Source organism: Musa acuminata, chromosome BXJ2-10 (assembly GCF_036884655.1).
Source record: "Musa acuminata AAA Group cultivar baxijiao chromosome BXJ2-10, Cavendish_Baxijiao_AAA, whole genome shotgun sequence".
Taxonomy (NCBI): Eukaryota; Viridiplantae; Streptophyta; class Magnoliopsida; order Zingiberales; family Musaceae; genus Musa; species Musa acuminata.
Genome location: NC_088347.1, coordinates 18,237,840 through 18,309,117, shown reverse-complemented (window position 1 = coordinate 18,309,117; position 71,278 = coordinate 18,237,840). Strand labels below are relative to the sequence as shown.

General features: G+C 39.0%; 6 protein-coding genes and 1 long non-coding RNA gene across 10 annotated transcripts; 6 read left to right on the top strand and 1 right to left on the bottom strand.

Annotated features, from left to right (window-relative positions):
- The first annotated feature begins 27,129 nt into the window (after positions 1-27,129).
- LOC135624370 (cysteine-rich repeat secretory protein 55-like) lies at positions 27,130-28,034 on the top strand. The gene has a single exon (XM_065127886.1). The coding sequence runs from the start codon at positions 27,146-27,148 to the stop codon at positions 27,914-27,916; it is 771 nt and encodes a 256-aa protein (XP_064983958.1). The 5' UTR covers positions 27,130-27,145; the 3' UTR covers positions 27,917-28,034.
- Positions 28,035-28,570: 536 nt separating this feature from the next.
- Positions 28,571-32,188, top strand: LOC135624369 (heat shock cognate 70 kDa protein 2-like). The gene is made up of 2 exons (XM_065127885.1): positions 28,571-28,879; positions 30,272-32,188. Exons 1-2 carry the CDS (start codon positions 28,666-28,668, stop codon positions 32,002-32,004), a joined length of 1,947 nt encoding a protein of 648 aa, XP_064983957.1. The 5' UTR covers positions 28,571-28,665; the 3' UTR covers positions 32,005-32,188.
- Positions 32,189-41,226: 9,038 nt separating this feature from the next.
- Positions 41,227-43,624, top strand: LOC135624368 (glucan endo-1,3-beta-glucosidase-like). The gene is made up of 3 exons (XM_065127884.1): positions 41,227-42,378; positions 43,116-43,383; positions 43,467-43,624. Exons 1-3 carry the CDS (start codon positions 41,284-41,286, stop codon positions 43,490-43,492), a joined length of 1,389 nt encoding a protein of 462 aa, XP_064983956.1. The 5' UTR covers positions 41,227-41,283; the 3' UTR covers positions 43,493-43,624.
- Positions 43,625-50,709: 7,085 nt separating this feature from the next.
- Positions 50,710-52,428, top strand: LOC135625125 (uncharacterized). Its single transcript, XR_010491909.1, has 4 exons — positions 50,710-51,265; positions 51,634-51,952; positions 52,080-52,158; positions 52,222-52,428. It is a non-coding gene; the product is annotated as an uncharacterized LOC135625125 (long non-coding RNA).
- Positions 52,429-53,809: 1,381 nt separating this feature from the next.
- LOC135582500 (receptor-like cytoplasmic kinase 176) lies at positions 53,810-56,903 on the top strand. 3 transcript variants are annotated; one of them, XM_065128182.1, is made up of 6 exons: positions 53,810-54,159; positions 54,668-54,990; positions 55,080-55,215; positions 55,318-55,460; positions 55,542-55,665; positions 56,308-56,903. In XM_065128182.1, the coding sequence occupies exons 1-6, from the start codon at positions 54,096-54,098 to the stop codon at positions 56,754-56,756; spliced, it is 1,239 nt and encodes a 412-aa protein (XP_064984254.1). In that variant the 5' UTR covers positions 53,810-54,095; the 3' UTR covers positions 56,757-56,903. The 3 variants fall into 3 exon arrangements, with proteins under 3 accessions (XP_064984254.1, XP_064984255.1, XP_064984253.1); XM_065128183.1 differs by having other exon boundaries at positions 54,665-54,990; positions 55,318-55,445; XM_065128181.1 differs by having other exon boundaries at positions 53,811-54,159; positions 54,665-54,990.
- An 825-nt stretch (positions 56,904-57,728) lies between these two features.
- Positions 57,729-64,101, top strand: LOC135625888 (kinetochore protein SPC25 homolog). Its single transcript, XM_065131011.1, has 8 exons — positions 57,729-57,983; positions 58,818-58,883; positions 60,383-60,529; positions 61,176-61,289; positions 61,358-61,447; positions 61,545-61,667; positions 62,696-62,925; positions 63,846-64,101. The coding sequence occupies exons 1-8, from the start codon at positions 57,815-57,817 to the stop codon at positions 63,861-63,863; spliced, it is 957 nt and encodes a 318-aa protein (XP_064987083.1). The 5' UTR covers positions 57,729-57,814; the 3' UTR covers positions 63,864-64,101.
- A 4,019-nt stretch (positions 64,102-68,120) lies between these two features.
- LOC135624366 (phosphate metabolism protein 8-like) lies at positions 68,121-70,105 on the bottom strand. Of its 2 annotated transcripts, none has more exons than XM_065127881.1 (8): positions 69,951-70,105; positions 69,697-69,763; positions 69,532-69,597; positions 69,314-69,411; positions 69,097-69,222; positions 68,726-69,001; positions 68,575-68,640; positions 68,121-68,477 (listed from the first exon to the last, which is right to left on the bottom strand). In XM_065127881.1, the coding sequence occupies exons 2-8, from the start codon at positions 69,755-69,757 to the stop codon at positions 68,322-68,324; spliced, it is 849 nt and encodes a 282-aa protein (XP_064983953.1). In that variant the 5' UTR covers positions 69,758-69,763; positions 69,951-70,105; the 3' UTR covers positions 68,121-68,321. The 2 variants fall into 2 exon arrangements, with proteins under 2 accessions (XP_064983953.1, XP_064983954.1); XM_065127882.1 differs by having other exon boundaries at positions 69,856-70,003.
- Positions 70,106-71,278: the final 1,173 nt, after the last annotated feature.

Sequence of the window (71,278 nt, the reverse complement as noted above, 5' to 3'; positions counted from 1 at the left end):
CGTTCATTGGAATAGAAGACCTTCGAAAACCAAATTCGACTATGTGCCATAAATCGAGCTTCAATGAAAGCAAGAAAACTCTCATTCGAGTTTTCCAATAAGTGTAGTCTATCCTATTGAAAAAGGGAGGACGAATGAGAGAGTGAACCTTTTGAAAGTCGTAAAGAGTCATTTCTCTTGGGTGTTAAACCAACTGAGAAATCACGAGGCTCTGATACCAATTGTTAAGATCAAGAGTCGGTACTAAGAGGGGGGGGGGGTTAATTAGTGTAGCGATAAAATATCTCAGTTTAAAAATTTTCGTACGATAAAAATTGATTTCGACGTAAACTAATTTTGGAAGCTTAATAACTTAGAAGCATATGAAAGCGTAGTGACTAAGTAAAGTAGTTTGCAGTATGTAAATGGCAAGAATAAAATGCAAACCAGAGAACATAACAATTTTAGAGTGGTTCGGTCAATGTGACCTACATCCACTTTCGGTGAACTCCTCCGACGAGATCACTGGCATCCACTAGAGGCCTTCCTTCAATAGACGAAGGCCAATCATCTTATACATCCCTCTTCTCCTTTTACCGAGTTTAGGAGATAACCCTTACAAGCACTCACTTACTCCTCTCTTAAACTAGTCTAACACTTAGAAGAGGGAGAGGAGATCACATAAGATTTTAGCAGCGTTTCTTTCTTTTTAAACTCTTTGTGCTTGTATGCTTTATCCAGGGATAAGAGGGGTATTTATAAACTTCAAGTTGATTCAAACTTAGAACTTAAAACTTTCCCATCCTGGGTTCCCCGGGCACAAGCGGTACCACGGCCTAGTGTCAATCGACACTAACAATGTTCTGGGTGGTACCTGCTAGTCATAGGTGCCCAGTAAGCCAATCACGTGAGTGATGGCACATGTGACTTGATACAAAATCTTTTAGCTTATTATATTTTGGTGTATATCACTTTATAACTATTGCATAAATAAATAAATAAATAAATATATTGCATAAATAAATAAATAAATAAATATATTGCATAAATAAATAACTATTGCATAACTATTGCATCACTATATATATGTATATATATATATATATATGTATATATATATGTATATATACATATATATATATATATATATATGTATATATACATATATATATATATGTATGTATATATACATATATATATATATATACATATGTATATATACATATATGTATATATACATATATATATATATATATATGTATATATACATACATATATATATATGTATATATACATATGTATATATACATATATATATATATATATATGTATATATACATATATTTATATATACATATATATATATATATAAATATATATATATATATACATATATATATATATACATATATATATATATATATACATATATATATATATACATACATATATATATATATATATACATACATATATATATATATATACATACATATATATATATATATACATACATATATATTGTGATGTCCTTGGATTTGTGTAATGGGAATCGGATCGTGATGAGATCACGATAATGAGATCGATTCACCTTTAAACACATATCCTAAATAATCCCGGTCATAGGTTACTCGAGAGGGACATCGTGATAACCGGACAGACTGGTGTGTTATATACCCGTCCATATGATGGATGCAACTGGTCTCATAGCTGCTCGTGTAGGGACACTAGGGATACAATACAGGTGCTCATTGGAGAATGAGTTTACTGATTGATCCGCTTACGGAATGCTGGATGGTTGATGATGCCTTATTGTCAGACAACGATTCCGTAGTCCTAGTGGTATATCTGGTCCTTAGACTTAGGACACCAAGGATGTCCTATATGAGTGCTCCACTCTTTGATACCAGACTTATAGGTTTGACTATCCCAGATCTAGTACAACTGGTCATTGGGAGTGGTAGTCGACCTTACGAGGGCTATTGAGTGTTAATAGAGGATCATCCACTCTCGGCGTCATGAGAGAAATATCCTATGTGTTCTTGCTCAGAAAAATCCTTGGCCAGGGTCATTCGGGTTGAGAGAGAAAGAGTTCTCCGAGAGAATCCGATTAGAGTGAGACTCAAGTAGAAACCGTATGGGTCTGACAGCACCATGCTCGATATACGGTCTCTGTGATATTAGATGGATGAGGGACTATAGGTACACGGTAACTAAGGATAGACAGGTCCAATGAATTGGATTCCCCTGTATCGTTTGGGGACTATGGCGTAGTGGCCTAGTACGTCCATTGTCGATGAGTCAAGTGAATTATTACAGAGATAATAATTCACTGAGTTAGAAGGAGTTCTGACAGGTATGACTCACGGCCAGCTCGATATTGAGCCTAGAGGGTCACACACATATGGTAGGCATTGCGATAAGTAGAGGTTTGGATATGAGTGTTAGGATCAGAGCGGCACTAAGAGGGGGGGGGGGGGGGGGGGGGGGTGAATTAGTGCAGCGATAAAGTACGATAAACTTTTGACGATTTAAACACTTTCGAAAACTTCGTACGATAAAAGCAACGTTTCGTTTGAAACCGTTTCGATTGCGTTTTAACTTGAAGGGATACGTAAGAAGGAGACAAAGAAGTAGAGCATTAAAGTGCAAATGGTTTACAGTAATATAAATGACAATAAGTAAATGCAAACCAGAGATCACGCCGCTTTTAAAGTGGTTCGGTCAAATGACCTACATCCACTTACGAGGCCCCTCTTTGATGAGGCTCGCACCTTCCACTAGCAAATCTCTTGAAGGGGAAGGGTAAATACCCCTCTTACAACTTTTTACAAGCGGTTCACTCTCTTACAAATTTTCAGCAAGAAAGAAGGAGGTGAACACTAGCAAAGACTTTTCTAAGACTTTTCTCTCAATCAATTGCTTCTCAAAAAGTTGTTATCTCAGCTGAGATTTGAGGGGTATTTATAGGCCTCAAGAGGATTCAAATTTGGGCTCCAAAATTTGAATCCTCTTTGGTTCCCGATGCTGGCGGTGCCACCGCCTGTCAGTTTCTGACACTGACAGTGGACTGGCGGTGCCACCGCCCAGCTCTCAGGTGCTGGGCGGTGCCACCGCCAGACCCTTCGGTTCACTGGTTGGGCTTTAAATTTAGTCCAAACCAAGTCTAATTTTGGGCCCAGTTGGCCCATAACCAAGATATAGGATTATCTCTTAATCCTAATCCTAATTACAAGTGAACTACATAGCTAAAAACATCCTAAGCAAGTTTTCAACCGCGAACGTCGAGTCTTGTTCCGACGAACTTCTTCCGACGGACTCCCAACAAGCTCCCAATCTTGTAATGACTTTAACGAGTAGCCGAGCCTTCTCGGTGATCTCCGCGAACCTCCGACGATCTCTTCGGTGAACTTTCAAAAATTCCGACAAGTTCCCGATTTCTTCTCGGTTGGTTCCGGTAGCATCTCCAATGATTCTTCGGACTCTCAAACGTCCATCGAATTTGACTCCGGTATTCTTGCTTTATGTTTTCTGGTTATCGTAGTTAATCCTGCACACTTAACTCAATAATATGGATTAGATCAATTAATCCATCAATTGATTTTATCATCAAAATCCGAGATTCAATAATCTCCCCCTTTTTGATGATGACAATCAATTGATGACGGAGTTAAACATAACTCCCCCTATCTATATGCCATATTATGAGAAGATAAAAACACTTGAATTCCATCCCATTGAATTCAAGCATAAACTGATAAGTTCTAACTGCAGAACTTATCGTTGTTCTCATTAAGCATAAGTAAATACGAAACTTCGATGAAAATCATTTTCAAGTCGAATGATAAGAGACAATTTTTACTACGACAGGAGATAAAGATTTTCAACATGTATTTCATGATATAAATATAAGGCATGCTTTCAATATGATCAATCAATCTTGTGATATTCTCAAGGATTTTGCAAGGCATTTTGCAAGGCATATAAGACATTCATATCACATAAGCTTTTGCAATTCATACTATTAAAATGGTACAAGTCATCACTTTTCTCCCCCTTTGTCATCAACAAAAAGGGAATGAGACTTGAAGCACATAATTTGTGATTATAACATCAGGAATTCAGCATTGATCATACAAAAATTTTATCATTCAAAATTAAGTATGCTAAAATATTTATGCAGAGTTCATCTTAAAGGAAAATTCAGCATTCATCCATTTTATCAAATCTCTTCTTTCTATAAATAACAAAAATTGTAGATGTACAAGAAAGAGATTGTGATTAAAAAAATGTTTCAAGTAATAACTCCAATAAGTCAAGATCATAATTCAAATACAAATCCATTCAAATTCAATTCGTCAACTTGAAACTCATAATCAAGCCATCAAAATCAATTTTGAGATTCACAAAATATCATAAAATCATTAATCTTGATCAGATGGGAGCGGTGTTTGACTCAAGATAGGATAAGGTAATTTAACGTGTCATTTAGAATCGAAAGAGAAGGATCAAATTCACCAAGGAACGGAGAGAGGATGAAAAACTTTACGGAAAATCCATTCAAACAAGTTTATTCTTAGGGACAATTTAACATACCTAATTCTCTTCTAATGAATTCAAATTGGTCTTCATTCAAAGCTTTTGTAAATATATCTGCTAATTAATGCTTTGTGTCAATGAATTCTAGAACAACATTATTGTTAAGGACATGATCGCGTATGAAATGATGCCTAACGTCGATGTGCTTAGTTCTAGAGTTCTGAATTGGATTTTTAGTAAGACATATGACACTAGTATTATCACATTTTATGGGAATATTTTTAAAGTGAATTCCATAGTCTTCTAATGTATTTTTCATCCAAACAACTTGTGCACAGCATGCACTTGCAGCAATGTATTCGGCTTCCGCCGTAGATAGTGCAACTGAATTTTATTTCTTGGAAGTCTAAGAAACAAGTGCATGTCCTAAAAATTGGCATGGTCCGGATGTACTTTTTCTATCTATCCTGCATCCGCCAAAATCGGCATCTGCATAAGCTATTAAATCGAATTTTTCAGATTTTGGATACCACGATCCTAAATTTGGAGTTCCTTTAAGATACATAAATATTCTTTTAACACTTTTAAGATGAGATAATTTAGGATTTGATTGAAACCTAGTGCAAAGTCCTACACTAAACATAATATCCAGTCTAGTCGCGGTGAGGTAGAGTAGACTACCTATCATTTCCCTATATGTTTTTTGATCGAAATTTTCACTATTTTCATCCATATCTAACTTAGTCGTAGTACTCATAGGGGTGTTTATTGCTTTTGACTTATCCATGTTAAATCGTTTTAACAATTCTAATGTATATTTAGATTGGTTAAGAAATATATCATCACTAAGTTATTTGATTTGTAATCCTAAAAAGAAAGTTAATTCACCCATTAAACTCATTTCAAATTCATGACTCATACATTTGGCAAATGATTCACATAGTGATTCATCCGAAGAGCCAAAAATAATATCATCAACATAAATTTACACAATAAGAAAATTATTTTCAAAATATTTAATAAACAATGTAGTATCAACCTTGCCTTTGGTAAAATTATTTAAAATAAGAAAGGAACTAAGCCTTTCATACCAAGCTCTAGGAGCTTGTTTCAGGCCATAGAGAGCCTTAGTCAATTTGAATACATGATTGGGAAGAAGAGAATTTTTAAATCCGGGAGGTTGTTCGACATATACTTCTTCGGAAATAAAACCATTCAAGAAAGCACTTTTGACATTCATTTGAAATAGTTTAAAATTATTACTACTAGCATAGGCAAGGAGCATCCTTATGGCTTCTAATCGAGCCACGGGAGCGAAGGTTTCTTCGTAATCGATACCTTCTTCTTGATTGAAACCTTTGGCCACTAATCTAGCCTTGTTTCTAACCACGATACTATTTTCGTCTTGCTTGTTTCTAAAGACCCATTTAGTACCAATGACTAAATGGTCACTAGGTCTAGGAACAAGCTTCCATACCTTATTCCTCTCAAATTGATTTAATTCCTTTTGCATTGCAATAACCCAAAAATCATCTTTTATGGCCTCGTCAATATATTTAGGTTCGATTTGAGAAAGAAAGGCGGCGTTAGCACAAAAATTCTTGAAAGAGGAACAAGTTTGAACCCCTTTTGATGTATCTCCTATAATTAGCTCCTTTGGATGAGCATCTATATACTTCCATTCCTTGGGTAAGGAAATTTCGGAAGAAGATGCATCCAAGTTGCTATTTTGAGGAGGGGGTTCATTTAAATTCAAATTATCAAAACCAAGATCATCATCAAAATTATTTTTCTTTAAATTAGAAATTTCATTAAAAACTACATGAATAGACTCTTCTATTACTAAGGTTCTTTTGTTAAAAACCCGAAAAGTTTTAGAAACAAAAGAGTAACCAAGAAAGATGCCTTTATCGGATTTAGCATCAAATTTTCCTAAGGCATCCCTTTCATTCAAAATAAAGCATTTACAACCGAAAACTTTAAAATAGGAAATATTTAGTTTTTTATTATTTCATAATTCATAGGGAGTTTTTGATAGGGATGGTCTTATTAGGACTCTATTCATGATGTAGCAAGCCGTATTTACGGCTTCGGCTCAAAAATACTTAGGTAAACTATGTTCATTTAACATCGTTTTTGCCATTTCTTGTAGGTTTCTATTTTTTCTTTCAACTACTCCATTTTGTTGGGGATTCCTCGGAGTGGAGAAGTTGTGATCGTATCCATTAACTTCACAAAAATTTTGAAAGTCACGGTTTTGAAATTCGCCACCTTGATTACTCCGAATTGATGAAATCATGAAACCTTTTTCGTTTTGAGTAAGTTTACAAAATTTAGAGAAACACTTGAAACAATCACTTTTGTGAGCTAAGAAATAGGTCCAAGTGTATCTAGTATAGTCATCCACAATTACAAATGCATATTTGCTTCCTCCTAGACTTGTCGTGTCAATTGGTCCAAATAAGTCCAAGTGAATCAATTGTAATGGTCTAGTGGTGCTAATTTGAGTTTTTGGTTTGAAACTAGTTTTTATTTGTTTACCTAGTTGACATGCATCGCATATTTTGTCCTTAATAAACTTTATATTTGGAATTCCTTGCACTAATTCTCTAGATGAGATCTTAGATATTAGTTTCATGCTTGCATGGCCTAGTCTCCTATGCCAAAGCCAAGCATCATCATTTAAAGCGGAGAAGCACATTTCATTACTCAGTTCATCAAGGTTGATGGTGTAGATATTATTTTGTTTTAATGCAATCATAGTTATGTTATGGTTTGGTTTTTCAATAATACACACATTTGATTCAAATCTAACGATATAACATTTATCACATAATTGACTAACACTCAAGAGATTATGTTTCAATCCATCAACTAGTAAGACATCATCAATAAAAAAATTTAATTTGTTACCTATGGTTCCCTTGCTAATGATTTTGCCTTGGTTGTTGTCTCCGAATGTGATGTACTCTTCTTCTTTGCTAGTGAGCATAGAGAAATGAGATGGATCTCCAGTCATATGTCTTGAGCATCCACTATCTAGATACCATCTCTTGCTCCTACCTTGTGATAGTGTATGTTTCTACAAGAAGGGATTATTTTTAGGTACCCATTTTCTTTTGGGTGCCTTAAAAACTGATTTAACTTGTTCATCATATTGCATAGAATTGATCATGATTCCTTTAGGAACCCAAATTAGTTTGTTCAGACTAATTTTCTTGAATGGACATTTATAAGTTTTATGTCCATATTTGCAACAAAAGTTGCAATTGCTTTGGTATCGAACATGTAAGACGGGGCCTTTAATGAAGGTGGTTGGATTTTGGTGAGGACTTCTCACAAATCCGATTCCACTTCTTTTAGGAACGTGACCCTTATTTGTTAGGATCATGTTCAAAGATTTGCTACCAACCTCGAATTTCTTCAAGGTGTCCTTAAGTAGCAAGTTCTCCTTTTGGAGACATTCTAGATCAAGGCATTTTATACATGGAGCTAAACTATCATGATATTCAGTTTTTAATTTATCAATATCACAAGTGAGACTATCATGCTCCTTTCTTAGCAATTTGTATTTTCTACTAATTGTCTTACATTCATCAAATAACTCATGGAAAGTATTTAATAATTCATGATAAGGTAAATCTGCATCAATTAAATCCGTTACCTCTTCTCTGATGGCCATTAGGGCGTAATGAGCAACTTGCTCGGTGTTGGACTCCTCTTCTTCGGACGCGCTTGAATCATCCCACGTTGCCTTAAGCGCCTTCTTCTTTGATGTTCTCTTTTTGGCTTGAGGACAATCATTCTTGTAGTGTCCCGGTTTTTTACACTCATAGCAAATCACTTGGTCCTTCTTATGTTCAAATTTATTTTTTGTATTATTTTTAAGTTTGTTCTTTCTTAAATATTTTTTAAATTTTTGAGTCAAAAGTGCAATGTCATTGTCACTGTCCTCATCACTTGATGTTCCTTTCAAGTGGTCTTCTTGTGATGTGAGTGTCATATCCTTCCTGTTCTTTGGAAGGGGGTTCTCGAGCTCATCATGAGCTTGACATGTCATTTCGTAGGTCATTAGAGACCCAATAAGTTCTTCAAGAGGGAATGTTTTAAGGTCTTTAGCCTCTTGAATTGCCGTAACTTTTGGATCCCAACTTTTAGGGAGGGATCTTAAGATTTTAGTTACTAGTTCAAAGTTAGTAAAATCTTTACCAAGAGCTTTGAGTCCATTGATGACATCCGTGAACCGGGTGTACATGTCTCCGATGGACTCACTTGGTTTCATTCGGAAAAGTTCGTAAGAGTGCACAAGGATGTTGATTTTGGACTCTTTCACTCGGCTAGTGCCTTCATGAGTGACCTCAAGAGTTCTCCAAATATCAAAAGCCGAATCACAAATTGAAACACGATTAAATTCATTTTTGTCTAGTGCACAAAACAAGGCATTCATAGCCTTTGCATTTAAAGCAAAAACCTTCTTCTCCGATTCATTCCATTCGCTCATCGGAAGAGAAGATTTTTGAAATCCGTTTTCAACAATAGTCCAAAGCTCGAAATCCATGGAAATGAGGAAGATCCTCATACGAGTCTTCCAATAAGTATAATCCGACCCATTAAACAAGGGTGGACGTGTGATAGAATGACCCTCATGTATGCCGGAGTAAGCCATCTCTCTTGGGTATCACACTAAATATAAGAGTGAGCCTAGCTCTGATACCAATTGTTAGGATCGGAGCGGCACTAAGAGGGGGGGGGTGAATTAGTGCAACGATAAAGTACGATAAACTTTTGACGATTTAAACACTTTCGAAAACTTCGTACGATAAAAGCAATGTTTCGTTTGAAACCATTTCGATTGCGTTTTAACTTGAAGGGATATGTAAGAAGGAGACAAAGAAGTAGAGCATTAAAGTGCAAATGGTTTGCAGCAATATAAATGACAATAAGTAAATGCAAACCAGAGATCACGCCGATTTTAAAGTGGTTCGGTCAAATGCCCTACATCCACTTGCGAGGCCCCTCTTTGATGAGGCTCCCACCTTCCACTAGCAAATCTCTTGAAGGGGAAGGGTAAATACCCCTCTTACAATTTTTTACAAGCGGTTCACTCTCTTACAGATTTTCAGCAAGAAAGAAGGAGGTGAACACTAGCAAATTGAAAACAAGACTAGCTAAGACTTTTCTAAGACCTTTCTCTCAATCAATTGCTTCTCAAAAAGTTGTTATCTCAGCTAAGATTTGAGGGGTATTTATAAGCCTCAAGAGGATTCAAATTTTGACTCCAAAATTTGAATCCTCTTTGGTTCCCGATGCTGGCGGTGCCACCGCCTGTCAGTGGCGATGCCACCGCCTGTCAGTTTCTGACACTGATAGTGGACTAGCGGTGCCACCGCCCAGCTCTCGGGTGCTGGGCGGTGCCACCGCTAGACCCTTCGGTTCACTGGTTGGGCTTTAAATTTAGCCCAAACCAAGTCTAATTTTGGGCCCAATTGGCCCCTAACCAGGATATAGGATTATCTCTTAATCCTAATCCTAATAACAAGTGAACTACATAGCTAAAAACATCCTAAGCAAGTTTTCAACCGCGAACGTCGAGTCTTGTTCCGGCGAGCTTTCCGACGAACTTCTTCCGACGGACTCCCAGCAAGCTCCCGATCTTGTGATGACTTTAACGAGTAGCCGAGCCTTCTCGGTGATCTCTGCAAACCTCCGACGATCTCTTCGGCGAACTTTCAAAAATCCCGACAAGTTCCCGATTTCTTCTCGGTTGGTTCCGTCAACATCTCCGACGATTCTTCGGACTCTCAAACGTCCATCGAACTTGACTCCGGTATTCTTGCTTTATGTTTTCTGGTTATCGTAGTTAATCCTGCACACTTAACTCAATAATATGGATTAGATCAATTAATCCATCAATTGATTTTATCATCAAAATCCGAGATTCAACAATGAGATATCTGACGGAGCCCTTGTCTTATTGGATGTAGATCCAATACCCATTAGGGGAGGACCCATTAGGGTTTAACAGGGGACCTCTATAAATAGGAGGGATTCAGAGACTCATAGGTTAGAGCTTTGCTTGCCTTTCCTATTCTCCTCCCCCTCTCCACCTCAGAGTAGGCCTGGAGTTTTGAGGAGCGTCGTCGCAGCCCTGCTGTGTGGATCATTGCTAGAGAGGAGGACACTTGACCTCCTTCACCCTCTCCTAAAGATCTGCGAGGAAACAGGGATATACGATCTCCCTAGGTAACACAATCTACTCTATACGCAGTTTTAAGTTTCGTGGATTTTGCGCACCAATCTTCGCACGACGATGAACATCTCTTTGGGAATCGAGGATTTTGTTTTCTTATTCTTCCGCTACGCATGTGATATCGCCCTCAAGATTTTCCCAATAGTGGTATCAGAGCCAAGTTGTTCGTGCGATAGATTAGTTTTGAACTGCGTGTGTTGTGCGATAGAAAATCGTTGACGCAAAGGCGAGAAAGGGTAGCAACAATTACTGCCCTCGATCTGCATGCGTGCAGCGCAGCCGTAGGCAGACAGCACAGGGGCTGCGTCTGCAGCAACCGGCCTACAAGCTTGCGTCCGACGGGGCTGGCAGCCCGCAGGTAGAGGCGCCTACGGCTGCTTCTCCCGCGGGGTGAGGCGCCGTAGGGGCGACCGTCCCGCCCTCCGCCGCACAGCCTACTGCCGTCAGGGTGGCGGCGGTGGCAGCAACAGCAAGGGAAAAGGAGAAGAGGACCTTAGGGTTTTGGAAAAAAGATAGTTTTGCCCTTGTGAATTTCAGAAATTCTATTTTCTATCTTTTGTCCAAATTACAAAAATACCCCTAGGAATTTAAAAATTCCCTACATGTCCCTGATTTTAGAAAATATTAATTAATTAAAAAGTTTATTTGATTATTATTTTTATCATTATCTAGTAGTCCTACGTGATGATGATTAATTATACATGTGATGTATGATGTATGGACGGATGATCATGGACCGTGTGATGTGTGTACTTGTGATTATTATTATTGGGGTCTGCGAGCCTCCATTATATTTCTCGTTTATTGTCGGGCCTGCATGCCTACGATTAAGTTGTAATCACATGAGGAGGCACAGCGGGAACGTGGATGCGGTAGTAGGACCCACGAGACGGACGATCGCGATGCATGAAGATGCATCCAAATGTCGACAGAACCGACGAGGACGAGATGGATGATCACAGGGTATGGAGATGCACCGTTGCACACATAGATCTTGATGTGAGCGATTAGGCCTACTGGCTCGGGCCTAATCACATTATGTTGTGGTCCATGATCATCTGGTGTGATTACTTATACACATACTAGATATGTATATATATTTGCATGCGATGTAGATATATATTAAATATGTATATGTGTGACATGTCATATTAGGAGACCAAATCATAGAAACATCTCTCTCGATAATATTAAGTCGGTAAACGTGAGGCAATTAGATTGACCCACGTGGCCTTCCATCGTTATAAGTAGGAACCGATTCCAGGTGTAGGTTGAGTTGGTCGAGTCCCTCGAGACTCACCTATATCGCGATTCGCTATCTTGCTTACAACATAGAGATGTCACCGGTGACCTGAGGGCATGGTATGCTTGGTCGAGTCCCTCGAGAGTATATCATCAAATCATACTCATCTTGTAATGAAGGTGTTGACTTAACCGAGCATCATGGTTGGTTGAGTTCCTCGAGGCCATGGTGATTCGGAGGCCGAACAGGACGGGAATCACAAGGAGTTGTGATCGGCAAGAGTTGCCTACCTTTTAGGCTTAGTGTGATTGGTCGAGTCCCTTGAGGTTACACTAAAAGGCTGATTGGATCCTGATCCCCACTAGAAGTCTGCTGGAGACTTTCGTTTCATGTGCTGAGGGTGTCGCATGACTCATTAGTAAAATAGTGGGAGCATATTAAGATAGAAGTTCATATCTTGATAGTTTATTTTTTGCAAAATCTGCATGTTATTCATTTCTGCTGCATCTTTATTTTTTGAAAATGTTACTTTCAAATCCCTTACGTGATATACTTGATGTCAACCGCCTCACTGGTCCAAATTATACGGATTGGCTCCGTAACTTGAGAATTGTTCTCACGGCGGATAAAATTATATACATCCTTGATATAATGATGTCTACGCCCAAAGAAGGGGCAAGCGAGGATGAGATCGCTCGCTACGTGAAGTAAATTGATGATTCCACTCTTGCTCAGTGTTATATGTTGGGCTCTATGACTCCTGAGTTACAGAGACAATATGAAAAGATGGATGCCAGATCAATTCTCCTACATGTCCGCAAATTGTTTGAGGAACAGGGAAGGACTCAACGATATAAGATATCCAAGACCCTCTTCCGCGCTAGGACGACTAAGGGGACACTGGTTCAGAACCATGTCCTAAAGATTATTGAGTGGATAGAAAAACTCACAGGTCTAGGAATGGTCCTAGAGGATAACTTGTGTATGGACATTGTGCTTCAGTCCCTACCAGATTCATTTTCACAGTTAATAATGAATTTTAATATGAACAAGCTTGAGGTGAATCTCCCAGAGCTCCTCAATATGTTGAGGGAGGCAGAGAGTACTATTAGGAAAGAGAAGCCAGTTCTCTACACTGGTGAGACCAGAAAGAAAAGGAAAGCAAAAAGGTCCCTTAAGAAGAGAAAGGGCAAGGGCAGACCAGGTAAAGCAAAGGTTGCTAAGAAAGACCCAGCAAAGGACAAAGGCCAATGCTTCCACTATGGCAAAGATAGGCACTAGAAGAGGAACTGCAAAGAGTACATTGCAGAAAGGGCGAAACAAAAGCTTAATAAATCTTCAGGTACATTCATGATCAATTTCCAATTGTCAGATTTTTATGATAGTGCATTGGTATTGGATACTAGTATTGCTTATCACATCTACAATTTATTATAAATTCTAGCAAAGCCGAGGGGAGATTGGCGAGAGGAATATTGCATAAAGGTTTATTTATGCTAGACACTACTCCACATATCATGAATGTAAATATGTCCAAGAGGAAATGAGATGAGATGAACAGTGCATACTTGTGGGATTGTAGGCTAGGTCACATCCATGAAAGAAGGATTCAAAAGTTGCTAAATGATGGATATCTAGATCTATTCAACTATGTGTTATATGCAACTTGCGAGCATTGCCTTCGTGGAAAACTGACCAACTCTCCATTTAGTAGAACTGGAGAGAGAGCCACTAAGCTATTGGAACTCATACATAGTGATGTATGTGGACCCATGTCAACTCATGGAATTGGTGGTTACTCCTACTTCATTACCTTTACTCATGATTTCTCAAGGTATGGATATGTGTACTTAATGAAGTACAAGTCCGAGGTTTTTGAGAAATTCAAAGAGTATAAGAATGAGGTGGAGAACCAGACTGGAAAGAGTATCAAAACTCTTCGATCAGATCGAAGAGGTGAGTACTTAAGTACAAAGTTTACTCATTTCCTCAAAGACCATGGGATATTATCCCAATGGACACCTCCTTATACACCTCAGCTCAATGGTATCTCTGGAAGGAGGAATCGTACGCTATTAGATATGGTATGGTCCATGATGAGTTTCGTTGACCTACCCATCTTATTCTAGGGATATGCCCTAGAGACCGTAGCTTACCTTCTGAACAGAGTTCCAACTAAGTCGGTAGTGTCTACACCATATGAGATATGGAAAGGGAAGAAGCCTGATCTTAAGGTTGTTAATATTTGGGGCTGCCCTGCCCACGTTAAAAAACACAACCCCGATAAGTTAGAATCGAGGACAAAGCGATGTAAATTTGTGGGATACCCCAAGGAAACTTGTGGGTATTATTTCTATCATCTCGAGGACCAAAAGGTCTTTGTAGCTAAGAGAGGAGTGTTCCTTGAGAAAGAACACATTCTTGGTAGAGATAGTGGGAGCATGATAGAGTTGAGCGAGGTTGGAGAACCAAGTTCAAGCACCACTCTACAGCCCGAGTAAGTTCAGGTACCTAATACATAAGTTTCAACTTTACGTAGGTCTGATAGAGTATCGCATCCTCCTGACAGATATGTGGCACATATTAGAGGAAAGGATATTGAAGATATTGATCATCAGACCTACGAGGAGGCTATTATGAGTATAGACTCTGGGAAGTGGCAAGAAGCCATGAATTATGAGATGGATTCTATGTACTCCAATAAGGTTTGGAACCTAGTTGATACGCCCGAAGGTATTGTATCCATCGGTTGCAAGTGGATCTTTAAGAAAAAGATCGGAGTAGATGGAAAGGTAGAGACCTATAAAGCAAGGCTAGTGGCTAAGGGGTATCGTCAAAGGCAAGGTGTTGACTATGACGAAACCTTCTCACCCGTAGCAATGCTAAAATCCATCAGAATTCTATTGGCTATTGCAGCATACTATGATTATGAGATCTGGTAGATGGATGTGAAAACCGCATTCCTCAATGGGAACCTCGAGGATGAGGTGTATATGATGCAACCTGAGGGATTCGTGTCCAAGAACTACCCAGATAAGGTGTGTAGGTTGCTTAGATCTATTTATGGACTAAAGCAAGCTTCTTGAAGTTGGAACATAAGATTTGATGAGGCAATCAAATCTTATGACTTCGTTAAGAACGAAGATGAGCCTTGTGTGTACAGGAAGGTAAGTGGGAGCGCTATCACCTTTTTGGTGTTATATGTGGATGACATCCTGATCATTAGGAATGACGTAGGAATGATATCCATAGTAAACGCTTGGTTATCTAGATACTTCTCCATGAAGGACTTAGGGGAAGCATCCTATATTTTGGGGATTCGAATCTATAGAGATAGATCCAAGAGGATACTTGGCTTGTCCCAGTCTAAGTACATAGAAACCATTGTCAAAAGATTTGGCATGGAAAATTCCAAGAGATGTCTTATACCGATGAGACATGGGATATCTCTTTCTACGATTATGTTCCCAAAGACTCTAGAAGAAAAGACGAACATTGATATGATACCTTATGCCTCAGCAATAGGATCTATCATGTATGCCATACTATGTACTAGGCCTGATATAGCGCATGCTCTGAGTGTCACGAGCAAGTATCAAGCGGATCCAGGCTTGGAGCACTGGAAAGCAGTAAAGTGTATCCTTAAGTACTTGAGAAAGACTAAGGATCTTTTACTAGTATATGGAGGTAGTAGCCTTAAGGTTGAAGGCTACACAGACTCAAGTTTTCAGTCTGATATCGATGATAGCAAGGCGAATTCAAGGTATGTGTACACCTTGAATGGAGGAGCAGTGTGCTGGAAGAGTTCCAAGTAAGATACTACTGTTGACTCGACCACAGAGGCGGAGTACATTGCTGCATCAGATGCAGTAAAGGAGGGAGTCTGGGTGAAGAAGTTCATCACAGATTTAGGAGTCGTGCCGGGTAGCGAGGAGCCGATCTCCTTATATTGCGACAACAACGGGGCGATTATTCAAATAAGGGAACCCGGGTCTTATCAGAAGTGTTCTGAGGAGGTTCCAACTTATCAGAGAGATCGTAACCCGAGGAGATGTAGCAGTGAAAAGAGTTCCATCCGAAGATAACATTGCAGATCCATTGACAAAGTCGTTGTCTCATATTGTCTTTGAGCGTCACAGGGGTCTGATGGGGATCAGACACATAGGTGATTGGCTTTAGGTCAAGTGGAAGATTGCTAGTCATTGGTGCCCAGCAAGCCAATCACGTGAGTGATAGCACGTGTGACGTGATACAGAATATTTTAGCTTATTATATTTTGACGTATATCACTTTATAACCATTGTATATATATATATATATATATATATATATATATATATATATATATATATATATATATATATATATATATATATATATATATATATATATATATATATATATATATATATATATATTGTGATGTCCTTAGATTTGTGCAATGGGAATCGGATCGTGATGAGATCACGATAATGAGATCGATTCACCTTTAAATATATATCCTAAATAATCCCAGTTATATGTTACTCGAGAGGGACATCATGATAATTGGACAGATTGGTGTGTCGTATACCCATCCATATGATGGATGCAGCTGGTCTCATAGCTGCTCGTGTAGGGACACTAGGGATACAGTACAGGTGCTCATTGGAGAATGAGTTTATTGATTGATCCGTTTACGGAATGCTGGATGGTTAATGATGCTTTATTGTCAGACAACGATTTCGTAGTCCTAGTGGTATATCTGGTCCTTAGACTTGAGACACTAAAGATGTTTTGTATGAGTGCTCTACTCTTTGATACCAGACTTATAGGTTTGGCTATCCCAGATCTAGTATAGCTGGTCATTAGGAGTGGTAGTCGACCTTACGAGGGCTATTGAGTATTGATAGAGAATTATCCACTCTCGGCGTCATGAGAGGAATATCCCATGTGTTCTTGCTCAGAAAAAACCCTGGCCAGGGTCATTCGGGTTGAGAGAGAAAGAGTTCTCCGGGAGAATCCGATTAGAGCGAGACTCGAGTAGAAATCGTATGGGTCTGACAACACCATGCTCGATATACGGTCTCTGGGATATTAGATGGATGAGGGACTAGGTACACGGTGACTAAGGACAGACAGGTCCAATGGATTGGATTCCCTTGTATCGTCTGGGGACTACGGCGTAGTGGCCTAGTACGTGCATAGCCGCTGAGTCAAGTGAATTATTACAGAGATAATAATTCATTGAATTAGAAGGAGTTCTGACAAGTATGGGCCTAGAGGGTTATATACATATGGTAGGCATTGCGATGAGTAGAGGTTCAGATATGAGATATCCGACAGAGCCCTTGTCTTATTGGATGCAGATCCAATACCCACTAGGGGAGGACCCACTAGGGTTTGACAGGGGACCTATATAAATAGGAAGGATTCAGAGCCTCATAGGCTAGAGCCTTTGCTTGCCTCTCCTATTCTCCTCCCCCTCTCCACCTTAGAGTAGGCCTGGAGTTTTGAGGAGCGTCGTCGCAGCGCTGCTGTGTGGATCACCGCTAGAGAGAAGGACGCTTGACCTCCTTCACCCTCTCCTAAAGGTCTACGAGGAAACAGGGATATACGATCTCCCTAGGTAACATAATCTACTCTATACGCAGTTTTAATTTTCGCGGATTTTGCGCACCAATCTTTGCACGACGACGAATATATCTTTGGGAATCGGGGATTTTGTTTTCTTGTTCTTCCGCTGCGCATGTGATGTCGCCCCCAAGATTTTTCTAACAGTACCACCGCTTGGGGGGTAGTGTTGGGTGGTACCACCGCTTGGCATCCTGCTAAGGGTGGTACAATTGCCCAAACTTGTGGTATCATCGCTTGACATAGTCTCGAAGGCTGTACCACGACGGTGAGACTTCTTAGGGCATTGTTTGGGCTTCTTATTGGGCCCAATATAGTTCTTACATGGGCCTAGCTAGCCCCTAATTAGGTTGGCCCAAATCTAAGCCCAATTATGTGCTAACTATGAAATCCTAAGACATTTGCTAAGCAAAACAAGTCCCTATGTCTATTCTTCTAGCGAGCTTCCAGCGAACTTTCGGCGAACTCCTAGACTTCACGATGATCTTCTTGGTGAGTTTTGATGAGCCTCTCTGGCAAGCTCTAAGACTTCTTGGCTAATTCCTCCAGAACTTCCGACGAACTTCTGACGAACGTCCGGACTTCCGATGAACTCTCGAACTCCCAACGTAATCACGTCCTTGACTCCGGGACCTCATTTTGCTTCATGTCTTGCTATCGTAGTTAATCCTACACATGTAAAAACACACTTCGATCTAGACAATTAATACTAAGCATTAATCAAGTTGTCCGGTATGTTATTGGTCCCTCGACGCTTCGTCCAATTCTTCGACGCATCATCCTCTCTTGTAGCCTATTGTCCAATCGGCCAGTTGACTCCACAACTCTGATATCCTTGGCCAATATCCACTCTTCTTGGCCCAATGCCCAAATTCATGGCCCGAAGCCTTCTATCGATACGTCGATCGATCCACCGGCCCGACGTCCGATCTTCTGACATGTTCCTCCGACCCAACATGATTTTTCCTGCTTTAATTGTCTCATTCTGATCGAAGCATCCTACGTCACTCAAAACGCTGATTAAAACATAAACACATATCAATTGGTTTCATCATCAAAATACGAGTTTCAACAAAGGTTAGTTTCGTTAGGTTATAATCAAATTGAGTTTGGTTTAAGTTAATTGAGCTGTTCCAATTAGAGTTTTGGTTGATTGAGGACTATTGAGATATTGATGTTTCATGTCTTTATGATTTGATGAATTTAAAGGATTTATCTGGAGATATCATATGAAAATGATTATTAGTTTTATACTTTTCTCAATTTTATGATATTGATATGATTGTTATCATGTAGTAGATATAACTATACTAGTAGTTCATATTGGAAGTGTAACATGTGAAAGGAGCTACGGGCCCATCACAGTGTGGAGCCACCAATGAACATAGTCTAATAGATTTACATCAAGTATGGTCTCTCATAATATTTAATTATATTGATTTCTTGATGTATGCGTGAGTGAATGGATGAGTATAAATAAATAATCATAAATGTTTTTGTATCCCTACCGAGGGCAAGTATGACGATTCCCTTATGGGATTAGCGGGCCATCAGACGTGATGGTTAGACGGTTCCTCCATCCGCTGTTGGGAGGAACATGCCCCCATTTGGGCGGGTGAGGGATACTACTCCATCCGCTGTTGGAAGTGCGATATGGATTATCTCCATCCGTTATTGGGAGGAATCCATCCCATGGAATATGCCTCTCCATCCGTTATTAGGAGAGTGCACCATCGGGTGATGTACACCTTTGTTATTATGTATATATTGTATGTGGCTAATACGTGATTTTATTTATTATGTACGAAATTATCATCGTTTTTCTGATGCATAAGTTTTATGATGAATCGATATATTATCATTTATTATTGAATTATTGATATTTATTTTTATTTTATGAATATTGAAGATTATTTTTATATTTTTTTAGGTTCCTACTAGAATGTATAGTTGCTGATATGTTTTTATCTTATATTTATTTTCAGAGTAATCTACTACTTTATAATAGATCTGAAGCTTGAGTGAAAGAGACTTATGACTATACCAAGAAGATGTAGTCCTTTTTCTAATTAATAGAATATTTATTATTATAAGGATAAGGATTTGAATTCAAAGATGAAAGAAAAAAAGAAAAAGAGGGAGTTTATTATGTAAATTATGAATAATAAATTACTGATTTATTATTCTTTTTATAAATCTGGGTCATGACACTTCTCCCTTCTCCTCCTCAACCGACAAGTATAAAGATTTAGGCAACGACTTAAGGAGCATCTTCGCATCCTCTACCATGTGGATCACCGCTAGAGAGGAGGACGCTTGATTTCCTTCATCCTCTCTCACAGATCTACAGGAATTCAAGGATATACGATTTCCCTAGGTAACACAACTATCTCATACGTGATTTTCAGTTTCACAGGTTTTGCACACTAATCTTCGCACGATGTTGAATATATTTTAGAAAATTTAATTTTTATTTTATGTTCTTCCGATGTGCTTGTGATGTCACCCCTATATTTTCCTACATCGCCTCCATCATATAGTTGGGTATACAACACATTAGTCTGTTTAGTTATCTCGATGTCCTTCTCGAGCAATCTATGACTAGGATTATTTATGGTTTGTAATGAAAGATGAATCAACCTTATTATCATGATATCATCATGATCCGATTCTTATTGCATATATCCATGAACATCATAGTATATGCAATAGGCAACATAATATGAGAAAATATTAATAAATAATAATAAGCAAAAAAGAGTGCGTATCGTGTCACACGTATCATCACTCACATGATTGGCTTGCAAGGCACCCATGACTAGCACAATAGAGAAAAGAGAGGAAGGAGGATTTTAGAAAGTTGAATGAATAATTGCAAGGCCACAAACAACTGCTCACTGGTTGTCGAGCACGAAGGCAAGTTCCTACAAGTTCCGGGGGGTGGGGGGTGTGAATTAGTGCAACAGATAAAATTATGTCGGTTTGAAATTTTTTCATATGATAAAAATCGATCTCGGAAATACTTAACTTGAAAGCATAAGGAAGTGTAATGAAAGTAAGAATTCCATTTACAATAAAAGTAAATAGCAAGAAATAAATGCAAACCAAATTTTTATAGTGGTTCGGTCGTCGTGACCTACATCCACTCCGTTGATTCCTCTTCCGTCGAGGCTATCGGCATCTACTAACGATCTTCTTTCAATGGGCGAAGATCAACTACCCTTTTACACCTTCTCCTTTTCACATGCTTAGGAGACAACCTTTACACTGCTCTTTTATAAGGTTTCCCTTACACATCTCCCTTAGAACTCTCTCTAAGCTTTATGAGGAGGGAACTCAACTTTCTAATAGGGTTTACAATTTTAGCATCATAGAGTTTTGGTCAACTTTCTTTCATCTCCATACATGAATAGTTAGGGTATTTATAGACCCCAAATGACTTCAAAACTTGGAGCCAAAATTTAAATCCCCAAAATTTTGGGGAACGGGCGGTACCACCGCCTGCACTAGGCGGTACCACTGCCTATAGCCTAACACTAGGTGATACCACCGCCTGACAATCTCTCGAAGACTATCTCTGGGCAGTACCATTGATAGACTAGCGGTACCACCACTTGACATAGTCTCAAAGACTGTGCCACGATGGTTCCACCTGTTGGGTCATTGTTTGAGCCTTTCACTTGGCTCAAAATAGCCCAAATTTAGGCCCAATTGACCCCTAATTGAGTTAGTCTAATTACATTCTAAATCAACTCAATTAGACTTTAAACTAACTCAATCTATACATAATCGATTACAAGCGAATCCTATGTTGTCCGGCATGTCATTGGTTCTTCCGGCGCTTCGTTCGATCTTTCGGCGCATCGTCCTCTCCTTCAGCATATTGCCTAATCAGCATGTTGTCTTCTCATAACTTTTGATCTCCTTGGCGCAATGTCCGATCTTCTTGGCCCGATGTCTGAATTCACAGACCGAAGCCTTCTGCCGACACGTCGACCGATCCTCCGGCTTGACGTCCAATCTTCTGACATGTTTGCTCTGGCCTAACGTCTGATTCCTCCTAATTTAATTGATTTACCTCTTTTGATCAAAGCTAATCCTACGTTACTTAAACGCATATCAGATAAACACTATCAATTGGTTTTATCATCAAAATCCGAGATTCAACAATCTCTTCCTTTTTGATGATGACAACCAATTAATGACGGAGTTAACCTTAACTCCCCCTATCAATATGCATATGTAAGATGAACTTTGAATTCAAAATAAATTCAAATCAAAGCAAATTTAATTATGAATATGTGCAACACGTCATCATAAAATCATGCATAATCAAATTTTTAATACATCATTCCATGCATGAGTATCATCATAACTTCTCCCCTTTTGTCATCAACAAAAAGAAGTGCAACTAGTAAATTTTTAGACATAATTTCAAATCATTACGTAATAAATATAATCTCAAGTTTTATCATCATGCAAGTTAGTATTTTTTTTTCTTCTCTTTTGAGAAGTGTAATTTTTGCTTCTTTTGCAATGTTCGAACAAACAATTTTTGCTTCCTTTGCAAAGTACAAGCTAGCAAAATTTAACATCATTTTACAACATACAAGCTAGCAATGATTTTGAGTTTTGCAAGTTTGTAAATTTTGCTAGATATACAAGTTAGCATGTTTGCTTTTCTTTACGATGTTCAAACTAGCAAGTTTTTCTATCTTTGAAATGTGCAAGCCAACAAATTTATCTCCCCCTTTGTCATTGTCAAAAAGAAGGGAAGAATATAATTTTATATTTTTTTTTTACATCAATTTTCACATCATGACAAAGATAAATTATCATTCTTAATTCAATATGTTTATGCATCAATATAGTTTTAAATTAAAACATGCATAATTTCAAAACCTTACATTTCATCCTTCATGCATGATAAAAATAAATCAATCATCACTATGGCATATCATACATGATACTCAAGCATTCATGTGATATATCATTTTGGGCATAACATTCATGATGTTAAGACTTTAAAATTTTTGCATTTATCACTTCATGCATTAAATCAACAATTTGATCATGATACCAAATATTCATCATTTATTTTCTCTCCCTTTGTCATCAATGAAAGGAGAATCATTCAACAATGCAAATGTTTGAAAGCATGTCAAGTAAGTTTTACACCAATTTATCCAAGCTAGCAAAAATGAGACATTAAGCAAAAACTTTGCATGAAAAATGAGAAGCTAGCATTTTTGCTTAAAAGCTTTTTTGGTTCTTTTTAAGATAGTGCAAGTTTCTTTCTTTGTTTGTCATAAAAAGATAAGAAGAAGACAAAGAAGAGTAAGAGAGAAATTCATTCAAGAACCAATCATAATATTACATGCAACATCATAAATATTTCAAATCATCATGGTATCAAAATATTCTCTTTAATAAAATGTAAGAAATCATTTGGGAATAAAATGTGAGGGATCTTAATTCATATAAAGAAACTATCAAGTTTTGATTCCGAGAGTTCAAGATCAATGATATAGATAAAGATTTTTCTATAGCAAATAGAGTCGTGGGAGAACACATAAAGGATCTCGATTCATGTATAATAATTCTCATGATTCATTTAGTAAATCTTCTCTTTAAATAAAATACAAAAAAAAATCATAGGAGTTAAAAGAAGAGATCTTGATTAAAAAAATCTTAGGTAATTCCAAGAAATCAAGATCATGATTTGGATAAAACTCATTCAAATTCAAATCATCATATTATCAAAATTACTTCCAAGAGATTCAAAATATGGCATAAATAACTTCATTAATCTCTTAGTGAAAAATTGATAAGATGGAGAAAAAGAAATTTTCAATGATGCATTTCCATTTTAGTTGTTTCAATTCATGTGATTGATTTCATATAAGCATGCCCAAATTTTTATGCCAAAAAGAAAACATGCATCAACCTAAAAAGAACTTTCATTATGTCAAAGATCGATAGTCCATAAATCACAAGAATCATCATGCATAATTTTAAAATATAAACTCATTAAACACGATATCAAACCTCTTAATATTTTCATGAAAACATCAAGCATGGTTTCATTGAACATGAGGCATCTTCAATCAAAATCGAAAAGCAATATGAAAATCAACATGATTACACATACATAAAATTATAATTAGATCTAACATTTTGTTCCTTTATCATAAAACATGCAATTTTCATGATCATTTTTAAAATAACTAGAAAAAGAAGCATGATATATTTTTTATAATTTTTTTTATTTTTTATTTACTAACTAATTTAAAAACAACTCATGAAAAAGTATCAAATAATTTCAAAATAAAGTAAATAAGTTTCGTTTGAGTTGTTTGCCTCATTGTCGAGAGTCACTAAAGTGAAGTTTGTCACTCCGTCTTCATCAATTTAATCCTCGTTTTCTGATACACTCATTTTATCCCAAGTCACCTTGAGTATCATCTTCTTTTTTTTTAAGTTCATTTAAAAATTTTAATTATTATTTAATGAATCTTTTAAATTTTATAGTGAGAAGTTCAAGTTCATCATCACTTAAGCTTTTACTCGAGTGGTCTTTATTTGTTCTAAGTGAAAAATCCTTCCTATTTTTTGGAAGATAGCTCTCATATTTATCATATTCATCATATATCATACAACTCATTTCATAAGTCATTAAGGACCTGATAAGTTCTTCGAAAGGGAAATTATTCAAATTATTTTATTATTGTATTGTTGTTATTTTCAAATCTCAATTTTTAGAAAGTGATCGTAAAACTTTACTAACAAGTTCAAAATTCGAAAAACTTTTACCAAGGGCTTTTAGACTATTGACGACATCCATAAAACGGGTGTATATGTCTCCAAGAGTCTCACTTGATTTCATACAAAATAATTCAAAATCACACATTAAAATATTTATTTTAGAGTATTTGACTCTACTAGTGCCTTCATGTGTGATTTTGAGTATGTGCCAAATGTCAAAAGCCGTTTCACAGGTAGAAACTCGATTGAATTCATTTTTATTTAAAGCGCAAAATAAAACACTCATAACTCTAGCATTTAAAGAAAATATTTTCTTCTCCAAATCATTACATTCGTTCATTAGAGTAGAAGAATTTTGAAAACCACTTTCGATAATATTTCATAAATTTAAATCCAAGGAAAGCAAGAAAACTCTCATTCGAGTTTTCCAATAAGTGTAGTCCGTCCTATTGAATATAGGAGGACGAACAATGGAAAAACCCTCTTGAAAGCCAAAAAGAACCATTTCTCTTGGGTGTTAAACCAAATGAGAAAAACCGTAGCTCTAATACCAACTGTTAGGAATGAGTCGACACTAAGAGGGGGGGTGAATTAGTGCAGCAGATAAAATTACATCGGTTTAAAATTTCTTCATATAATAAAAATCGATCTCAGAAATGCTTAACTTAAAAGCATGTAGAAGTGTAGTAAAAGTAAGAATTTCATTTGCAATAAAGGTAAATAGCAAGAAATAAATGTAAACTAAATTTTTACAGTGGTTCGATGGTCGTGAATTATATCCACTCCGCCGATTCCTCTTCCATCAAGGCTACCGACATCTACTAACGATCTTCATTCAATGGGCAAAGATCAACTACCCTTTTACACCTTCTCATTTTCACAGGTTTAGGAGACAACCTTTACACCCATCTTTTACAAGGTTTCCCTTACACACCTCCTTTAGAACTCTCTCTAAGCTTTAGGAGAAGGGAACTCAACTTTCTAATAAGGTTTTGCTCAACTTTCTTGCTTCTCCATATAGGAATACTTGAGATATTTATAGACCCCAAATGACTTCAAAACTTGGAGCCAAAATTCAAATCCCTGAAATTTCTAGGTACGGGTCGTACCACCTAGAAGACTGTGTTTAGGCGGTACCACCACTTGTAGCCTAATACTAGGCGGTACCACCACTTAGAAGACTCTGTCTGGGCGGTACCACTGCCTGACACAGTCTCGGAGATTGTGACATGATGGTTCCACTTGTTGGGTCACTATTTGGGCCTTTTGCTTGGCCTAAAACGGCCCAAACTTGAGCCCAATTGACCCCTAATTGAGTTGGTATAATTATATTCTAAATAAGCTCAATTAGATTATAAACTAACTCGATTTAGATATAATCAATTACAAGCAAATCCTATGTTATCTAGCATATCATTGGTTCTTTTGGTGATTCGTCTGATCCTTTGACGCATCGTCCTCTCCTTCGGCATATTGTTCAATCAGCATGTTGTCTTCTTGCAACTTCTGATCTTCTTGGCGTAATGTCCGATCTTCTTAGCTCGATGCTCGAATTCACGGACCGAAGCCTTCTGTCAATACGTCGATCGATCCTCCGTCTCGACGTCTAATCTTTTGACATATTTGCTCCGGCCCAACATCTGATTCCTCTTACTTTAATCGATTTGCCTCTTCCGATCGAAGCTAGTCCTGCATCACTTAAACGCACATCAGATAAATACTATCAATTGGTTTCATCATCAAAATTCGAGATTCAACAAGTGATTTCTTACCTATACTTGCAATCGAAGACTTTACAAACGAACTCCCAAAGTATCCTAGCAATCTACCTTAAAAGGTCTACGATGCCTTCCTGAGCTTCCTCCTCCTTCCTCCTCCAACTCGGATATGATATCATCCTCATCACCTCTCTTAGTGTTGGTAACAAAGGTTAAAAGTCGAGTTGGCTCCTCAACCCAACCCCCGCGCCCACCCCATAAGCAAAAGTGAATCCATTGTATGATATATCTTTTGCCACCTAGTGCAAAGTCCTTCGACTCAAACTTGATAATGAAAGCTTCTAACCTAAATATTCTCTAGGAGATCTATTATATTTCGATCAAGTTTGAGCTAGTGCCTATTTGGTCGGGTGACCAACCTCATCATGTCACGTGTTTTGCATTAACACAAATACATTTTTATTGAAATTTTCAACCGTTAGAAGTTCTCAACTGGCCATATTGTGCTAAATTTCTAACACTTTCTTGTGATGTTTGTCGATAAGTGTGTGAAAACATATATTTTATCATCGCTAACCCATTTATTTGCCAGCTATATAATCTATGCTTTAGAGAATCCACTTACTTCCTCTGTGCCCAACCTGGTTATCAAGATAAGAGTGCTCTGAACTCCTGTTAAGGTTGAAAAGGAAGATTTTTTATATTGTATTAGACACCGGATAATCAATTTCGATTTTACGCGAATTAACGACGGGATGGTCGGCAAGTGAGGCCACCACTTGCAATCGGTTCTTAATGCATTCGTCTGTGGCCAATCGTATATATCGACAGTGAGACATATCTAGAAATGAAGTGCGGGAGACTGCACAAGAAGTCATCCTCAATAATGCAGCACAAATCACAACCACGGAAGTCTGACTTCTGTCCGCCACTTCCGGTAATGCGTCCTAATGTGTGGTCAAGATAGACTGCAAGTGGAGCAAAATATATATCCCACGAAGCAGTAACGCAAACACACACAAAGCTTCGGATCTAACGATGGCATTGCTTCGCCATCTGCTCCTCCTCTCCCTCTTGCTTCCTTTCTCCTCCTCTGACGACTCCATCGGCTATTACTGCGACAAGAGCTTCAATGGCGGCCATATCCAGGCGGACATCAACGGCGTGCTGTCGGATCTTGTTGCAAAGGCCTCCGTTGGAGGCTTTGCCACCTCGTCCTATGGCAAAGGTGGCAGTGCAATCTACGGCCTTGCACAATGCAGAGGAGATGTCAGCTCGGAGGACTGCTCGACGTGCCTCAAGGACGCCGCAAAGGCGCTCCCGGAGGCCTGTCCGAGCCAAGCCGACGCGCGGATCTGGTATGACTACTGCTTCCTTCGCTACGACGACGAGAATTTCATCGGGCAATCCGACTCCGGCTACGCCATCATTCTCTACAACGTGGAGAACGCGACGGATCCGGATGCCTTCGACAAAAAGGTGGGCGAGGCGATGAGGACGGCGAGGGCACAGGCGGTGGCGCCGGGAAGCGGAGGGCTGGGGAGGGTGAAGACCAAGTTCTCGCCCTACATCACTATCTACGGCCTGGCGCAGTGCACCCGCGACATCCAGACGCTGGCGTGCGCCCAGTGCTTGTCGTCGGCCGTGGAGAACTTCGCTAACTACTGCGTCCACCGGAAGGGCTGCCGCGTGCTCTACAGCAGTTGCATGGTGCGCTACGAGATCTATCCCTTCTTCTTCCCTGTTGACCCTGGCAGCAGCAGCATGAGCAAAGTTGGCAGCTACTTCACGGCCATCTTGTCACCATAGGAGCCTCTATTTATGCTGTGCACCGAGGTGAATTATGAATCTGTGACCCTGCGCATCAATGTTTTTCTATTAACTAATAAATGAATATATAGCATATATTAACTATACAATTTCGATATCTATTTTTTTATGGATACGCATCTCAATTCCGATTAATGAAAACATAATTTCGATTTAAGCGAATCGAGTGCATAAGAACAAAATAATTTATAGGCACCCCACCCACATATTGACTCGAAGAGTGCATAAGAACAAAATGAAAACCTGCACCATAAAGGAAGCGTTTAATAACTGTGGGAAACAGGACAGACAGGGCCCAACAATGAGGTCAGCAAGCCGGGCCCAGTTGCGGGACCCGCGGACAGTAACCACTGGGATGGTCCCTGTACGTGGTTGCATGCTGCGCAGTTGGCAGGTGGGCTCCACTCAACGTGGCCTCGTCGCGCTTGTTTTACCGGGACACCCCGCGAAATGCCAGACAAATTTTAAGCCGTCCGATTCGGCCGGCCTGACGGCGGAGATCGTTCAGAACATTCCAGTGAAATGCCAGACAAATCTGAAGCCGTCCGATTGAGCCGGCCTGACGGCAGAGATCGTTCAGAACATTCCAGAACCCAAGCTTCCCCGAGCCCATCGTTTTATGCTCTCCGCTCCTCTCAAACATCGTAGTGGAGGATCCGAGCTTTTCCTTGCAGCTTCGACGTTCTTCCGCCCCTTGATTTCGTCGTCGATCTCCGTTCCAACCCTCCATGGCCGGAAAGGGCGAGGGTCCGGCGATCGGGATCGATCTCGGCACCACCTACTCCTGCGTCGGCGTGTGGCAGCACGATCGGGTCGAGATCATCGCCAACGACCAGGGTAACCGCACCACCCCCTCCTATGTCGCCTTCACCGACACCGAGCGCCTCATCGGCGACGCCGCCAAGAACCAGGTCGCCATGAACCCAACCAACACCGTTTTCGGTAAACTCTCCTTCAGATCCGTTGTTGATGCTTGCTACGAGAGTTGTTATCGTTCAGATATTGCGTTTTCTTATGAGTTCCTGTTTTAACTTGGGAGATCTGTTGTTGCATTGCGCAGTAGCTGTCGCTCCTTATATTTTAATCAATTATGATGCAGATCTGTCACTATTAGTGTCTAATTTGTTAGGATATGTTTGATCTGCTGAGATCCGAGTAGTTTGTTGTTTATATTTGTTGTCGCACTTCGTTTGTCTACGATTTTCTTCAGTGCTGGCGATTGCTCTTAGCATAGTTTATCATGGATATGTTATTATCCCTGTTGCTCTGTGTCAACATAAATCATAAGTGACGAAAACAAATCCCTAGAAACTCATCTTCCGTTTAATGCGTATTTGTTTTGCTTATCTTTTCACTGTTTTATCGATATGTGACCCTACAATGGTGGCATCTCTGTGTTCCTGACTAGATTTATATCTCAATTGGCACAGCGATAGTGGGTGTAGTACTTAATTATCTCATGCATAATCCCAAAACATGTGCAAGTAAAATTTGATATCAAGTGATAACCTGGATGAAGAATGAAAACAGTGTTGGACTTTAATTTCGTAGTTGTTGCCATTTGGTCATTTTTTATACAAGGATTTGTCATTTTGCCCAGTGATTTTCCTAGCTCCACTTGGATTTGGCATTCCAGATGACATTTGTTTTTTGTCTATGAATTAATGTTTTTTGAATTACCACAAATACTTTGTGATTTGTTGGATCTGATTAATTAGTAATAAGATGGTAGGCCTTGAGGCAATGGTGAAGTTGCTGCATGATCACCTGAGCATGCTGATCATGGAAACAGAAGCTATCTAAGGCTGTAGCTCTGATCCTTTTCTGAGACCTAGTGGCAAGAGACCTCTCTTAATGCTAGACATGACCCTGGTTCAGTTCAACCCAAAACCAAACCAGCTTGGCGGTTCGTCGGTTTGTTCGTTTTTGGTTCCCATCTTTAGGGGACTGAAATTGGCGGTTCCAAATTTTTTTAAAAAAATTACTGTTTTAAATTATTTTTAATTAAAAATTAAAAGTAAAAAAAAAAAGAACTGGAGATTTGAATCAGAGTTGCAACCATCGGAACCAGAACTGAAACTGGAATGGGAAACAGGCCCTATGCTGTTCGGTTTCGTTACCAAAATTTCTGAATTGGAACCGTCAGTTCCGGTTAGTCAGGTCTACTTAATACTGTGTTCTTAGTCTCTCTTGTCCCCTGGTTTACTTGCATGCCATACTTGTAGAGATCATGCCACATTCCGTGACCATTGCCTTTTCATCAAATGAAATATTTTCTTTATTATTATTTTTTTCAGGATGTACTAATTATTGTGTACTTTATATGTCTTTCAGATGCAAAGCGTCTTATCGGAAGGCGATACAGTGATGCTTCTGTCCAAAGCGATATCAAGCTCTGGCCCTTTAAGGTTGTTCCTGGTCCTGGTGACAAGCCCATGATAATTGTTCAGTACAGGGGGGAGGACAAACAGTTTTCTGCGGAAGAGATTTCTTCTATGGTCTTGATAAAAATGAAAGAAATCGCCGAAGCCTACCTGGGTTCCACCATAAAGAATGCCGTTGTTACTGTTCCTGCTTACTTTAATGACTCCCAGCGCCAGGCAACCAAAGACGCTGGTGTCATTGCTGGTCTTAATGTAATGAGGATTATCAACGAGCCAACAGCTGCTGCTATTGCCTATGGTCTCGACAAGAAGGCTAGTAGTGTTGGGGAGAAGAATGTCCTCATCTTTGACCTTGGTGGTGGCACTTTTGATGTCTCTCTTCTGACCATTGAAGAGGGTATTTTTGAGGTGAAGGCTACCGCTGGTGACACCCACCTCGGCGGTGAGGATTTTGACAATCGTATGGTCAACCATTTTGTCCAGGAATTCAAGAGAAAGAACAAGAAAGATATAAGTGGAAACCCTAGGGCTCTCAGGAGGTTGAGGACAGCATGCGAAAGAGCTAAGAGGACCTTGTCTTCCACTGCTCAAACTACAATCGAGATTGATTCCTTGTACGAGGGCATTGATTTCTACTCCACCATTACTAGAGCGAGGTTTGAAGAGCTTAACATGGACCTGTTCAGGAAGTGCATGGAACCTGTCGAGAAGTGCCTGAGGGATGCAAAGATGGACAAGAGCAGTGTCCACGACGTTGTCCTTGTTGGTGGGTCCACCAGAATTCCAAAGGTTCAGCAACTCTTGCAGGACTTCTTCAATGGGAAGGAGTTGTGCAAAAGTATTAATCCGGATGAGGCCGTTGCTTATGGTGCTGCTGTTCAGGCTGCCATACTCAGTGGGGAGGGCAATGAGAAGGTGCAGGACCTGCTTCTTTTGGATGTCACACCGCTCTCTCTTGGTCTGGAGACAGCTGGAGGAGTAATGACTGTTTTAATCCCGAGGAACACCACTATCCCTACAAAGAAGGAGCAGGTCTTCTCGACGTATTCTGATAACCAGCCTGGTGTCTTGATCCAGGTTTACGAGGGTGAGAGGACTAGGACGAGAGATAACAATCTCCTAGGCAAATTTGAGCTCTCTGGTATTCCACCTGCTCCAAGGGGTGTTCCTCAGATCACAGTTTGCTTTGACATTGATGCCAATGGTATCTTGAACGTGTCTGCCGAGGACAAGACTACCGGGCAGAAGAATAAGATTACCATCACCAACGACAAAGGTAGGCTGAGCAAGGAGGAGATTGAAAACATGGTTCAGGAAGCAGAGAAGTACAAGGCAGAGGATGAGGAGCACAAGAAGAAGGTCGAGGCCAAGAATGCTTTGGAAAACTATGCGTACAACATGAGAAACACCATCAAGGATGACAAGATTGCTTCTAAGCTGGCTGCTGCTGATAGAAAGAAGATCGAGGATGCAATCGAACAGGCCATTCAGTGGCTCGATGGCAACCAGTTGGCAGAGGCAGACGAGTTTGAGGACAAAATGAAGGAGCTTGAGAGCATTTGCAATCCGATCATTGCTAAGATGTACCAGGGGGCTGGCGCAGACATGGCTGGTGAAATGGACGATGACGTTCCTGCTGCTGGTGGCAGCGGTGCCGGGCCAAAAATTGAAGAGGTTGACTAAGTATTATCACCTGGTGTTCCTGGTTTGGTTTGATTTCCTATGTAGGTCTACTTGCCTTGGTACGATGAGCTATGCACTTTAATTTTTTGTTTGCATGTACTTATATTATGCTGTTATGGTCCTTTTGCTTCTGACGTTGGCTTCTCTCAAACCTAACTTCTATTTGTGGGGTTTATTTGAGTCAGATCAGGCATATTTTGGTTCGTGCATTCTAGTGAATACTTTTTTTAATTCTTTTGATACACTGCGAGTTGCTTAGCATCTAGAACAACTGAAGTAGCAAAAACTGAACAAGGGATTGAAAAGGAGAAGGTCCAGCATTCTGAGGGTGTAGAACCAAGAATAAGACATGGCCAGCATTGAAGCTGCAGCGGCACCTAGGTGACCTAAGGTATCTCCGAGAGATGATGGCGCAGTTGCTGATGATAGGTGGAACAAGCGGGAGGCCAAGTGCAGTCACCCAAGCGGCTGGGAGGCGAAGGCGTTGACGGGGTCTTTGAGCAGCAAAATGAACGCCCAGATAACCGGAGGGAGCGCGAGCAGCGTGTCTTGCTCCTTCCCTACCCGTTGATTAGTATTCTTCCTCCCACCTTTCAACGTTCAGATGGCAGGCTGTGGAGAAGCAGCAGCAGCTGTTGGTTCAGGAGCAGGTCACGTGTCAGCCGCATGACGGCATGTTATCACACTAGAGGTGAATTCTACCCTCCTCCATTGTGAATTATATTTCTTTTTTTCCCATTTTGATCCTGTGTTTCCTTTCAGCTCAAGCAGTCCGGTGACCGAACGTTCCGTGATCTCATGTATGTATCAACAATGATTTCGGAATGTACTAAGCGGATGCCAAGTAGTAGTAATACCAGTGACATTTCGGATACACTGAGCAGTAGCCTCAAAACGCTTGTCATCCTCCGCCATCGCATCATGCGGAGAGAAACGTAGCTCCGTACGCATCGCTGATAGCAGCGACATGGTGCACAGACCTTGAGACGCATAATAAGTGGACCAAGAAGGATTCCTGCAGCGAAACTGAATCAGATATATGATGCTATCATATCAATATCACACTCGGCGAAGAACTCATGTGACTGCGGCTGTAATATCATACGCAGCTGTGAGTATTTTTGTCTCGTCTGTGTCATGGCCCAACATGTCCTTGAAGGAAAATAAAAATCTGGAGACCTCATTCGTTAGGTTATTAGGTTCGGGTCCTTTTCTTATGTTTGTTTTGCCAACAGGGTCGATATTTGCTCCTCCCGAGAAAAGAAAAAAAATAAAAGCCAGCACACAGATCTACCTCGCACCACTGACGCAATCAATGAGCACACCACACAGATCTAGCACAAATATTTGTAGTGATGATAAGACGATATATATATATATATATATATATATATATATATATATATATATATATATATATATATAACAAACAAAAAAAGGAAAAGAAGCAGACATATGAACCCTGCTACTATGGGAGAGACCAAGAAACCAAATAAATAATGTGATCAGAAATTAAATTTCACAATTTAGAAATGGTTGAAAAAGGGTCGGAACTAAAATATTTGTAATTTATGTAGATGGGCAGCCGAGTTAGAAATAGATTATTAAGATCCTCAAGTGGGGTTCGCCCCGCAAATATCTCACTGCCTTCATGGCAGATATATACGGGAAGGCATCATCATAAGCATCAGCTACATAAATTAAAAAAATTTTGAGTCTCACATCTAAATTTAAACATCATCTGGACAACTAGCTTTTGCAACCTGATTAAACAAACATCCCAAAAATGAAGCACAGAACACAGAAGATGCAAGCTGGTCCAGATAACATTGCCACACAAGAACCTGAAAAGGTAACGAAGGATAGAGTGATAAAAGACGGCCGCTACCTGCTACCGCTTGACCCATTGGAAGCTCTTCCTTGCTTTCGCCTTCCCAGGCTTCTTCCGTTCAACTACACGTGGGTCTCGTTTTAAGTAACCGGCTGGATGAAGCACACAGATGAAAAGGTTGGATCAGCGAGCGGAGTGTTTGGATCCATATACGAGCGACACTACACTTTCTTCTTCCTGTTCCATAAGCTCTTCCCTTCTCATTCACCTGTCTACCCAAGCTTTTGCAGTCTCCTCCTGTTTCTTCCGCTCGATTTCAGCTCTTGTTGATGTCGCATTCATTGTTGCAATAGCTTTATCTTCTATTTCACTAAGAGGTGGCAACCCATTGATACCTCTGACGTCATTCAAGACAATCAAACTGTCAATCATATCCTCTGTGATTCCTGATGCCGCAATGAGATCACCAAATGCCCGATTCGGACCTGCCATTTAGTAAATTCAACAGCAGGTCAGCAGTAAAATACCGTTGCATAGTTAGTGAGAAATGCAAAGTGTTCGATCAATGTCTCCTTATAAGCACGGGACTCTTCTCTTATTTGTTTCATCTGTCTCAACTCTAAAAAGCACTAAGATATGAAGATCTCACTCACATATGTATAGAGATGGAAATGCAGCTACAGTTGAAGGGTGGATGTGAGTTTGTTAAGTAATTTTCCAAAGGATTGTAAGAATATATGCTTGAGATATTGTAGCTCTTACATATTTTTTTGAAAAGGAAGTGAAAATTTTGTTCAAGTTCTTCAGAAAGAACCAGTTTTTCAAAGTAAATATCGGTGGAAGAGATGGGACGAAGTGAGAGCAAGAAACTAATTAGGATAATATTCCAATTCTTGCAAGAAGAAATTTTGAATCTTTCCCCTAAGGTCACAACAAAGAAATTACTGGTCTACATCCAAGCGTTGGCTATCGAGGTCCGCATAGATAGATAAAGTAGAATGATCAAATTCAGATATCATGTTTGGAAACCGTGACTGTCATGTTCATGTTGAATTATACCGAATAACATTACATACGACAAGAACAGGGAAAACTATATTCACCTAAATGCATTATATTATTACGGAAACGTTGATCTATCCAAACTATATAAAAATATCCTTATATAAAATTAAAGCTGTTTGAAGGTGTATCGAAGGAATTGGTGCTTTTCTTTATGATAAAGGAATGTATCGAAGGATGAAGGTGCTTTTCTTTTCTTTATGATAAAGGAATGTATCGAAGGAATTGGTTAGCCGTGAACATCAAGAAATATATTAAAGGAATTGGTTAGCAGTTATAAACATTTAATTTCAAAATTTTCTATATACGAAGGAGGATTGTTTCGTGTAGTAGTATTTATTTTGGTGTTTAGAATTTAGAAAGAACTTTAGAAACGGATGATATTTTGTAGAAGCTCTCTTGGAGTTTTCATTTAAACTCTGTATCTCTTGGATGCTTCCTTGAATGGTGAGTCTTTTATTTTCAGTTATGTCTCCTTGTTTAATTTTCTTAGGATAGTAAACTTTCTATATCCCTTTGTATTGAATTGGGTGGTGAGTTGGTTTTCGATTTTATTGAGTTCATACATTTTCCATCTGAAAAAACTGTACTATCGGTTTTCTTTTGAGTTCTATTCTACTTTACCCCCATTCTGCATCACGTCGGTATTAGTTTGGTATCAGATCTAAAGGCTAAAGATCATGGCAAGACGGAATGAAAAAGATATAGTTGGTGAAAGTAGCGACCATGAAGATGATGCCGAGTCGTTGAGGCAGTAGCTACGAAGATTATTACGTAGTCTACAAGAAAAGAATGAAATAATCGAAGAACTTTAAAATAGACAAAACCAACATGAAAATGATATCCATGAATATACTTCTAATGAAGATACACCTCCTCTCCCAAGGGAGTCGAGAAGATGTCGGACAAAAAATAGAGTCCAAGACGAGTGGCAAAATAAATATAATCCTAGATTGGAGATTCTAGAGTTTGAAGATAAAATAAATGTTGATGACTTTATCGACTAGCTTAATACAATAGAAAGAATTTTTTATTTTCATGAATCACTAGAACAAAAGAATGTCAAACTTGTGGCACTAAAACTTAGACGGAATATATCTTTTTTGTGAAAAAATCTGAAGAAACAAAGAGAACATGAGGGGAAGAGTAAGATCATGAGAAAAAATGAAAAGGGAGCTGAAGAGAAAATATTTACTTAGACAATTATCGGCAAGAGATCTTTCTCAAAATCCATGATTTTAAACAAAAATATCTTAGTGTAAAAGAATACATTACATAATTCGATAACCTAATGTTAAAAGGAGAGCTTGTGGAACTAGAAGAGTAAACCATTGCAAGATTCTTAGGAGGTCTAAAGTATGAGATTGCTAAAGTTGTTCAACTCCGGTCTTTAAATGATGTGAGTAAGCTGGTATTAAAAGTTGAAAAGCAATAGAAGTTTAAAAAGAGTTCTCGGTACAGCTCAAAAAAAGGCTATACAAAAGGAGGAAGTTCCAAGCCTACTGTCCAAAGCAAGGTGATATCGAAGGTGCAAGAAAAGGGTGAAGAATCTGCTGGCAGCAAAAAAACATATAATTCTTCTACCCCAAGTGGTCGAAAATACTTCAAATGTCATGGTTTTGGGCATATTGCTTCAGATTGTCCAAATATGAGGATTGTAACTTTGGTTGAAGATCATAGTGATGAAGAAGAAGATGAAGCTAATGACGAACCAAAATACGATGATGATAAGGAAGAGATTACTTATTCATATTATGGTTTATCTATTGTATTGCAATGTAACTTACAAGTATCTTATGTGGCCAAGGATGAAAGTTGGGTGAGAAAAAACGTATTTCACACTAAATGCACTTCTCTTGGCAAGGTGTGCTTGGTGATCATCAACAGCGACAGTTTTGAGAATGTGATATCTTTGAAGATGGTACAGAAGTTAAAGTTGGATATAATCCCTTATCCACATCCGTATCAATTATGTTAGTTGCAAAAAGGAAATGACATCAAGGTTACTAAAAGATGTTTAGTTTCGTTTTCTAGTGGCAAATATTATAAAGACGAAATATGGTGTGATGTTGCTCCTATGGATGCTTATCATTTGCTGTTGGGAAGACCTTGGCATTATGATAGAAGGGTATTGCTATAAACATACTTATTCTTTTAAGATGAATGAAAAGAAGATTGTCTTAGCTCCATTACAATCTTCCGAAATCGGTGCACCAAAAAAGAAAGTTAGTGCTTTTATGTTTTATGGTGAATGCAAATGTGAATTAGACAAGGGTGGTCATATTTTAGCCTAATGGTAGTAAAGGAGAACAAACAACATAATGAGACACCGACAATCATGAAACCAATCATAGAGGAATTTCGAGATGTTATATCGAACGAGATTCCATATGACATTCCACCTTTGAGAGACATCCAACATCATATTGATTTTATTCCGGAGGTAGTTCTACCTAATAAGGCAGTGTATAGAATGAGTCCCAAGGAGCATGAAGAACTTTAAATACAAGTTGATGAATTAGTAAAAAGAGGGTTAATTCAGGAGAGCATAAGTCTGTGGTTCTAGCCTTGTTGGTGGTGCCTAAGAAGGATGATTCTTGGAGAATATGTATGGATAGCCGTATTATCAACAAAATCATAGTGGATGATCGTTTTCCCATTCCAAGGTTAGATGATTTACTTGATTAATTATGTGGTGCTTCTATTTTCTCTAAAATTGATTTGAGGAGTGGCTATCACCAAATAAGAATGAGGCCTGAAGATGAGTGGAAAACAGTATTTAAAACTAGAGAAGGCTTATATGAATGGTTGGTTATACCATTTGGGTTATATAATTCTCCTAGCACTTTCATAAGATTTATGAATCACATACTTAAGCCATGCATTGGAATATTTGTTATAGTTTACTTTGATGATATAAGCGAAGAAGAGCATATGAATCATTTGAAAGAGATATTTCTTATTTTGAGGTAGCAAAAGCTTTATGCTAACCTAAATATGTGTGATTTCTTTACTTCTAGTGTTATATTTTTGGGATATGTTGTCTCAAAAGTTAAAATCATGATGGATCAAAGTAAGGTAGAACCTATTCTCAATTGGCCAACACTTGCTTCATTGCATGATGTGAGGAGTTTCCATAGCTAAACTTCTTTTTACAGAAGATTCATCAAGAGTTTCAGCTCTCTTATCGCTCCAATCACCGAATGTCTGAAATGTGATAAATTCAAATAGACTAACGAGGCTAATGATGATTTTGAGCTTTTAAAAAGAAAGGTGACCGAAGCTCCTATCTTAGTTCTACCAAATTTTGACAATGTGTTTGAGATTGAATGCGATACCTCTAATGTGGGAATTGGTGCTATTTTGAGTCAAGACGGAAAGCCGATTGTATTTTTTAGTGAGAAGCTGAATGATACAAGAAGGAAATATTTTACCTATGATAAGGAGTTACATGCCATATATCGAGCTTTATATCGTTGGAGTCAATACCTTCTTGCCAAACCATTTATACTATATTCAGATCATAAAGCATTAAAGTTCATAAATTACCAACACAAGCTAAACAAGAGGCATGCAGCTTGGGTGGAGTTTTTACAATCTTATAACTTTACAATTAAGCACAAATCTAGTGTTCAAAATGTGGTTGCTGACGTATTGAGCAAAAAACATTCTTTATTATCAGTAATGGAAGTCAAAGTTGTTCGATTTGAGATATTTAAAGATCTAGATGAGAATGATGTGGATTTTGGCTCAATATGGTAGAATTGTAAATCAGGTTCTTTTCAATAATTTTCTATCCTTGATGATTTTCTTTTTCAAGTTAGTACTTTATGTATTCCATCTTGTTCTTTGAGACAAGTAATTCTAGCTGAAGCTCATGGTGGTGTTTCGGGTGGACATTTCGGTAGAGATAAGACTTTAGCTCTTATTCAATCAAACTTCTATTGGTCTAAGATGTTTATAGATATGGAAAGACATGTAAAGCAATACCGAGTATGTCATTTGGCAAAAATAAGAAGTAAAAATTCTGGATTGTACATTTCATTGTCTGTGCCAAATGCTCCATAGGAGAAAGTGAGTCTTGATTTTGTTTTGGGACTGTCGAAAATTCAAAGGAACAAGGATTCTATCATGGTTGTTGTTGACAGATTTTCAAAAATGTCTCACTTTATTCCTTACAATAAATCGAATGATACATCTCATATTACTAATTTATATTTTAAGAAAATTATTAAATTGTATGGTATTCTAAGAACTATAGTGTCTAATCAAGATTCAAATTTAAGCAGGTACTTCTTTGAAATTTAAGCAACTCGCATCATCCATAAACCGATGGGTAAACTGAGGTAACGAATAGAAGCTTGAAAATTTTGTTTAGAAGCTATATTGACAAGAATATTAAGCAGTGAGATCTCAATATTAAGAGTTCTTTTGAGGTTGTTTATGGTGCTAATCCTTTCGACTTAATCCCTCACTCTACAATAAAGCAATTTAGTGGAGATGCTGATGAACGAGCTAAGCAAATAAAGAAGCTACATGAGAGTGTAAAAGCAACCATTGAGAAGCAAAATGAGAGGTACATACATACTGCCAATAAACACAAAAAACAATGAAGTTTAATGCAGGTGATTTAGTTTGGATTCATCTAATGAAGGAGAGGTTTCCACCAAACAAATTTGAAAAACTAAAACCAAAGGCTGATGGTCCATTCAAGGTACTTAAGAGAATTAAAAAAAATACTTATGAGATTAAGCTACTTGAAGATTACGAAGTATCCCCAACATTTAATGTGATTGATTTAAATCTTTTTTATAATCATGTTGATGAATCAAACAAGGACTTGAGGATAAGTCTTTTTCAATCGGGGGAGATTGACACGGGAGTGTCTAAATTACTACAATCTGATCATATGAACCTTGATTATGATATGATATTTTTTTCAGCCAATAATGATGCCTCATAATCTCAACCCACTTAAATATGACAGCTCATCAGCATATTCCCTATACAAAGTTAAAGTTGTTTCAATGTACTTTTCTTCATGACAAAGGAATACATTAAAGGAGTTGGTTAGCAGTTGTGAACATTTCTTCATGACCAAGGAATGCATTAAAGGATTTGGCTAGCAGTTATAAACACTTAATTTCAAAATTTCCTATGCATGAAGGGTTATTTTATGTACTAGTATTTATTTTGGTGTTTAGGACTTATAAAGAACTTTAGAAACTAATAATATTTCCTTGAGTAGTGAGTCTTTTATTTTTAATTTTGTATCCTTGTTTAATTTTCTTAGAGTGGTGCACTTTCTATATCCCTTTGTGATTTTAAACTGGGTGGTGAGCTATTTTTTTATTTTATTGAGTTCATACATTTTCCATCCGAAAAAACTATACTATTTATTTTCTTTCGAGTTCTATTCTATTTTACCCTCATTATAGATTACGTCGGTATATCGCTGGAAAAGAGTCGAGAGTATGGCATAAAAGAAAAGAATATACATGTATGAAATAAATCATATGAATTAAAACAACTAAAAATTAGAAAGGTTTCTTTTTGAAAAATTTATTTTTCTGACTTTATTGATTTTTCAAAAAAAAATTAACGAATCTATTTTTATTTTTTTTGTGAATCTCTTGAAAATGATCTTGATTTGATAATTTAAACGAGTTTTATCTTGATTTTTTGAAATATGTAAATTGAGATTTCTTATGCTTAAATCAAGATTTTATATGCATGAATTAATATCTTGTTCTCTTGCAAGATTGAATGAATTCTATCTTTTTTATGATCTCCTAAGAATTCTTTATGTTATTTATTTAAGAGAAGATTTGTTAAAATAAATCACGGTTTCAAAATGAGGTGAAATTGGCATAAGAGGGAAGAGACAAGGATGAAAGAGAGGCAGAGATCGAATGGGAGGAGTGGACGGAGGGAGGCAGGAATGGGAGGAGGCTAGGGTTAGGATTAGAAAGCGATGGGGAAGTCGTAGGGAGACTAAGCGGGAGAGCATCTTTTTCGCTTAGGGTTTTTAAGCGTTTCGAGCACAACCCTCGAGCCACCACATTTCTGCCAGGCACATATTGGGCCGGATGCAGGCCACCATTCATGATGGGCCTATATATCCATTCCGGCCCAATAATTAACCTAGCTAAATCCGTGGTAGTGGACGGGACCTCATCCCCCATCGGCCGTCCACGTGGACAATCAAGGCAACCCGAAGCATCACGTTCCGATCCCTTTTCGAAGTCTTCGCCACGTCACAGCGCCCGACATGAGTCCACCATTTCACACAATTAAAATACTTAAAAGCAACCCAATTTATTACTATATCTGCTGCCCTCTTCGCCTTCCTCTGCACAACCAATTTCCATCCCACCGCCTCAACAATGGCCGCCGCCGGAGGCCTTCTCACCGCTCTAGCGAGCCCCACAAAGCTCCTCCTTGCCCTCTTCCTTGTTCTCCACCTCGTCCCTTTCTCCTCCATCACGGCCGCCGCTGCCATTTCCATCGGCGTCAACTACGGTGCCTACGCCAACAACCTTCCCCCGCCGGCCCAAGTCGCCGCCTTCCTCAAGGACCGTACCTTCATCGACCGCGTCAAGCTTTTCGACGCCAACCCCGACATGATCCGCGCCTTCGCTGGCACCGGCATCTCCCTGATGATCACCGTCCCCAATGGGGACATCGCCTCCCTCGCCTCCCGCTCGTCCGCCCCTTCCCCCGCCGCCTCCGCTTGGGTCGCCTCCCATGTCGCTCCCTTCTACCCCGCCACCAACATCTCCCTCGTCGCCGTCGGTAACGAGGTCCTCGCCACCGCCGATCGCAACCTTATCGCCCACCTCGTACCGGCTATGCGCTCGCTCTACGCAGCCCTCTCGGCCGCCGGCTTTCACCAGATCCGGGTTTCCACCCCCCACTCTCTCGGCATCCTCTCCACCTCCGAACCGCCCTCCATCGGCCGCTTCCGCCGTGGCTATGACCGCGCCATTTTCGCCCCGATGCTCGACTTCCACCGCCGCACGCGCACCCCGTTCGTGGTGAACCCCTACCCCTACTTCGGCTACACGGCGCGCACCCTCAACTACGCCCTGTTCCGGCCCAACTCGGGGGTGTTCGACCCTGCCACAGGGGTGAACTACACCAACATGTTCGTGGCGCAGCTGGACGCGGTGCACGCCGCGATGCGTCGGCTTGGTTACGGCGACGTGGAGATCGCCGTGGGGGAGACGGGTTGGCCGTCGGCTGGGGAGCCAGGGCAGCTCGGGGTGAGCGTGGAGGACGCCATCTCCTACAACATGAACCTGATACGCTTGGTGAACTCCGGCAATGGGACGCCGATGATGCCGGACCGGCGGTTCGAGACGTACGTCTTCGCGCTGTTCAACGAGAACCTGAAGCCGGGACCGACGGCGGAGCGCCACTTCGGGCTTTTCAACGCCGACTTCTCGGCGGTCTACGACGTCGGCCTCATGCGCGGCCAGGTGAGCCCCCTCTTCCCTGTCATCCCTACTTGTTAGTCCTCGTTTCCTACTTCCTTACGATCTTGCCACTCAATTCGATATATATATATATATATATATATATATATATATATATCGATTGCCCCGTGGGAGCAATGCTAAGTAGCACGGGTATGTCTTTGTGGGAAGCTTTCGTGGGCGACTCGTCCTCGTCTGTCGAGATAGTTACATAAACATCTTGCCATTTTGTGGTGACCGATGGTTTCCTTCTACCCCTTCTCTTTATCTGTACCTCGTCTTTTGAACTTGAACCACGTCTTGTTTCCTGCTCTGAATCTAATCCACAATGCTTGAGAAATCCACGGATGTGGCAGACCAACATCATCTACATCTTCTGTGCGTGTTTCAAGACTGGCATTGTTCTTTCATTTACGTCTACATGCCGTATGCTTTCAAGATGTTACACTTTGATAGGACGATTCCTTGTGTTGTTTCCTGTGATCTTCGTTGTGACGGCCATCATTGTTCTTAAGTCGTCAGCTGTCCGTCTTTTATTTCGTCTTGCCTTGTCGTCCATCGAGTAAGTGTATGGATTTGGACCCCTACAAAACGGCGTGTTCTTCACACCTGTCAGAGTGGAGACCAATCCGTGAAGCATTCATGGCTTTGCTTGAGAATTTACCTTTCTTTTACTGCTACTTTCCGTAGCATGGTTGGACATTCGAAGCGTGCAATTGACGATGGTGGCGCTTTTACAGGCGCCGGCGCCCGCTGGTGGATCGGGGAGGAGGTGGTGCGTGGCGAGGGCGGACGCGAGCGCCGCGGCGCTGCAGGCCAACATCGACTATGCGTGCGGCAGCGGCGGCGCGAACTGCAGGCCCATACAAGACGGCGGCGCGTGTTTCTACCCCAACACGCCGTTGTCCCACGCCTCCTACGCCATGAACGCCTACTACCAAGCCGCCGGGTGCCACGACTTCGACTGCGACTTTGGCCACACCGGCGTCCTCACCTCCACTGACCCCAGTAAGTATTCGTGCCCATTTTGCTATTTCTTTCTCCTTCGTCTGAACTGGCAGTGCTGATCTTTGCTTTATTGGTTGTGGCAGGTCGTGGGAACTGCAAGTATCAGTGACAAGTTACAGTGTTTACATGCTAGCCAGCAACTCCTACGTTTAATCTATAGCTATCAGGCATCATTGCAGGGATATTTATGTTTACTGGTCATCGTAGTTGTAATCTAATTCGTGCTTCAGATTTTGAGATACGACCAGTTGTCCACCACAGATTACACACGTCGATGGTTTAAAGCGGGCTTGGGTTCGTACGACGATTACATACAGCCGGTCGTTCGTTGCCTGTTCTTTGGAGACAGGCTTTAATCGGACGGCCGCTTTGCGCTTTAATTCTACCGCCCAATCGATCACTGGCTTTCATCCGAGAGAAAGGCGATGAGCTGTTTCCGTCTTTTCGTCCTCGTCGTGTTGTAGCCTCTAGTAGATCGGACGGTCGGTCTTTGTTCGCTTTAATTGTCCCGCCCAGTTGATCGCGGACGCTCATCCGTCAAAACCGCTACTTCCATTTTCGTAATCCTCGACTTGCCATCGCCTCTTCCTCCTCTTTTTCGGTGGTGCGGTGGCCTCTCGCGGTTGTCGTGGATACAAGCGCTCGTATCCAATCTCCGGACGCAAGAGAAGAGCTTTTGGATAAGCCAGGAAGGAAGGTCTTCGTCGGCGGCAACTGGAAATACGTAATCATTGCTTATACCACTAAAACGTTCTTAGTCGATCGGTTATTGCGTGCACCTTTCTTCTTCTTCTTCTTCTGCAGATCCCAATGATTGTTGTCGATCACCAACTTAAAATATCAGATCCCACCGATCCTCGTGATTTATAGGTATGTTTTATTACCTAAATCGTCATATTTCGTTTCTCGTTTTTTGATTTATCTTCCGAGCCATTTAATCGTCTAATTCGGGGCAAAAGAAACGACGACGGAACCAGTGGCATTGCTGCTACTGCAACTATATTTTTGTAGAATAGTAATGCATTCCATGTGATTCATTTGATATTTTCGGTATTATGTTATTTTGGAAAGAAACATGTTAATGCGGAATAATTTTTTTCCTTATTGTGTATCAAAATAGGTTCCTCATCAAAATACCAGCTTGATATCAAAATGTTAAATCAATCAGCACAGCATAATCAATAGAGCAATAAATCAATCACACAGTGAGACCAAATCTTTTTAACGTGGAAAACCCAATGTAGAAAAAACCACAGGACCGCAGTCCACCTCAAACTTCCACTATCAATAATAATAATAACAGGTTTACAGTATGTCTTCTCTAGAATAATTAGATGATCAGAATAACATCAAGATCATAGATCTTGGCTCAAGAATAGCATATCTTCATCACATAGGATGGATCTCCTCAAAAGAGAATTCTAGGTCTCACGGAGTGTATATCGTAGGAAAGTACCTTAGAGAGGGTAAACTGCAGATCAACACCGTTAGGATTGTAGAGTTTGCTGCAATGATTCTCCACATAAAATTTGGGCCGAAACTGACAACGTTTGGCCACCGATCGTCAAGCAAAAAAACTCAGAAACCTTACTTTTTCTCTCTCTTCTTTTTTCTCAGCATCCCGTCGAACGCACGCTGCAATCAGATCTTACTCTCCTCACCTTCTCTCTCTTTTTTAAATTTCTTTGATTTGTAGATTTGGGCTCAATAGGCCCAATTGTCCAAGCCCACATATGGGCTGGACCCAACAATTCTCCCCCTCTAGCTCATATGGTGGTTTGTATCAAGCCCGCTCTTCGCCTACATGCTTCAAGCTTCTCCTTAGGCAAAGACTTTGTCAACATATCTGAACCATTATCATTGGTATGCACCTTTTTCAACTGTAATTCTTTCATCTCAAGCACATCACGAATCCAGTGATATCTCACATCAATATGCTTGGATCTAGAATGGTATAAATTCTTGGAGAGGTGAATAGCGCTCTGACTGTCACAGTAAACAGTATATCCTTCCTGTTTCAAGCCCAATTCCTGTAGAAACTTTTTCATCCATAAAGCTTCCTTGCAGGCTTCAGTAACTGCTATGTATTCTGCTTCTGTGGTTGATAGAGCAACACACTTCTGTAACTTAGACTGCCAAGAGACTGCTCCTCTTGCAAATGTCATCAAGAATCCCGAAGTAGACTTCCTGGAATCAGTATCACCTGCCATGTCTGCATCTGTGTACCCTTCTAACACATGTTTATCATCACCAAAACATAAACACAACCTGGAAGTACCTCTTAGATATCTTAATATCCATTTCACTGCTGCCCAATGTTCCTTTCCAAGATTTGAGAGAAATCGACTAACAACTCCAACTGCATGAGCTATATCTGGCCTAGTACAAACCATAGCATACATCAAACTGCCTACTGCAGATGAGTAAGGCACTCTGGATATTTCTTCTTTTTCTTTCTCACTTGTAGGACATTGTTTTGAACTCAGCTTGAAATGACCTGCAAGTAGAGAACAAATTGCTTTGGCTTTACTCATGTTGAATCTTTCAAGAACCTTTTCAATGTAAGTCTCCCGAGATAGTCAAATCTTCCTTTTCTTCCTATCACGAAGAATCTTCATGCCAAGTATTTGTCTCACCGATCCTAAGTCTTTCATGACAAAAGACTTACTTAGCTCTCATTTAAGCTTTTTAATTTTTCCAACATCATGGCCAACAATCAACATATCATCAACATATAGCAGTAAAATAATAAAATCATCATCTGAAAATTTCTTCATAAACACACAATAATCAGATGTGGTTCTATCATACCCTTGGCTCATCATAAAGGAATCAAACTTCTTGTACCACTGTCTAGGTGCCTGTTTGAGTCCATATAAGCTTTTCCTAAGCTTACATACCAGATTTTCTTTTCCCTTGACTTTGAAACCTTCTGGTTGCTCCATGTAAATTTCTTCTTCTAAGTCACCATGAAGAAATGCTGTTTTTACATCAAGTTGCTCAACTTCTAAATTCAAGCGGGCAGCCAAACCAAGAACAACTCGGATAGAGGACAGTTTCACAATCGAAGAAAATATTTCTTCAAAGTCAGTACCTTTCTTCTGACTGAATCCTTTCACAACTAGTCGTGCCTTGTATCTTTGTTGTGAGCTATTATTTTCAGTCTTCAATTTATAAACCCACTTATTCTTGAGAGCTTTCTTCTCTTTCGGCAGCTTTACCAAGTCATAGGTGTGGTTCTCAAGCAAGGATCTCATCTCTTCTTGCATGGCTTTAACCCACTCACTCTTATTCTCATGTAGAATAGCTTCTTGGTAAGTTTCTAGCTCTCCCCCGTCAGTAAGCATAACATACTCATGTGGAGGATATCTGGTAGAGGGTTGTCGCTCTCTAGTGGATCTTCTCAATGGAATCTCAACTGGTGGTGGAGGTGCCTGTTCAGTTGGTTCAGCATCATCAACTATAGGTGTATCATCACTAGTATTCTCACCACAATCTTCTTGTTCATCTCCCCCATGATCATCATGAACTACAGGTGAAGGAATTGGACCCAAACTCCAAGGAATATAAACAGAGGTTTCTGGCTTCTCAACATTATTACCATCATCAAACAATTGGTCTTCAAGAAACACAACATCTCTGCTTCTAATAATCTTCTTGTTCACTGGATCCCATAATCTGTACCCAAACTCTTCATGACCATATCCCAAGAAGATACATGCTTTTGCCTTATTATCAAGCTTGGACCTCTCATCTTTGGGAATATGAACAAATACTTTACACTCAAAGACTCTCAAATGATTATAAGATATATCTTTTCCTCTCCATACTCTCTCTGGAACATCACCTTACAGAGGAACTGATGGAGAAAGATTTATCAAGTCAACTGTAGTTCTCATAGCCTCCCCCCAAAATGACTTTGGTAACTTGGCGTGGGAAAGCATACACCTAATCCTTTCTTCAATGGTTCTGTTCATCCTTTCTGCCACATCGTTCTACTGAGGAGTTTTAGGAACTGTTTTCTCAAGCCTGATACCATGGAACCTGCAATAATTCTCAAAAGGACCCCTGTACTCGCCACCATTATCTGATCGAACACACTTTAGCTTTCTGCCAGTTTCTCTTTCAACATTGACATGAAACTCCTTGAAAGCATCGAGTACCTGGTCTTTAGATTTCAAAGCAAAAGCCCACACTTTTCTAGAATGGTCATCAATAAAAGTAACAAAATAAAGAGCACCTCCAAGAGTTCTAGTTTGCATAGTACAAACATCAGTATGAACTAAATCAATAACATTAGATCTTCTAGATGATGGATATGTCTGAAATGCAACTCTATGTGTTTTTCCAACTAAGCAATGATCATAAGATTTAAGAGATGTACCTTGCAACTCTAGTAAGAACTGCTTTCTAGCAAGAGTTTAAAGTCCCTTCTCACTGATATGTCCAAGCCTCTTATGCCAAAGATCTATACTTTCACCTTTTCGAATTGTATTAATCTCTCCTTTGTGTAACTTAGCTTCCATGACATAAAAAGAGTTAATCTTCTTTCCTTTTGCCATAATTAGAGAACCTTTAGTGAGTTTCCATTTACTTTCACCAAAATAATGTGCAAAGCCCTCATCATCAAGTCTACCTATAGATATCAAGTTAAGACGAATATCTGGAACATGCCTTACATCTTTGAGTATTAATTTGCTCCCAATACTGGTCTCCAAGCAAATATCTCCAATACCCACAATCTTAGATTACCATTGTTTCTCATTCTAACATTACCAAAATCACCAACAGTGTAAGATCTAAAGAAATCACTATGAGAAGTAACATGAAATGAAGCACCAGAGTCAATTACCCAGTTACTGTCCTGAGCTACAAGACTGACACAACCTTCATCACAAACAATAATGATATTACCTTCAGCAGCAACTGTATTGGTCTCTTTTTCATTTTTCTTCATTTCATTCTGTTCTCGCTTCCAAAACCTACACTCTTTCTTCATGTGACCTGGCCTATTACAGTGAAAACATTTGATATCTCTTCTAGACTTGGATCTTCCTCTATGACCATATGGATTTCTGCTATGACTTCTTCCACGTCTTTCTTGTTTTTCAGTAACAAATGCACCAGAAGAAGATTCACCCTGTTCTTTCCTTCTTGCATCTTCATTTAGCAAACTGTCTTTAACCATATCTATGGTTAGAGTCCCCTCTAGCGTGGAGTTACAAATAGTCACCACATACGTTTCCCAACTTTCTGGTAAAGTGCTGAGAAGTAATAATCCCTGCATCTCATCATCTATATTCATTTTCATAGCAACCAACTTGTCTGTAAGACTCTGAAATAGGCTTATATGCTCAACAATGTTGCCACCATCTTTATATTTCAAATTTACAAGCCTTCTGAGGAGAGAAATTCTATTTCCCACTATCTCTTTCGCAAAGAGATTTTCTAACCTTTGCCAAACAAAATCAGCTCTGATTTCATCTAAAATATGCTCATGCAAGTTTATATCCATTCATCTTCTAATATAGGCAATAGCTTTTCTATGTTGAACTTCCCATTCTTCATCGTCCATAGTAGAAGGTTTATCTTTAACCTTGATAGGCTTATATAAATCTTTACAATAGAGCACATCTTCCATCAAACGCCTCCAAGTGGAATAATTTGATGAGTTCAATTTAATCATACCATCTGACTCCATTTTAATCACACAAGAAAACTAGCACCAAACAACCTGATGCTCTGATACCACTTGTTGGGAAGAAACCTATTAATGCGGAATAATTCTTTTCCCTCTTTGTGTATCAAAATAGGTTCCTCATCAAAATACCAACTTCATATCAAAATGCTAAATCAATCAGCACAGCATAGACAATAGAACAATAAATCAATCACACAGTGAGACCAAATCTTTTTAACGTGGAAAACTCAATGTGGGAAAAACCACGGGACCGCAGTCCACCTCAAACTTCCACTATCAATAATAATGATAACATGTTTACAGTATGTCTTCTCTAGAATAACTAGAGGATCAGAATAACATCAAGATCATAGATCTTGACTTAAGAATAGCATATCTTCATCACTGGATGTTCTCACGAGAGAATTCTAGGTCTCACGAAATAGATATCGTAGGAAAGTACCTTAGAGAGGGTAAACTGCAGATCAACACCGTTAGGATTGTAGAGTTTACTACAAGGATTCTCCACATAAAATTTGGGCCAAAACTGACAACGTTTGGCCACCGATCGTCAAGCAAAAACAACTCGAAAATCTTACTTTCTCTCTTTATTTCTCTCTCCTCTTTTTTCTCAGCACGCCGTCGCACGCACGCTGCAATCAGATCTTACTCTCCTCATCTTCTCTCTCTTGTTTTAATTTCTAATTTGGGCTCAATATGTCCAATTGTCTAAGCCCACATATGGGCTGGACCTAATGTTACCGCTCCTGAATCCGTTTCAATAGATGAAGTAGAAGAAGGGTTCTCTGCCAATAGCCCCTTGACGTAAAATAATAAGAAGTTCAATGAATGTTCTCCTGATTAGAAGAAAAAGAAACGATTTTGATAGATATCAACCAATACTAATCACCTCCTGCAACTTCGGCGGTCATAAAAACCTTATGTATCCGAGTAGTATTCATTTCTGTTTGGTAGCCCTAAACAGGATGGAGCCTCTGTATAGCAAAGTAGGATGGAGCCTCTGTAGCAGGTGTCATACTGTCTTTGAATTGTTCTATCTATCTTACACTTACAGAGCAGATTCTAGACTGGACAAATATAGTTTGTCTCATGAGCCAGTCTAGCAATTGGAGCTGGAAATGTTGCTGCTCCAGTGCTGGCTCAGGAGGTAAGTTCAATGGACACGACTCTATGTCACCTGTAAAGTTTCCGTAGATGGAAATCAATGATAGAGATGCATGTCTTGGAAAATGAATAGTTGCAGAGCATGTAATCATCTTAATCGATGTGTTTTCCTTGGAGATCATGTTTGATGTATGGTGTTCTATTAGCATTTGCCGACTGCAAATCATAAATTCCACAGTCATCAATCAAATTTGTCTGGTCCATATGTGGCCCAAAATAGTTTGGCATGCTATTTATCAAGTTGATTCGGAAAATTATCATATATATATATATATATATATATATATATATATATATATATATATATATATATATATATATATATATATATATATATATATATATATATATATATATATATATATATATATATATATATATATATATATAAGACCTTTTAATTTGGTGTTGGATAAATTTTTTGGTTATTTGAATACCCAGATTTGTTGCTAGGTGATTATGCTGGACATTGCATATTGATCCTGAACAGTGTCAGTTTGTTCTTCCATACTTGTGTATACTTGTCACAGGAATGAGATGGCTTAAGCTTCGTCAACTTTGAGATCACCATACCAAGATGATCATGTTGGTGTTGCTCAGCTCGGTGTTGATTGTCAACTCCAGGTTCTTATAAAGAAAATATGCTGATCACCATACTCCATAACGTATGGCAAGAAAAGCATGCATTATATCTTTATTGAAGCTATATGCTTTGTGTAATTGTCACATCTAGTCTTCATACAAGTACACTGCTCCTTTTTCTAGACATGAAATTGGCATGTATAATGCTCATAGTTGGTATTTCAGCCCCTACCTGTTGGCACTGATTGTGTTTGGCATTGACAAAGTAGTACAGGGGCATGCCAACACATTATTAAGATGACACAGTGCTTATGCCAGTCAGCATTCCTTTATGTAATAAGCTCCATTGATTCTCAAGTCCACTCTGAATTAAGGAAGTGAGTTCAGATAAATGCGAGTGCTGAAGTTGCAGAATCAAACAGGGCATATGTGGAGGTAAATCTTTATCATCATTTGTATTGCCTTTTATTATTTTCTCGGCCATCATTGTCACTATCTGGAAGCATGAAAGTGAGTTTGTTTCTCTGGATTGAATAATGCGGATGCAATTCATAATTTAGATGTCTCTCTTCTCATTGTTTGTTCTATGATGGTTCGATTTACACTAAATTCGACCTATATTTGCAGTGACCAATAAGTTTATAGACAACCTTGACAGAGACTTCATTTCCTGTTTTCCTTGTAAACCAGTTTGTGGGAGGCTCACAAACAAGTCTGCATGTCTAAACATGTATCGTAATTAGATATCGTCTCCTCCCCTTCATTGAAACCTTGCTAAGATTCGAGCTCTTTGGCTTTGACAGGAAGACCTCGAGATCGGGATATCGCCCCACCTTATCTCAACACCACGTCGTTTGAAAGGGGCGGTGCATGGTGTTCCGATGACGACAAATTCCAAGAAAATTTATGTCGGCAGACGGCGAGCCAAGGGAGTCAACCGTGGCTGCTTGCGTCGGCCGCCGAACTGCTGCAGTAACATGGAGGGAAGGGTTCTCTCTGTCGTGTGGACAGAGCTCGGCCTCTGAAGAAAGTCCAACCTCCCTCGGGTGTTATCTGCAGGCACCTGCCCACCATTTCTATTATTCATGCATTCAACCTCCGGAAGTCTTTCATCGTTCTCAGGTACCCACTTTGTCTCGACATAAATGATTCATCACAAAGGACTCGGGTATCTTTCTGCTGAAAGATGATAAAAATGATACATTCATGTCAATTCGGCATCGGATAAAGCTCAAATCTTTGTCTTCAGTGCTCTGTTGCTGCATGATCAGGACTGCCAATGCAGACAACCTGGTGGATGCAATGATCAATCAGGACGTGGTCATCTGGTAAGTGGGAAGCTGCTCTTAATTATGTTAGCCTTAATTACCTTCACATCATGCAATCTTCAGGTCATTCTCACAAGGTGGGCCTGATTAATGGATTCATTTAAGGCGACACAGCTTTAGGCAAAGCCACTGCTGCCGGTAATATTCCTCTTTCTGTCTGTCTGACCACCGGAGCGGAGTTGAATTACTTGTTGAACATCATTGCATCTTGAGAATCAAATTTTCAAGAAAATAGATGGTTCTTTAAGCTGATTCCTTCTTGATTACTCCTTCATGTCATAAGCATCGTTCCAATATTTTAAGGAATATTCTTCTGTGCAGCTGAAGGATCCATATGGTTGTGCTCCACTCCATGTGTTGTAGAGTCCAAATCTATCCGATATATTGATCGTATAGTTTCCTCAGATCACCAGAATTTAGTTGCATGCTAAATTCTGCTTGGTGGAATATGGATTGGTATTGATAAATGAATTCCGGAGATCCCACACAAATAAGCTTTTATGGCTACTCACCGATGCACTCCAATAATACGAAAATATATATTATCACCGTTAAACAACTACATAAACTATAATTAATTTGTCGACGAGTAGGTCGTATCACTGATTATATTACTATTGCTTCAAGATGTGGAAATGGCCCGGAAGGAAATGTCATTGTCCTACACACATTTATATTGCACCATTAGATCAGCTCCATGAGAAATTATTATTCCTCATCCATTTATATTGATTTCTTATAACTGAGTCATTTAGAATAATTATTATTTTATTTTATAAAAATATTTGGATGAATTCTTAGAAAAAACACAGAGTTGTTGATCGCATAAAAAGATCATTTTGCTTTCGTAATATTAAAAAATTCTTGTTTGACTCTTAATTTTAGTTACGCTTAGTCACTCGATTCATCAACTCTTGCTTACTCATTGAAACTTATCATAGTTGATTGTACCTCTTATGCAAAGTAGAAGACAAAGGGATCTCTCTTTTTTTGACATAATGGTTGTACAATGGTCATAGTCGACCTTTTTTTTTTTTTATATATGGTTGACATGATGTCATAATCGATCTTTCTTTTTTTTATATCATCGTTGATATGATGGTTGTACAATGGTCATAATCGATCTTTTTTTTTTTTTTTACACGAGGATCATGATCGATCATGACAAGGATCAACAAACAAGGGTGTCAAGCATAAAGCGACCATACACATAATAAAAGAGACGATCAGTCGAGCAAAGATATGAGTATAATAAATACGGTGGAGGACAATCGTCCACATAGTTGAAATAATTATTTTAAAAAATAAAGGTATTATATGAGAAATTTTCTAACTTAAAGATATTTTACCGAAAAAATCCAAAGTTAAAAGTGTTTTTCATAAATTCATCCAAAATCTTTTACACTCAAATCCCAACTTTGACCACATAAAATATAGAAATAAAATCAGAAGTGCCTCATAATTATAATAATATAAATAATAATATAATAACAATAATTTGTATTGTTTGACTGATTGTTAATTGGGTCCCACTGCCCTCTGTCAGTTGACTGACCTGTTTCGTCGCTGCCTCGAAGTCAACCGTAACGAAGGTCTTCAAGAAAAGAGTAATAAAGGAGCCACCTTTCACGTTCCCCTTCCCTGGCCTTTTATGACGTCCTTTTATGACGCCCCTTCCCTGGCCATTCGATCCAAGCTCGCTCCTTTTCGCTGTCGATATGTTCTTCCATCTGGAGTTCCGGCGAGCTGGATCGGAGGGGGCATCTGATTCTTGTTGTTTTTTATACAAGAGAGAAGAAAAGGGTGTTTCATCGGCGGACCCGGTGGTTACTCCCTCGCTGATTTGGCCTCAGTAAATTCTACTTCCTGGATTGCTAATTTGAGGAGCGAGAGGGAGAGGAAGCCGATCCCTGTCGTCTCGGTTCGGGAATTCTTCTATGGGTAATTGCTGGGGTGCGAAGGTCAAGGCGGAGAGCCATTCCCATGTTGTCTTCGCTTCAGGTACTGGAAATTTCATCTTTTTAGCAAACTTTTTAGTTCGACCAGAGCTCCAGAACAAGTGTGGGAGTGGAAAGTTTTGGACTTTAGAGCGCTTTCAATAGGATTTGGATTCTTTAAGTTGTTAACGGTGAGCTCTACGGGGCCGCTTTAAGCTGGATACGATGAGTTCTGAGTGGATTAAGTGGAAAGTTAGGGTTCTTTGTTCGACGCTGAGCCAATCTAGTGAATCAGGGATTATTTGATGATATATTTTGGTAGGTAAGAGAAGCAACAGTTCTCTTCTAATTTTAGACTGAAGTTGTTTGCTTCTCACGGTGTGAAGTTGGGTTCAGTTCTATGCTTTCATGAATCAAATTTGCTGGTTTGACAGATTTTCCAATCGTGATGTTGCCAAAGTCAATGCCAAACTCGGCAATCATATTACTCGATTAAATTCATTGGCTGATTGTGAATGTGATATGGAATTTCTTGTGAATCTTACATATCATTGTGTTTGGATTGCTAGTAGGGAACTCTAAACATGGCAAGAGGAAGGGAAATGTGTCAAGTGGTTCTAGCAGCAGGATGTCTGCCTCCTTCATGCCTCTAACCCCACGGAGCGAGGGTGAGATCTTGTCGTCGTCCAATCTGAAGAGCTTCATCTTCAATGAACTCAGAATTGCCACCAGAAACTTCCGGCCAGACAGTGTGTTGGGAGAGGGAGGCTTTGGTTCAGTGTTCAAGGGATGGATTGATGAGCACACATTTGCAGCAGTCAAGCCTGGGACCGGATTAGTTATCGCCGTGAAGAAACTCAACCAGGACGGCTTCCAGGGTCATCGGGAGTGGCTGGTGAGTATCAATTCCTGGAAGGTTTGACTTTGATGCTTTTACTTTTTGAATATTCTATAGCTTTAGAGCAACTTCTTTAAATCTTGTAGACAGAGGTCAATTACCTGAGCCAGCTGTCTCATCCTAACCTCGTGAAGCTTATCGGATACTGCCTGGAGGATGAACAAAGGCTTCTTGTGTATGAGTTTATGCCTCGCGGAAGCTTGGAGAATCATCTCTTCAGGAGTAAGTTATCTGTGGTGGTCTACACACCCTGCATTTGATATTCATTATACTAGATGCATTCTTCATGCCTAATGAAGATTGTCTATTTTGATGGTGATGCAGGGAGTTCATACTACCAGGCACTCTCTTGGAATCTCCGAATGAAGATTGCGCTCGGAGCTGCTAAAGGACTCGCTTTTCTTCATAGTGACAAGGCGAAAGTCATTTATCGTGATTTTAAAGCTTCCAATGTGCTTCTTGATTCAGTATATAATCATTTTGCCTTCTTTTTCTTTCCGATGGACATGCATTCGATTTGAGAATTAATCTTCTGGCCCTATATGCAGAACTATAACGCAAAGCTTTCGGATTTTGGATTGGCAAAGGATGGTCCCTCTGATGATAAAAGCCACGTCTCTACAAGGGTCATGGGCACATATGGATATGCTGCTCCCGAGTACCTTGCAACAGGTAATTTGGCTGAATAATCTTTCTCCCATGGCATGGAATACTTTTTGCTTATCATCTGTCTGTTGAAAATATTTACATATCTCCCTCATCTGCTTAGCATTCTTGTCGGACTAATTTCCATCACTTTGTTTATTTTTCAATGATTGTAGGATCAATGAAGCTAATTAATTGTATTCTCTTTGTCTACTTCCTCGGATAGTTATCTTGTGTAGTTGATTAGTCAGGAATTGCTTCATTTGCTGTCATCGCTGCTACTTTGCCATTCCTATCCCACATTAATGGGCTAAATATTTCTAATTATGAATGCCTTTTACATTTAAGAATTCAATTCTTTGGGGTTATCTCTTTTGCAAAGAGCAATCTTTCAAATTGCACATAAGTTAATGATTAAATAGAAGCTGCCAACCGATGACTGGACTTGAGATTAAATATGAAATTAGAACCTCGGGATTTTTTTCTAATTTATCGACAAAGTCAAATGGTAGATTGAAACTTGAACTATCAAATGATGTTTGAGTTTTCGTTACATGGATGTTTTTATCATTTTTGTGAAAGATTTCCATCTGCATTGTGTAAGTTGGTAGCATGTAAACTAAGCCTTGATACTTGCTGACTCATTCATTCATATCCTAATTTTCACAGGTCATTTGACTTGCAAGAGCGATGTTTATAGCTTTGGTGTCGTTCTTCTTGAGATGTTGACCGGGCAGCGTGCCATTGACAAGAAACGCCCTGTCACAGAGCACAATCTAGTGGAGTGGGCAAAGCTTTATCTCACAAGCAAGCGAAAGACCATCCGCATCTTAGATTCCAGATTGCAAGGGCAGTACTCACCGGCAGGAGCCCAGAAAGCGGCTGCTCTCGCACTCCAGTGCCTGTCCATGCAAGCAAAGCAAAGGCCACCCATGGATCAAGTGGTGACTGCATTAGAACAGCTTCAGGACGCTAAAGACATCAGCAATAACCCTCAGACGACTGATCCAAAGTCAGCCAACGGCCATCCACGTTTGCCTCTTCGGAGAAGTTCACAGAGAGTTGGAGATGGAAAGGTTGCTCATCCAAGACCCTTAGCTTCCCCTTCTCTAGACTAGTCAAGTGTAGCTATCAAGGAGGAGTAGCAAGCTATGTATCTGTTTCATATGTTGTTGTGCATAGATTCTTGTTATTGCTCTCATGTTTTCAGTGTCAAAATGGGGGATTGGAATAAAATGCATCATTCTCTCCTTCGAGGCTATAAAGTTGACCTTAGGGAGCTTGGGATCACCTTCATGCTCTTCTTCCAAAGGTCAAATGTTGTGTTCGTCAGCATATTAATCCCTTCATTGTTTCTAATTGCATTGCCATGCTGAGAAAACCAGCATGCTTCATTATCATGTTCTCATATAACAAAATAACTGATATATTAATATGTTGGACTCAACTATTGATTCAAAATATCTAATCTGAGTTAACGACAATAGACATATCATACTCGAATCCCTTCCCATGCCCAATATTATTTTATAGTATGAATTATTGGCTAAGATGCTTAAGTTCAATTGAATATATTCACTATCATATACATTCTTTCTTTAATTAATTAATATGACCAATAATTTCTTTTGGATTGTTTCCTAAAAAATACTCTATTACTCAAGAAGTATCTCTTTTTTTGTTTTCTCCAAATAATATCTATAATTTAAAAATACCCAAAATATCCCTCAAAAGTTTTTTCGGTAAATTGTTTCCCCATTTTTTAAAATCAGTTTTCAACCATTATAGTGTTTTCATTTGGATCGTTTATAGTATTTTTCAATAACATTTATAATATTTTATTGATATATTAAAAACAAGATTAACGTTATTGAAAAATACTACAAATGACATCATATCAATTGTCATTATTATAGATTATTAAAATATTATATTTTTAGATTTATAGTTAGTTTAATTGAGATTAAAAATCTACCTAGATCATTATTTATAGATTATTAAAATATTATGTATACTTTATCGGGTCGGGTATCTGGGATCCGATCCGTTTGCAGCCTTCTGCCCCAGCAAAAAAGGCTGCTCTTGGAACGTGGCAGCGCGACTCGAAATTTGAACGGCAAACCGACTCGAAGAGGGAGAGAGGAGCCAAAACCGCTTCGTTCTCGTTGCCGAAGCGATGCAGCGGAGGACGGAGGAGTCGATCCACGGGAGGATGGCGGAGCAGCGGCTCGCCTGCATCCGGGAGATCGAAATCCAGCGCCAGAGGGCTGACCTCGCCGCGAGTTCCTTCCGCCATTCCCTCCTCTCCGTCCGCTCCTTGGCCGGGCAAAACCTAGCTGATCGAGGTCCATTCCCCCCTTCCTCCGCTCTGCTCGCATCGGCATCCGAGAGACGACGCTTTCTTTCGATTTAATTGGTTTATCGTTTCGTCATTACCTCGTTAAATCCTGATCTATTTTCTTTCTTCGCGAATTCCTGGATCAGTCTACCACGAGAGGCTCAGTGCTATTGAGGAAGGGATCTGCCGTAGTTTTTAGATTGAAGCAATTATGCTTTCAGTCATTTGTTTCAATCATTAGGGTTTTGGTAATCTCTGCCAAGAATATTGCCATTAGGGTTTTCAAAGTAGGTTACGCTAATGTGGCTGTTTTGTACGCAGTCATGGTTGGGTTGTTGAAGATTGATCCTTATACATCATATTGACCATGAAGTTGATTGCATCTCGTTAATTTTGCCTCTTTTTCCTGGAGAGGGGGAATAACATTATGAGTTTCAAGGGATTAATTTTATTTGTTGTGGTTTATGTGGCTAAACTAATTCATAAAAGGAGTAGCCAAACCAGCAAATTCTCTGCACAAAGGCTTGGCAAAAGACAAGTGACGTGAACTAACTAGTTGGTATTTGCGACAAGCAGCATAGAATATAAAAGGGAAGAATGATAATTGTTCTATCTAAGTTCATAAAGATGTTTCAAGTAATTGCCAATAGAAATACATCTTAGTTTATGATCAATAAGAATATAATTTGCAAGTTGCAATCTAATCTTCTTTTCATTTTTTATGCTATTTTTTTCCAGATAAATGGAGGGTGAGCATCTATGTAGAGTATAATATCTTTCATCCATGGGTCCCAGTAATCCATCTTTAAAATTGTTATTAATTTATTTTTTTTTAGTGCAGAAAAACTTGGCAGGCTGAAAGATAGCCTCAAGGAATTGGAGGCTGATTTGGTTGAAGCTCTTTCAGGTATACTCTTTCTCACGTACAAGTCTCTTCTTCTATTATTCTTTTAAATTGTATAAACATATGCTCAAATCAAATTGGTATGCGATGCATTTCTTTTGCAGCATTCCTCATATTTTATTTCTAGAAGTGGAGAAAAACTTATTCCCATTTTTTTAAGACCAGCTACATGGATCCCATCCTTCCCCACCAAGTGTCAAGGGAGACATACCTTAATCATCTTACTGCATGTGCATGATGCCAATATTTTTGCGACAGTTATGAGTCTCTTCTTATTTGTTAGTGTAAATTACCTTAATATATGCATAGTGGCTGGATAAGATCCATGTAGCAGACACCAAATAGTTGGAGCTATAATGCATATTATTCTTGTTGTCGTTGTGCTTGTTAGCGAGTGAGATGGTGGAACTCCTGACTTGGCCAATTAACATGAGCACCATAACCTTGAAACGTAACCGACATTTTATGTGTGAAAACAAACACAAAAATATGTAAGAAACAAAATAGATCTTATAAGAGCTTAAATCGTTAGGGCTATGGTATGAAAAAAACTATTTAACTGAACTAATCACCCTTGAAAAAGTTTTAGGGTGGTGCCTTGCAGACATGATGTATGGGACTTAAACATATGGGCCTCATTACATGTATGGCAGAGGTGATCCAGTCCATCTTAATATTAGAGCCTGTCATTACGAGATCAGATCTGCTTCTAACCACATAAGTGCCAGAAGAAAGTATCATACTACCTGAAAATTTCTTGAAGTTTCTGTTTGGTTTCCGATCTCTAGATGCTTGGTGAAAAGTTGATATCTATTCAATGACAAATTACCTGAAAAAAATGGAATTTATAAAACTTCAGAAGCTGTTGCATTATTCAAATCTGTTTATGTTTCATGTCCAAATAAAATTTATAGCATGTTCCAGGCTCTTATTCCCATTAAAGAAGGGATGACTCTGATTTACCAGGTTTGATTTATCTTGCCAGCTTTGCAGTCCAAGGTAGATCCTAATCAATCTGAAATTTGCGTATTTTTTGAGATTGCCATAGTTACTTTTCTTCTTATATTTTTACTAAAGTGGAAGCTTTAATTTGAAAGGTTCTGCTTGATCAATATTAAATTTGAAACCTATATTCTAGTTTCTTATCTAAACCCATGTTTGCAAAGTTATGTATGTGCCAGGAATGACTCCTATAGACTGTTGCTACTTTCTTTCCCCAAAATCATGCTTTATATCCGTGTTAGGATGAAAAGAGTTTTATCCATGGTATACTGTCTTTAAACCAGAGGCTGCTACTCCAAGGAACAATGAGATGGTTTACAAGAAATGTTTAGAAACTTTTACAATGGCTTCTCCAGAAATATTGAGTTTATGTTTGATCACCTTTAGTATGATTTGCAAATTTAAACTCTTTCCCGTTATGTAGTACAAGTTGGTGTGTCTTTGTGTGTGTGTGTGCACATGCTATAATACAGTTAGTGACATGTGATTTACTTTTGTAGTGAAGACTGGTAAAGAGTCCAAGTCCACATTTCTTGCTGAAGCCCTTTCTAGCACAGCATCTAGAACTGAGCAGCTGAAGAAGACAATTCTAGATCTAAGGAGAAAGAGAGACAAACATTCTGCAGTTATATCAGAACAACTACTTGGTATATAGCAGACCTGCTTCACTATTTCTCCTGTTGATAGAGTAACGTTTCTACAGCTTGATTCTTTAGCTATTAAGCAAGCTGTTAGATTTATCAAACCTGCTTCACTATTACCATAATTTCTTGTACAATGTTGGTCTTATTCTGTAACTGATTAGTTTAGTTTGCAATGCAAAGCCGAACAAATCATGGTTTCATTTTGGACCAGTATTTAAAAAAGACCTGACGGTACTGACCCAAATGCCAGCTGATAATGTGTAATATATGAAACAAAAATCTTGATACAATATATTCATCTTAGTTAATTTAATACATAATGTTGTAATAAATGTACCATGTATCACAACATATAATATTTTCTTGTCCTCATGAATGGTATGTTTCCTCTAGATAGTTTCTTTATGTATAAAACAATGTGCCTTCAAACGAGGAACCACCCTTTATAATTCTGTTTTAACTTTTCTGTTGGTTCAGTTTCATTTCATGCTCTAACTTGAGGTATCCTCAAATGGAACCATTCTGATCCATGTGCACGTCTTTTCGTAGTTACTATAAGGAGATTGGTGTGGACATGTTACTATGATTGATATGATTGGGAATTGGTTAATTGGTCATTGACATATGATTAAATATTTTTCTTTTCTAGCTCTGGAAGCTTTAGAAGTAAAGAGTAGTCAATATATTCTTGAAAGACAAAAAACAGAGGAGGCCATTGAGTGGTACAATAGGATTCTTGGTTTCCGAGCTGAATGTGGAGAAGGTAAGTATGAAATTTGTTAATCTTTGTCCAGGAGTTTATCTCCGTAACCATTGTTTTGTACGATCAAGGGGTCAAGTTTATCTTTGACAAAATTGATCGGAAGAACCCAAATGAGGAATACTCGTTCAGCATAAGGCTTGATAACGACGCTTACAACTGTAAGTTCAAAGTTCACGTTGGCATAAGTTCAAATCCTCAAATATTTTATTTTCATTCTTCTTGATTTATACACGGAATTCTTTTGGTGATCTTCAGTACTGGACTGCAACACAATATTGGAAGGTATTCCTGAATTGATCATGGACTTAAATAAAACAAACGGCTTATTCAAGTTTGCAAGAATCATGAGAGAGAAGTTCCAGGTTGCTGCATCAAATGGTAAATTTTGCAATGACAATTTTAACTAGAACCACTGAACTGATCAAGTTCCTATTTGAAATCATTTCTGATGTAGTCAGATTCAGATGATTCTTTTCAGTATGACATTAAATTGCTTCTGATTAACCTAATCGAGTATTTTCTGTGTTCCTTTTTCTTCTTTTATCTGTCAAGTTGTAGTTCCTTTAGCTGGTTTCATATTGACAACATTTGTTTTTTCTATGATTTAATTGCCTGAATCTTTAACATTTTTTTGTCACACATCAGCCAGTTGATATTCACATGCAATAGAGGAAAATATCTGTTCTTTGCTTGCCTTCACTGTGACTATTTTTTTGAGGTGAACTGGCAGCTTGTGCCAATCACAAATCATTTCCTTGATTGAAACTAATGATGCTTAATTGGAGAAACCTGTCATATACTTTCAATTTTCAGGTTCATGGTTGTGCTATTATCATGTTGTTTTAAATGCATTTTGCTTATTACTTCCTATATAATTTGCCTTCTCTACTTGAATTGTTTTGTATCTAGTGATAGTTCTGCTCAAGTTGAGCACAGGTGTGCTAATTGCTAATCCACATGTTAGGTTTGAAAAACGGTTTGCCAAAAAAATTCAATGTTAAATCTCTTCTTTAATAATCATCTGGTTTTCAAATTTTAACTCTAGGAGACAGAATCAGACCTTGAAGTTCATAAAAGGATTCTGAGTGACATTAGACGTATTCAAATAACAGAGCGAGCTTCATGCTCAGTTGCAGATCTGGGAGAATGACAATGCTCTGCACTCTAGTTCAATGCTTATGCACAACTTTGTAGGCAGAATTGCTTAGCAATCCAATCCTCATTTCTTGTGCTTGCATATATATTTCAAGAATTCTATTGTGATGTTGCTGAGCAAATGTAGGGCTTCTGCTGACTGTGGACATTTTTGCTAAGAATTTTCCCGGCAGTTTTGTCTTGTCTGTAAGCATTTGAATTTGATGCTTCCTTAATTGCATCTGATGGAACATTTTTTTATTACCTTACAGGAATGTTACCTACATCCATGTCTGTATATCCAGACTCATCTTCAGTTACAGTATCATCTGCACCACCAGCTTCTGTGGATAGTAAAAGTGAAACATCAGTGATGCAAAATTATCTTCGTGTTAAAGTTAATGATCATCAATATGATCCTCATAAAAAGGTCAACACAGGCCAACCTGCAATTCAGTCACCCAGATCTGTGTCAGCTTTGCGTCGCTCCCCACGTTTTCTGGTGATGTGTTGCAAACTTGTTTCACAATCAGCCTAGAACTGCAAAAAGACTAGATTTTAAGTGGCAAAACTCTTTCTTCATGTTAGCAAGTGACTTGGCATTTAGCAACAAATCATCTTGTGCCTCTCTGCTTAGCTTGTATACTAGAGAATTAACAATTTTTTGTTTTGGTTCTGGACACACATGCATCTTGGAATATGATACTTGAACGTTTTGTTTCCCCTTTTTGTATGACTTGCCAATTTTGAAAGGAAAATTGAAAACTCTTTTCTTTTGATAAAATGAAAATATGTAGAATGCTTATTTAAATGTACCTAACCTAGAATTTATTTATTTTTACTAGAGATCCTAGATATTTTAGTGTCCGGCATACAAATGCCAGACATTCTACTTCTTAGTGTTAGTGGTGAACTAGCATTTATTAAATTGCATGAATATGGTATGTAGAACGTTTCTTCAGCTTTGGCTTCTTGCTAGCTAATTATACAATTGGATATGCATAGATAAATGATTTTTTTTCAGAATCTTTGGTGCAGTTATTTTATTTTGATACAATTTGAAGTAGATACTATATCGTTAGCTCCTTAATTTAGCATATGTTTAGGCTGTTGTTTTAGTCTTAATTTCTTAGTTTTGATCAATATCAGAAGTTTGCTAATGCATCCCTCTCTCCTTTTTGACTTCTGTTGTGCAACTCACTCGCAATATAAAATGTTCAAATAACAAAGTTTGTTTGTCGTAAAATATTCGACCTTTTTGTGAGAGTTGCTTTAACCTTGTCTCCCTTTCCCAGGGCTCATTGATAACTAGTGCAATTTAATGTCCTCTGTTATTTATATAGCTGTTGTTACTTTACCAAACAACTGATATGTTGTTGCTGTTAATATATTTTTTTAATTGCTAGGATTGGTGTTTTGCAGGGAAGAAGGATTAATTGAGTTTGTACTTGATCAGAGAGATTATTTAATCTGTTTGTTATGTGCAATGGGATGTGCATATCAAAGAGATGAATATGTAAGAATGAACTTTCTTTAGCAACTTGTCTTGGTTATACATCATCTCTGGTGATGGCTTTTTGCCATACTTTTCTTTTGTTCCACTGGCAAGTTTATTTGTATGATCAGAGAACAGAAGTCCTTTTTTTTTTTTTTTAATGTATGCTGAATAGCTTTTTTATGCATCCAACAAAAAGATGAGGCGAGAAAATGTGATCCTAAATATGAGGGGGGTGAAAAGTCAAGTGAAAAGAATGTTAGATTGGACATGAAAGAGGAGGATATGCATGGATTGTTTGGATCTGTACAAGTTTATTTATTTATTGGCTCAAAAAGCTTGTCTAAATTAGAAGTTTGATTGCATGATAATGTGGCCATGACAAGATATTTGCTCCTATAATTTGATCAGACAATACATATATTTGCTCCTCTTAAAATGTGATATTGATGGATGTAGTGGTTAGATTAGGTGGATGATACCAATTCTGCGGTGGTGGTTCTTTCGTACGTACGCAAATGATGATGATGATGATGATGATTATAAAGATTTTTGAATTATTATTCGTAACAAGGGATGTCGTTTTTGCGGTCAACATTTAATCAAATGGAAAATCGTTTTGTGTGGATGCGGTACTCACTATCCCCCCCTTTAATCAAAATAATTGTGACAAAGGTGATGTAGGAATTATGCAATCATAAGTCACTTGAACTTTTTTTTTTTTTTATCATGTTGTGATTGGGATCACGGAAAGAAATGGAGTGCATCTACGCACAGTTTATGTAGTGACCTCGATATGTTGTTGTTATATTTTGTTGTCCGCTAGAAAGTGGGTTGCTTTGTTCTTTTATCTGAGAAAGACACACATTTACTCATGCCATCAAAAATTGACTGCGACGAGAATCATGATATACTAAAAAAGGAATTAACTTAGCTATCATTAGAATATCTCGAGTCAGATTAGTAACTATTTTAGGGATCATAAATTAGGGTTCAAACTATTATATTTAAAATTTCTAGTGAATTAGAATTTAAATTAGATATATAGACAAGAAGAGAAAATCCTTAGTAAATTAGAACTTATTTGTGTAAAGGCAAGTCGATATTTTGACGACAAAAGATACTCTAGAAGGGTTAGAGAGAAGAGAGAGTTCTTCTCAGTTTAACACCTAACTCAAAGGAGAATACTTCCTTGTATTAACTTTTCTCATATAGTAAAGAATTTTATTTTCTTGTATTAGTTTTTTTTATATTATAAAAATTTTAATTTTCTCTAGGAAGAGAGTGAGAGTGTTGAATTAATATAAATCTTATATTAGGTTTTCTGCAATTTTTTTTTAAAAAAAAATCTTCTCTTTCTCTCCACTAGTTGTTGTTAAAATTGGTGATCAGTCTATCTTACCCCATCATAGATATATGAATCTTAGACATGTCGAAGCTATGTATGTAATGAATGGTCTTTCATACGTTCAAACCAACAAATAAATATCCTATTTATTATTATATGAAATTCTTAAATTCTTATATCATTCCCTCCTCGTCTGAAACATATGTTTACTTAAGATTTATAACAACAAACCTCTGTGGCTTCTTTTGTACGTACCATAGACGAATGTATTTCATGTGTTAATAATATCAATCAATATAACAAAAATGTAAAATGCTCCATAAACGTAAGATAAAGAAGATATTGAATTATTATTATTATTATTATTATTATTAATTTATATAAACAAATGGAGTAGCTGAGAGCAATGAACGGATGCGTGTCATGCAACGTGTTTCAGCAAATGTGCATGCTGCCTCACGTGCGCAAGAAAGCAGCAAGTCGCACTTCGATTTGCCGGTGTTGACGTACCACCGAGAAGGTAGTAATAATGGCATGTGCATTGGCCAAAATTTGCATGCTGCGTATGGCCCTTAACGTCGAGTCGGCGATAAATCGCTGTCGTATGGGCACCCATTCATCCAATGCAAAAACCTTCGTCTCAGCTTTTCCTTCCTAATTCTTTTTTTCTTTATTTTTATTTTTACTTTTTTAGGGTGCTAAGTACCTGAAGAAGTCTCTGTTTTTTCTCGGACGAATTTTTATTTTTATTTGATATCCATTTTTTTTAATATTATATTTTTTTTTATTTCTATAAAATAATGTTCGCTCATATATCTTATCTATAGGAACGGAATGCATCGACAAATTGATCTATTTAATTAGACGAGTATACCTATGGATAGAAACTATTTTGTTTAGAGAGAAGAAGGATATTTAGGATATTAGAAAAAAATTAAGACACCACATATGAAATCAGGACATCACCTGAAAAATCTAATTTTTTTAAAAATTATCACCATTATGAGATTATAGTGATTTAGATATATTTCAATTTTAATTTTAATGATGCAAAATATTTATATTTATTTATTTATTTATCCTGGTAGTCATTGCTCCTTACAACAAGTCTCACTTGAGTTTTGTGGCATCTAAACATGCCATTTAAACCCAGCAACAAATATTTCATCATCAGTTCAAATTGTGAGCAGAAGCTTGTTTTTCATCAGCAGAATATCAAATTACACTAAGCTAGTTTTGGTTTAATTCCCCATCCTTAAGCTTTATTCTAACATTTTATTCAACATGATACATCATGATTGGATATTTCTCTTCACTCTCATGCTTTTTTGCATTCCTCCTCCTTTGCAATATAGCCTTCTTGTCTGCCCCTTCCTTATTACTTGTGATTACAAAAGTTAGAAATTGGTCATGGAAATTGAGAATATTATAACTAGAATTCTCATGTATATATATGAAGATGCTACAGTTCTTGACAATGTTTTATCCTACAGGCCTATAAAGGAGAAGTGCCAAAGTCAAATAAAGTCTGTAGCTAATGTTAAGAGAGAAGGTTAAGAACTGGTTTTGTATAGTGCAAGCATATAAAAGATTAAATGGCCTGAGTGAAACCAGCAAGTTATCCCATTTAGCATAGTGGAAGCATGGGCAAGAGAACCTTACAGCAAATTTGGGGACCTTGTGGTTGTCAGACATCAGATGAGGAGCCATTCCAAATGAAGCTTTGTCCATTCATAGGATGTCACTCCTCATCTGTCGTGAGATAAGAATGTATTATTTATCTGTTGTGAAGGAGACAGCTTTAGGTGATTGAAAGTTACTTCCATGGTCAGCATTTTTTTGGTGATTTGGAGGCTTGCAGAAAAGCCTTGACACAGCACAACCCATCAACCATGCGAAGACTCCGAGCTGGGTTGACTACTTGGGTTGACCTTCTCCTTTATGTGTTGGTTTCTGTGAAAAATAATTTATAGTTTCTATCATCCCTATACTTTCTTTTACATTATTCCCACCGTCACATTGTCCGACATACTGAAACTTATTACTCTTCTTGTTCGTATGTCATTGTTGTCTGTGAACTCTGGATGTCATGGAAGAGACTTTGGCGGCAGAAAGGGACCTCAATTAATGATTAAGAATGATGACCTTTGGTAAATCTATCGATTAGGTAACTAAGACTACAAGCAGTCTCCTTTTTTTGGGGTACAGCATGATGTGATATGTTTACTTTGAGAACTCCCCTGATGGAAGAAGGTTAATGGCTGGACTTAGTCGACGACCACAAAGGAAGAACACATGACGATGAAACGTTGACCCGTGGAATGATTCAACCAGGAAGACTTTGACTCCACCATTATAGATCATTGTTGTTGAATTGTTCATCATAACAAGCTCCCCTTCTTCTTGAATGAATGATCTGATGTTGTTTTCAGCTTATTATTGGAAGGCGCAGAATTATCACCGTAATGAACATAGTAAGATCAAATCATTCCGAGACGAACTGTCAAAAACAAACCACCAAAGCCTAAATAAAATTTAATACTTTATTTTTTTTAATCTATTCGTCTGTTCTATCGAGAAAAAATCATAATTTTCATAACGTGAGATCGAATTATAAATATTTCACGATCGTAAACCTTACTAGATAATCGATGACGATCGCTATGTGGAAAGAAAAAATATCAAAAATATCAACAGTCAATCACAAGCTAAAAATTTTGAAACTTGTTAATCAAACTTAGTATATTTATAGATTAATCAAACTCTAATTTTTTATTTTTTTTATTACAAATAAATCTGATTCTTTCTTATATTATAAAAAAAATATATATAGTTATAAATTGAAAGGCAGAGATACAAAAAAAGAAAGGTGAATGATAATTATTTCTTGATGCCCACATTACAACATTGGACCAATCGTGGGAACAATTACAAGAACCAGACAAAAGACAGACCCACAGCTACGAACGAATCCCTTACCATGTCATTTTGTGTGCTGATCTAGCGGCGCCCCCACAAGTCGAGTACACTCCCTCCGGTCCACCGATCCCGACGATTAGGCAGTCACAGATGTCTCCATCGCAACCTTCCCCGAGTGCCGGATGCTGCCTGATTTCTCTGCCTTCTCCCACAGCTCCGGCAGCGCCTCCCTGATGTTGTGGATGCTCTCCAAAGCATGGTCCGCGCCTTTCACTCTGTGTGAAGTCCCCACCTGCATTCACCCACCGATGAGAGACTCGTGGGACAGACATGGACATGAACTCGATCGCAGGGTTCCCACCCAGTCAGTGCATGCCGAAGAGACCTACCAGTACGGTCTGCAGACCGATGCGTTTTCCTGATCGAATGTTCCGTGCACTGTCATCGAAGAAAACCTGCAACGCTCGCTCCGTCAGTGAGTCTCCCCATGGTGCTAAAGAAGCGTAATGGAGGTCAATAAGATGGGCGATGGCATCGTACACTTCTTTGGGGGTCGATGTTTGCGAGCCTCAGCGCGTGCTCCATGGCTTCCACGGACGGCTTGCACACCACCGGCGTCTTGGGTAGTTCGATTCCGCTAGTGTCAGGCTTCGAGAAGTGGTCGACGATGTCGAAGATTTCGCTCGGGGTTTGTGTGCCGCAGGAAGAGGACGGTGGATTCAGAGTCTCGAAGCATATGACCCCTTCGAAGCAGTCTTCCAGCCCCAGCCTCTTGAGCACCTCAGCAGCGTGGACCTCGTCGCCGTTCGTGAACACCTGTTTTGCAGATTGATATGGCAGAAATGAGACCTCAAGCGACGGAGAGACACGGCGTTCGTGGTTTTGTCCTGTGCATCGTTCGGGAAACTTACGACTTTGCGCATCGGAAGGCTCAGCAAGAGCTGCCTAAGAACAGGGTCTGGCTTCAACTTGTTGTACGGCAATCTTCCATGAACGAAGCTGTGGTAATCGTCATAGTCGAAGTCGTAGCCGACGGCCTGAGCAACAAGAACAACGCAACGATGGGTTTCAGTGCAGGAGCCGAAGTAATCACCGGTAAGAAGAGAGATGAGCAACTTGTCGAGGTACCCTTAGACCAGCCATTGTCGTGCCGTAGTTCTTGTATAGGACATCGCACAGCTCCGATATCTTGCTTTCCTCGATCCCAAGTTTCTCGTGCATGTAATCTAGAGAACAATGGAAACGATCGTATCAGGAAAACGATGGAACCATGGAAAAGTCAACGGGCCAAAACACAGCGGAAGGAAAAAGGCCAAAGGAGACCGTCGTCGTCGTCGTCGTCGTACCTCCAATGTTCTTACGGCACTCGGTTGCGATGCCAGAACTCAATGGGTAGAGAGTGTCATCGAGATCTGCAAGCACAACCGACGACAGGGAATCAACATTCTGCAATCACCGCAGCGACGAAGAAGCCACGGATGCAACGCGAAAGGCCAAAGCCGAGAACTTACCGAAGAGAAGGCAATCGTATGTAGCCCTCTGAGCCTGCCGGTAGTGGTCATCGAATTCCATCTTGGTCTATCGAAACAAGCAAAAACACAAGCACAAAGTAAGCGACGATCGAAACGATCACCGAAAGAAGCAAAAAATTTTTGACGACTCGTCTCAACCGGCAGATCGAAGGAAGAAATCAAAGAAAGCGAGCTCCTTTTTCGTAGAACGGGTCGGCCGACCGTATTCCAGAGGCCAAGGAAGCGGAGCTCACCGGAATCAGAAGGCCGACGACGTCGAGAGACAATGCAGGGCTGAACACGGGGCGGAGAAACGGAAGGAAGGGTGAAGAAAGCAAGATTTGGTGTCCTCTACGAAACAGAGCGTTGGAAACAGAGGGCGAAGGGGGAAGAAGAAAGGTCGGGGTGCGTCGGCTTAAATAAGGCGACGCGTCGCCCCTCTAAACCGCAATTAGGAGGCTCGACGAGACGTTTACGGGGTCAATAATAGCGAGTTTACTAAGAATAAGAAGCACAATTAAACCGAGGGAACTCGGAAACAGCGTGGCTGCTTCACCCGTCCGTCCAGGTGTCCGTCGCTGATTGGGTCGGTGGTAGCTTCTAGATACCGACCACGCCCGGATGTCGCGTTCCCACCGGGGCGCGGACGGACGGAACTACCCCCTACTGCTACATGGATAAATCTGGACCGTGGGAAGGAGGTTGGGCGGTGGAGATGGGAGGCTTCGCGTGCGGGTCACGTTGTTGCAGTGGCTCCAAGAGAGACGTGTGGAAGGGGGAGAGGGTGGCGTGAGCTATTTTTTAGGCATTAAGCGATGCTTTTTTTTATATTCTTTTTTCTTCTATTTTATTTTCTAGGCATTAATTTTAGTACCATAAATAATCTCTCTATTTATTTATATTGATAAAAACGAATGTCAATATCTCAGAGAATTGATTTATTGAGTACGATATTTTATCCCACTTTAAAAAGGCCAAAATCTTCACTGTTTTTTTTAATTCCGAAAACAATTAATAAAAAAGATAATTAAAAGATGTTTGGAAATTTAAGTGCCATTTATTATATTTATTTATTTATTTATTTATTTTGATCCTCTGAAAGAGACCGAAGGGGATGAAATAATAGTTTTATTTCATAGTTAATTGGTGGGAGGATGAATTAAAGAGGAGAAGTTGCTGCAGCCAATGGAAGATTGGACATGTAAAAGAGCTCTACATCTTTGCAGCTGTCAGTCATGACAAGAATGCATGAGATTGCAGGTAACAGTCACCTTCTGTGATCTGTCACTTGGTATTCGTCTTAGGGGAGGAGAAGAGGCAGCTGAAACCTGCAGACTTCAATTGCTGCACTCATAATGACATCGATTAGACGACCACATCTGTGGCCACACTGCTCTTCACGTGATATTTTTTTTGTGTGATACACAGACAACCACGTTTTCCTGAGATGAAGATGTTATGCTTGCGAGTGCCACAATAATTGGGTGACGGGAACAGAAAAGCCATCCGAGTTGATGGCCGATGAACTCCTTCGGAATAAAGCTTCCTCCCCTACCGTTGCCTATTGTCCGGTGGTACTCAC

Coding starts and splice junctions, on each gene's coding strand:
- LOC135582500 (XM_065128181.1), top strand. CDS start 54,096: ATGGGTAATTGCTGGGGTGCGAAGGTCAAGGCGGAGAGCCATTCCCAT. Junction 54,160..54,664: donor CCATGTTGTCTTCGCTTCAG/GTACTGGAAATT, acceptor TTGGATTGCTAG/TAGGGAACTCTAAACATGGC. Junction 55,666..56,307: donor TCCCGAGTACCTTGCAACAG/GTAATTTGGCTG, acceptor TAATTTTCACAG/GTCATTTGACTTGCAAGAGC.
- LOC135625888 (XM_065131011.1), top strand. CDS start 57,815: ATGCAGCGGAGGACGGAGGAGTCGATCCACGGGAGGATGGCGGAGCAG. Junction 58,884..60,382: donor TTTGGTTGAAGCTCTTTCAG/GTATACTCTTTC, acceptor TTACTTTTGTAG/TGAAGACTGGTAAAGAGTCC. Junction 60,530..61,175: donor TATATCAGAACAACTACTTG/GTATATAGCAGA, acceptor TTTCTTTTCTAG/CTCTGGAAGCTTTAGAAGTA.
- LOC135624369 (XM_065127885.1), top strand. CDS start 28,666: ATGGCCGGAAAGGGCGAGGGTCCGGCGATCGGGATCGATCTCGGCACC. Junction 28,880..30,271: donor CCCAACCAACACCGTTTTCG/GTAAACTCTCCT, acceptor TATGTCTTTCAG/ATGCAAAGCGTCTTATCGGA.
- LOC135624368 (XM_065127884.1), top strand. CDS start 41,284: ATGGCCGCCGCCGGAGGCCTTCTCACCGCTCTAGCGAGCCCCACAAAG. Junction 42,379..43,115: donor TCGGCCTCATGCGCGGCCAG/GTGAGCCCCCTC, acceptor GCGCTTTTACAG/GCGCCGGCGCCCGCTGGTGG. Junction 43,384..43,466: donor CCTCACCTCCACTGACCCCA/GTAAGTATTCGT, acceptor TGGTTGTGGCAG/GTCGTGGGAACTGCAAGTAT.
- LOC135624366 (XM_065127881.1), bottom strand. CDS start 69,757: ATGGAATTCGATGACCACTACCGGCAGGCTCAGAGGGCTACATACGAT. Junction 69,412..69,531: donor GTGCCGTAAGAACATTGGAG/GTACGACGACGA, acceptor ATTGTTCTCTAG/ATTACATGCACGAGAAACTT. Junction 69,002..69,096: donor GCCTTCCGATGCGCAAAGTC/GTAAGTTTCCCG, acceptor TCTGCAAAACAG/GTGTTCACGAACGGCGACGA.
- LOC135624370 (XM_065127886.1), top strand. CDS start 27,146: ATGGCATTGCTTCGCCATCTGCTCCTCCTCTCCCTCTTGCTTCCTTTC.